Here is a 72089-nt window from a genome sequence, read left to right on the forward strand (position 1 = left end):
ATAATAATTTAGTTACTGATTTAATCTGTTTTTCTTTTTGTCTTATCTATTGTTATTGTTTGTAAACTGAAATATTAAAATAATAGGCCTATTTTTAACCTTAACCCAACGTCTTCGATTTCGAAGATTAAGGATGAGTGCATCACTACGTGTTTCACATGACTACGCCCAGTTGCGACCAGCATATTTTCCTGCATTTTCTTTCCGTCTAAAATGTTTGACTCGCAGCTCTCCAACAGTCTCTCAGAGGTCATATGCTGGCAGCTACTTTCCTCTATGCCAGTGAGGGTGAAATGACGCTTCAGTTGATCTTAACAGCGCTTATACAGGATACGGGGGGGGGGGGCGACCTCTGTTTTGCCCTCCTCCTTTTTTTTTAACTGTCTGGTTAACCTCTTGTTACTAATTAATGAGATTAATATGTGTATAAATGTTTAAAAGAAGTGCAGAATTCATTTTCACAGGGTTACCCCACCATTCTGAGATTAGGTTTTCAGATCTCCAACAGTTTTCCAGGAGAAAATATTCAATTTCAGGATAGGAAAAAACGCGAACTATATATTTAGTAATAAATATAAGAGTTACCATATAATATACATTTATAAAATTACAAGATCTCTCCTGAGCCTTTCGTCTCCATGCCCAAAAACCAAGCTGTTGTAGATCTGTCTCCATACATCATCAATCCATCGCATTCGGGATCTGCCTTTGGGTCAATCAGCTTGTGTGTGTGGGGGGGATCGAGTTGATGGCGCTTAAGTGCACTGAACATAATTTCTTAAAAAAAAAATAGTTGAGTAACGAGAGTTTATGAAATGGAGAGTAGTACGACGTGGAGTAGCCTATAGGAAGGTGGCGTAATAGAATTTTGTAGTTTCTTTATTTCTTTTAAGAAAAAAAATTGATCGCAAGTTTCGTAGGCTATATAGACATCAGTTCCAAGCAGAGAAAGGAGATGTGGAGCACGAGAAAGTGAAAACAAATTTAGGATATTATGCCACAAGGAGGACAATAGTTATAATGCTTCATGGAAGAAGTTAGATGATAGAACTAATTGAAGCATAATTTCCTATATTTTAACATGCTATTTCGCTATTTTTTACCACCTTTCGCTCATTATGACTCCCGCGAAAATTGCGTTAGCTGATTATGTCCGACCCATACCGCAAGTTGACTTGAATTATAAATTTAATAGTTGATATGGAAAAAAGAGTCAAATTTAGTTTTATAGCCCAATAGCTGAGGAGTCCGCAGATGTTTTCATTATAAAATTCTAAACTAAAAACTGGCACAAAAGCGTTCGCTATTGGTCCTCTCCTATAGATATGTATAGATCTAGATCTAATTTTCTTCTACAAGATGACTAGTCTAGATTCTAGGTCTAGATCTAATTACCACTTTGATATTCACTTTGTAAATAAGACATCAACTACTCAGGTCAAACATTTGTTATTGTTGAAATAGATCTATATAGATCTATAAATAAATGTTAGCACTATTGTAGAAAAAAACAAACAGATCTATTTTTATCTATTTTTTTTTAAGAAATTATGTTCAGTGCACAGTAGCACCATCAACTCGTTCCCCCCCACACAGGCTGGGCCTGTTCTAATTCTATATACAATAGATACTTAATCTCTGGATATATAATATAAATAAAAAATAAATCACATTTTATTTTTTGTATCGGCAGTCTAGAATATAGAGTTAGATCTAATTTTTGATTTCTAATAAAAATGATGGTGAAAGAAATTATTTCGATACGACTTGAGTCTATTGACATTGTATTTATAAAGCTAGAATTTTTCAGAATCTATAAATAGTAAAACTTTCATTTTCTAAGACTTAAACTCTGTCCAACACAACATTCATCACATTTTATATTTTTCAGATGAAGATGCATAGCGGGCTTCATTATATTGCTTTTGGAACAGAGCCACATACAGATTAATAAAACCAGCTCTTTTGAGTAACAGGAAGGACTTGAAAACTACATATTAAAACAACAAGCAGCAAAGAAGAAAATTTAAGGCAAGTTGTTTTTCTAAATATTTTGATTTATTATTTAAAATGAACTTCATTGTTTCTTTTGTTGTATGCATAATACAGAACAGGCAAATTATGAAAATAATCTTGACTAGAATCTTTCAATCTAGATTAGATTTAGATTTAACTTTTTAGAACCGATTTCCACAGGGGATGGGAATGGGCAGGGTTTAAACCCGGAACCATCGGTAAGTCTGAACAGTCCATCACACAAAATGCATGACCAGGCAGATATCTTGATTTGAATTACTAACTAAGATACTTTATAAAAAACAACTAGTTCTTGGCGTCCATTGTTATTCAAACAGTTACATAGTTACAAAAATTGATCTTGAAATAAAATGTTGTTTTTTTTAAATAAACAAGTTAACTTTAAAGACCTTATGATCTATAAGGCAGATGATGTAAAGGTCACCTGTTTCTGTGGACCACGGTTAACGAGGATGTCTTGGCCAGCAAAATGAACAACCACCTTACTTTTCCCCAACTAATGTCAAATACCAATTAAACCTGGTTGGACTCAGAGGTATCCCAAAATTCAAAATACCAGTCTTTAACGAGATTCGAACCTGGTACTGCAGGTTTCACTAAGGGCCTCTTTTGAATGAATAGATCTACAATTTTCATACTAATAGATAAGATAATAATAATTAATTTACAAACAATACTTCAATTCATTTCTTTTATTTCCACAAATAAATGAATGCATATTATGATTTGAATAAATATATCTATATATTAAATTATATAAATATTTCTCATTGGATAGCTTGGATATAATACAGGTACAAAAAAAAAATACACTGTCTCACATTTACACATATTTATATATAATTTAACTACTATAATTATGAATGTACACAAATTATTTTTTTTAACACACATTATTTCAAATATTCTAGGTAAACCAGCCTATGTATTAGCTGATATGTTTAAAATTCATCCCACAACTGCATCTAAGACAGGGGTGGGCAAATTACGGCCCGGGGGCCGGATGTGGCCCAGCGGAATGTTTTATGGGGCCTGCTGACACCTACAGCAGACATGCCTATAGTCCCGCATTATGCGGAAATGGCCCGCAAAATCATCAAAAAAGCTCACATGTTCCGCCGTTCCGCATTCACGATTTTTTGTTCCACCAAGTCTGATTTCCGACACTAAAAAAAATTGCCATTTTATTATTATTTATGAATAGTGCGAATTGAAAATACTGAGTGCAAAATAAAATATATATAGGTCTGTGTTTATTGTTTACATTTCATCTACTTCCGGACCCGGTGTGTCCTAAATTTACGAAGAAATGGTTGAAGACTAGATCTACATCTAGTTCTAGACATAGATCTCTAGATCTACTGATCTAGTAGTCTAGGTCTAGATATTAGAATTAGATCTATTCTTAGAATCTAGTAAGTGCTAATTAGCCAAATATTCCATTCAAATCCCTTTCTTTTCACGACAATGGCTCTACTACAGTACTCTACTAGAATTTACTAGATCTAGATCTATCTATCATCATCTACTGATCTAGACTCTAGATCTAGACCTAGACAATCTAGGAATCTAGTCTGTCTAGACTAGGCTACTAGATAGGTCTAGGTCACTAGACTTCTAGATCTAGAATCTAGACTAGATTTAGATTAGAATGAATAGATTTCAATAGATCTAGATCTAATCTAGTCTAGATTGTTTTTTTTAGATTTTAGATGATTTGATAGATTATCATACTTTCATAGATCATGCTAAATAAGGCTATTAGATGTACTTTTCTTATTACAGTCTAAATTAGTTTCTAGATCTAGAAGTAGTGCTAGCACTAGATAACTAGGTCTAGAAGTAGGCTCTAGATCTATCTAGAAATAGACTTAGAAGGTGATAGATCTCTAGATTCTAGATTTCTATGTATCATTATGTAAATTTAGTTCTTAATAAGTCTATTATAGACTATAGATTTAGACATAAATATTTAGATCTCTAATATAATTATTATAATCTGTGTTCTTAGACATAAGAGGACTTATTAGATATAGATCTAGACTAGTACTAGTAGACTCTTAAATTATTTTAGATCTAGAACTATATACAAGATCTAGTGTGACTAGAGTAGAGCCCTAGAATTAGAAAAGGATAGATAATCAAGTAGATCTAGAATAATCTAGACTAGATTTCACTAGATCTAGTCAATAGATTTAGACCTAGTAGTAACAAATAAAAATTATTTGTTTTTTTAGTTTTTGTTCTTTAGGAGGGTTTTTGGGCCAAAGTCTTGTTCGGGTCTCTTGATTTAGAATCAGCATTCTCTGGTGATGGGCAAGTTTCTCTAGTCCCGACATTTAACTTCCAGAACATATATTGTCTCATTCAGTGAACAAGCCTTTTCCTTTGTGGAGACTAAACAAGCATTACTACTGGTCGATTTTGACTGACTGTAATTTGACAGCAGTCACAAGGATAGAAACTAGTAAGCTAGTTCCACAGTTCCGGAACATCATGCACGAGTGTAAAAAGTAAAATACTGCACATTAAGTACAACTGTATATTTGTCAGGATATTTTAATGTAAAATGACAACAACAATTTGAAAAAAGAAAATCGTAAAATTGGTTTAAATAATTGCTAACTCTTGTTGTAATTCCTTAACGTGAAGTGTGGGGAAAAAAAAGATACATGAATATAATACAGTGTAAATATGAATTAAAAGACATTCTACACAGTTAGCTTAGAGTGTCTCTATAAGTTGTATATAAATATGCGGCCCGCCATTCCCAATTTTTAAAATAATGCGGCCCTCGATACAAAAAGGTTGCCCACCCCTGATCTAAGATATTCATGTACTGTTTTGGATGTTATGTATGTCGACATATCCGATTTGATTTTCTGGCCCAATAAGGAGAGTCTCAGGCCCAAAAAATTGATTTGTACTTATGACAGGAAGATGGCAGTAATAAATAACTGTTTTGAAATTTTCATTGAGAGACCTAGCAGCGTTAAAGCACAGGCACAAACCTATTCTTCCTATTAGCACAACACAGTAAAATATCTGATTGGAACTCATTACTTTCAATAAATGAATTAAAAGTATTTATACTAAGCTTTATAGTTTCTTTGGATTTAATAGCCATTAAATTTTTATTTTTAGAAGTGATGTTGTTCACAAGAGAATCAAATTTAACTTTTTGTTTTTTAATGAGGTGATATCAATCTCAGAAACCTTAGTTGGCAACACTTTTTTAAGCTCTGATGGATTTATCCAGTAAGATAACAAGCCTGTAACTGTCTTACTCTCTTTTAGCCTGGTGTTGGCTTCCAGCATAAATAAAGTGTCTGACACATTTCTTCTTCTTCTTCATCGTTCTCATTGTTATGTTGGAGTGTTCATATGACTAGACCAGTACATGAGATGAACTGCGCAGTGGTTTCCAAATCAGGGAGCTCTCCATATAGTTTTCTTTCTATTGGGGTGATTTGGGGCCAATGTCTTATGCAGGCCTCTTGGTAGAGAGAGCAGTTTTGGAGGACGTGGTCGCCATTTTCTGGTGATACTCCACATGGGCAGATTTCACTGGTTCCAATTTTGAGCTTCCGGAACATGTGTTGTCGCATTCTGTTGTGTCCGGTCCTGAGTCGAAAGATTAGACGTTGGTCTTGTCGGGATAGCTTATAGTAAGCGTCATCTTTCTTGTGATTTGGATGGAAGTTCGTCCATTTCTCATTTATTTTATCTACAATTAATTTCTTCATTTCTTCTGGATAGAGTGCAGAGTTTACTTGTGAGTTTGTTCTTCCACTCTTGGCGAGTGTGTCAGCCTTCTCATTTCCTACTAGTTGTATGTGAGCTGGTATCCATTGGATAACAGTTTTTTTGCTGTTGTTGTTGAGCTTTGTAAGTGCTGTTCTGAGGTTTTTAATATGAAGGGAATCAGAGTTTTGCAAGCTTTGGAGGGTTGTTTTCACGTCTGTTAGAAAGACAATCTGACTGTGAGGGGAACTTGGATGATTTGCTAACATGGTAGCACCAATGCTAGTGCTTCCCTTTCTGCTCTGTGACTGTCAGAGAACTCTCCAGTTGCAATGGATTTTTCTAGTTTTCCTCCATCTGGCCATTCGATAAGTATTCCAGCTCCTCCATTTGTGGTGGCTTTATGGGATGAGCCATCCGTGTAAACTCTGATCCACTGATTGCTAGGGTAATTGGTATGTAGAAAACAGTTCACTATTTCCTTGAGCTCTGTTGGTCTGTAATCAGATTTTCTTTTTATGTTTTCAATATGGTCCCTTGTAGTAGGAAGAGGGCTTTCGACCCAGGGTAGAGATTCATTATAGTGTATTGAGGATTCCAGAGTAATTTTTTCAAGTTGGTGTTTCTTTTTTAGGTTTAGAGATTCCTGTATGAAATTGGTCCTTTTGAGACGTTTTTTTGTGCCAGTTTTGTGGATTTTTGTTCTGAGTGGGTGCCTCTCCAAGGTTTCCAATTTAGTGAATTGGGAAAGGATTTTTATTTCTCTTCTTTCATCCAGAGAGATCAGGGCAGCGGTTTCCTCCATAGCTCTAATGGGTGTTGTTTTTATTGCTCCTGTCATTATCCTTTGACCAATATTTTGAACCTTGTCTATTTTTCTTAGGTTGGTTTGGGCTGCTGAGCCCCATGCTTTGGCACCATATTCTAGTACAGGTCTTACATAACTGGTATAGGTCTTTTTCAGGATGTTGTGATTAGCTCCCCAATCTGTGCCAGCTAATTTTTTCAAGAGGGATAGTCTCTGGATGCCTTTTCTCTGTGTTTTATCTATTTGGTTTTTCCAGGTTAGTCTCGGGTCATAGGTGACTCCAAGATAAGTAGGGCTGTCATTTTTATCTAAAGCTTCCAAATCTAATGTTAATTTTATTGTTTGTTGTTTTGTTGACAGTGAGAATATGGTATATGTGGTCTTTTTTGTGTTGATGGACATGCCCCAGTCTTTGGACCAATTATTGAGTTTATCAAGAGCATCTTGTAATCGAAATTTCGATGTTCCTACATATTCTTCTGTGCTAATTATGGCAAGGTCATCTGCATACATGCTGCTTTTAACTTTTCTAGGTAGGGTTTGATTTAGATCGTTTATGAATATTAGGAAAAGTGTTGGAGATAGGACTCCTCCTTGGGGGACGCCATTTTTTATACCCACTGTGTGGCTTCTTTGTCCTTGCATGCAAACTAAGGCTTTTCTATTATTTAGGTATTCCTTTATCCAGTTGTACATTCTTTGGGATATGTGATGCTGGATTAGCTTGAGCAAGAGACCTTGTTCTCAGACTTTGTCAAATGCTTTTTCTAAGTCAACCCACACATTTGTTGTTGGTTTCTATTCTCGAAAGCCGTCTTCTATTTCTTGTGTGATGAAGGCAATTTGATCTTCTGTTGATCTGCCTTTTCTAAAGCCAGCCTGGGCTTCAGTGAGTAGGTTATTTGACTCAAGGATCCATGTCTGCCACATGAGTGCAGGACTCACCAAGTCCAACTATACAAGAACAGTGGGCTGATAGAATAATACCATCTTCTTCTTATATAATACAGACGTTACTTCAAAAAAGAAGATGATTACGTCCTACGCGTCATGCATATTAACCAATGACTTAAATTCTGCCAAGTCCCTGGTTTTCCTGGCTAGCTCAGGTAACCCATTCCATGCTCTAATAGTACTAGGGAAGAAGGAGTATTTGTACAAATTTGTCCTAACATATGGGACGAGGAATGTGCCTTTATCCTTGTGTCTTTCGGAGTATTTTATTAAATTTTGTTTTTGTATTTGAAGATTATGGTTCAGTGTTTTATGTATGATTGCTACTTTACTTTTGAGCCTTCTGTCCTGAAGGCTTTCTAAATTTAGTGATTTTACTAAAGGTGTTACTCTAGTCAAATGTGAATATTCGTTTGTTATGAATCTCACTGCTCTATTTTGTGTCTGTTCCAGTTTCTTAATGTTTTCTTGAGTTGAGGGGTCCCAAACGGAGGATGCATATTCTATTATTGGCCTAACCAAGGTTAAATAACATTTTAGTTTTATGTTCTTATTTGATTTATAGAAATTTATTTTAATAAATCCTAATGCTTTGTTTGATTTTTTTGTAGTTTCATCAATATGTGGATTCCATGATAGTTTTTCATTTATTATAACACCTAGGTATTTTGCGTATTTAGCCTGTGTTACTGGTTTGCCATGAATAAGATAAGGGGAATTAATTTGTTTTAGTTTTTTTGTTACTCTTAACAACTGACATTTTTCTGGGTGGAAAGACATGCTCCAATTTGATACCCATTTCTGTAATTCATCTAATTCTCTTTGTAAAATATCTGTGTCTTGTGTTGTTTTTATTGTTCTATATATTATGCAATCGTCTGCAAATAATCTGACTTTTGTTCCTGAAGTAATGCAATTTGGTAAATCATTTATGTAAATTAAAAATAGTAGTGGACCCAAGACTGTTCCTTGAGGTACACCTGAGTTTACTGTTATCGGTGTTGATTTAGAGCCATTTATTATTACAGTTTGTTCTCTCCCTATCAGAAAATCTTTAATCCACTGATGCAGTGGACCATTAATGCCGAAATATTTTAATTTTTTAAGCAAACTATGGTGGTGAACTTTGTCAAAAGCCTTAGAAAAATCTAGTAAGATAGCATCTATGTTCACCATTATCTTGACTTATTACTATCCAGGGCTGCAGTACATGCTAACCACTGAGAGTGAAGACCTATTAAAAAGAAAAAAAAATTATTTAAAATACCTGTACATATCAAGACATTGGTCTCATATACATGTAAATACCTTTGAATATCAAGATATTAACTATAATATAACAATATTTATTACTTACCTTTGCTAGTGGTTTAAAAGCCATAACATCTTGAACCCAACCATCTAGGAACTGGTTGTAAGCTGCTAAACTCTTGTAAGCCTGTAGACATTTTCAAAAGTAAAAATAGCAATAACATTTTAATAATAGATGTAGAACTCTTGTAATATAAAGAATTGGTTGGACTTCGAAGCATCCTAAAAATATAGAAATTCAAAACCCTAGTTTACACCAAAAATTCAATTGAGACTAGTGAAGTGCTTCAGCCGCAACAGCCAAAAGGTTTGGGCTAAGGTGTAATTAGCTTCAAATCTTAAAGAGCATTTGAAAGTTGTAAAAGAAACACAGATCTAGGACCATTAGATTTATCAACAAGTTACTAGTCTTGATGAGCCTAGTCCTAAAAAAAACTTTAAAAAGTCTTCAGCCCTAGACTTAGATCTAAACTGGATAGTAAAGTTTTCTTTGGTTTAGATGCTAGATCTGATCTATATAATACTAGTATCTAATAATAAGTAACTATTATCTGTAACTATAGTCCAAATATATCTTGTGCAGAGATGTGTTTAATGAGCGCCTAAAGGCAGCACTGAAAACCTCCCAGATACCCCATCCCCTCCGGTCCACCAATGAGATTGGACCATAGCGCTCTGAGCATGCTATAACTATAAGCATGAAAGTAGTGCTACATAAAAGCTAAATTTATTTATCTTATCAAGTGACCTAGAAGTGAAGACTAGATCTAGCTATATCTATTAGATAAAAATTAAGTTTCATATGCTTAAAATATGCAGCAACAGAGAGATGTAGATTTTAGATGTTATCTAGATTTTCTAGATCTATTCTATAGAGTCTAGATGAGATCTAGAATGATCTACTAAGCCTAAGCATTGTGTAGGCTAGACTCTAGATCTAGTCACACTCTAATCTGAGACATCATCCAGATTTTGTATATAATATATCTATGATCTATGTAGCCATAGATCTACATCTAGAATACTAGACCTTGAAGGCTTGAGTAGAGAGTAGATCTCTATCACAATCTATGTAGGCCTACATTATATGTTACAACAATGTTGATCTAGCTCTAGACCAGTGTTTCTCAAACTTTTTTGTCTGCTGGCACAGTAAACAAACTACAAAAATTTCGCGGCACACCACAAAGAGCAACAGATGTTTTATAATAAAAAGGAAAAAAGATTTTGCCTGTTTTTCAGTATTATGTTTAATGTGAATGTTGTGCCTGTTTTTGAGAGCAAATGCGATCTAATCGAGGCTCCAAAGTCGACAAACAAACTCGCATTTCATCGTCTATTGTAAGAAGTCTCTCTCTTTTCTTAAATTTGATTTCAGTCAGTGCTGAAAATCCAAACTCACAAAACCATAAAGATGTAAATGGAAGAATTATTTTGATTGCTTTTAAATTGATTACAGGATATAACTTGTTGATTGAAATCCAAAACACATCCAGGCTTTCTCTGAAAACTTGACTTAAGAATTGCATCGTTTTTTAAATCATTGAGCTGCTCTTCTTCTTTAGTTGTAAAATTTGTAGCTTCATTGTTTCCAAATGGAGAGCTGACCCATTTATATTCATTACTTCAAACTGTTGAGAAGTAATGCTGCAATGCTGACTGCAGGTGTTTCAAAGTGTCCAGAATTTCGGGGGTGATTTCTTTTTTTGAAGCACATTCATTGTAAGTACGAAAGCAGTCCTTTCGTGATTTTACTTTGCCACAAAGACAATCAATTTTAACCAAATGATTTTAGTTTTGAGGATGCAATGATGATGGTTTCCGATGGTCCTTGAAGACTTCAATTCAATGAATTTAATTTGTCAAATAAATCAGAGAGAAATGTCACCTTAACCCACCAAATCTCGTCATGAATAGAAAATCCAAAGTTTTTTTTTTTTTTTTTTTTTTAAGCCTCCAAGAATGAAATCAGCTCAGCCTTGAGTTGGACGACATGCTTTAACACTTTTCCCCTGGAGAGCCAACAAACGTTGGTGTGATACAGGAGACATTAGTAGTCTGAATCCATTGCTTCACAAAGCTCTGAGGAAAGTCAGAATGCAAGCGGTCGAGATTTGAGGAAGTTTACAGCTTCAATCACTTGATCCAGAACAGACATCAAATATTTGAAGGCAAGAGCTTCTCTGTGGATCATGCAGTGAACAACTAATACATTTGGATTTTCTTGACGCACAAGAGTGAAGAATCCCTTTCTATTTCCCTGCATGGTAGGACAGCCATCGGTGCAAATGCTGACACAGTTTGTCTTCACTGTACTTTGAATAGCAAAATGTTTTCGTTCACCACTTAAAAATCTTCTCCTTTGGTCGTAGTTGGTAAGTCTTTTCAAAATAAGAATTTGTTGACACATTTTTCATCCTTTATGAACTGAATAAAAGCTAACAACTGGGCTTTGCACTAATGTCAGTGGATTCATCCACTTGAAGGGACCTGATGTTTTCGAAGTAGTCCTTCGGTTGCGCTTTTACAGCTGGATGTTTTGTTTCCAAGTGTCTCTTCAATTTGCTTGGAACAAGCGCCTCATTCAACAGAGCTGAATTGCAGATCAGACAGAATGACAATGGAGAATCTTCAGGTCCTGAAGATATGAAACCATATCCGATGTAATCTTCTTTGTACCTTTGTTTGGTTCCATGCTTTTCATTGAACGCTTTCGCAGTTTCATTCTTACCAACGTATTTCTCCATGGATAACAATGACTAAGGCTTAGTAATAATTTGTTATTATTAGCATACACCTACAAAATTTACATGAAACACATCGCTTATTATAATCGTTACCAATTCAAGAACTGCTGAGCGTCTGCTAAGGCGGCCTACATTTGAGTCATTATAATAATATATGTATAGTGGACAACTCCATAACCTGAAGAGCTAACACCCCTTTCCGTCATAATGTAGCGATCCACTACTATTACTGGTCGTTGCAAGTTGGGATGTCGTCACAAGGTAAAATAAAAAATTAATAGTACGCAAACCTGTGTAACGCTGCACGTGTGGCATTCTGAAAACTCCTCGGCACACCTGCAAATCTTCGGCGGCACACAGTTTGAGAAACACTGCCCTCGACAATAATAAATATTGACTATTCAATCTGATTCTACATTTATGTCAAACAATATTATGAATATAGTAGTCTAGATATGCTAACTTAAATAGTTAGAATATAGATCTAGAATCTAGTCTAGATTAGTTATTAGTAGATCTAGATCTAATCTAGGTCTAACAATAAAATTGATTCGGAATACCTTGAACTCATCCTTTGTGATTGTGTAAGCACTTTCAGTAGAACAAGATTATAAGTGAAGAGATCTGGATAAGCACGCTGGACTGTCGTTCGGACTTATCGATGGTCAGGGGTTCAAACCCTGCCCGCTCCCATCCCCCGCCGTCCTGCGGGAGGTTTGGACTAGGAAGTAATTATCTTCAACTCTGAAGGAACATCCGAAATAAGTAAAACATTTTACAAAACATGTATTTTTTTTTTTTTTTTTAATCATGAGGCCCATACAAAATACTGGCCCCCCAACAGTCCTTTAGAATAAAGATTGTATGGAAAGCTGCCTGATCTGAAAAGAATGGAGTTCATCTTCGATAAATATATATATATCTGAACCCTACAATTTATAATGAGAACACAGAGAAAAAAAAAACGCAAACAGTATGTAATATTTAAGTTAAACTTTTGTCACACGTCTCATATTTGTTTATATTGACTTTAATATTCACATTTATTCAAGTAAAATAGCTGTATATTTTATACATTTATCCTTAAAATGTGGTGAACTATTGGCCACTAGTTCAAATGTTTGATGTGTTTAAGGCTATATAAGGTTATAACTATTCCTTTGGCTCACATTGAATTAAAATCATACATTGTAATAATTTGTGTGTCTACATCCTCTTATTGTTTATTTGTGTTTTCAGGTGGTGATTTTATTGTTTACCATGGAGTTGTCTACTTTTCAAATTTTACTGACCAAGTTTGTACAGTGACTGATCCATCTGCAGTTTCCGAACCAGTAACTGATATCTCAAAAAAATATTGCTATACTGATGGTGTCTGTCACCTCAGGTAATCTTTCTCTTTTTCTTTTAAATATGTAAAGAAAATTATATGTATGTATTTTTTTATTTAGAAATGGATACTTTTTGTCTAAGGTGGATACTGTTTGTCTAGGGTGGATACTGTTTGTCTAAGGTTGATGTGTTTGACCATGGTGGATAAAACAGAGCATGATCTTTGCAGAAGCTGTAGAACATTTTTCCACCATAGAATCCATACATTGAAATGAAAATGTTCAGATTTTATCCATGATCACCTGTCTGAAGATTAGGAACTAGATATAGGTCTTGAAGTATTACACTTAATGATCTATTTAAACAAATAAAAAGAACTCTACTGTTTAACCACAAATATTAATACAATTCGGAAAGACCTTCACATAATCCTTGTTAATTTTTTATTACCTTTTCAATATGTTTAATTTGTTGATTTTTTCTTGAAAAATGTGTAGTTTTGGATACTGGATAGACAACACTTATACCCACACTCTCATTATAAAGTAATTAGTTTCTACTTTTGGACATTATGACAAATAATATAATCCATTGGCTTTGTGGAGGTATCAAAATGCTCTATAAAAAGGAACTTGATTCAAGAAACACAAGGAAGGGAAAAGAGAAATCTATTATACATAAGTAAGAAGTAATGGGATGGAGTATGCACAGTGGATATTAATTTTAAAAAAAGTATTACAAAAAGTAAAGTTTACCTTTCAGACCTTGCGATCTATGGAGCAAATGATGTCAAGGGAATGTTTCTATGGCCAGTGGTTAATGAGCAGGTCCTCATGTGTCCAGCACAATAACTAACCACCTTAATTTTCCCCACCTAAAGTCAGTTACCCATTAGAGTTGGGGGACTGAGGGGCACCCTAAAAATTCAAAATCCCAATCTTCATTGAGGTTCAAACCCTGGACCCCATTGTTTTCCTATGAGGTACACAAATCATTTAGCCGACAAAAAATCAAAATATTGATATAGAAGCGAAATGAAAAATGACTGAGCTTTTGGCCCATGACTTGAAATGCTAATATCTATGTATACTTCTTTATGTTGGCAGAGGATCAACATGATTTGTTCATTGAAAGACACTTGAAGGTGTAAGTTGTAAAAGGTTTTGAAAGACTTGCCAAAGCAAGGCATTCTTGACAGGGATAAACATTGGGAGCAGCTCTAGCTGACTCAGCTCAGAGGATGACATCACAGATAATTGACATCTTTCTGTTAACAATGCATGGATTATCTTATCTTCTTCATTCTAGGGGAATTATGCATTGAGTGAAGACATCTTGCTGTAGAAGAGAAGAACAATTCAGATAGTTCACATGATTTACAATATGGCTTTGATTGTCTTATGTTAATGGCTGGTAAAGAACTGAAACATGTAGGCTGGAGATCACTTGATAGAAATCAAGGTAGGACTGCACTTTTGCACAGAGTAAAGTTGAAGCATGTAGTTGCCAAGTGTAAAATAATATTCAAATTGCTATTAGCTAAACTAGTGAAACCTGTAATTTAACATACATTAACATTCTTTTCTTATTTGAAGTCTACTGTTAAATTTCAATTATAACATTAACCCTATCAAGTAATTTACAGGTCATGTTTCTGTCTATCAAGCTATTTACTTCTCATATTTCTATGTATTCTTCCATAAATTTCTATGAATGAATTCACCCTTGAGTGGTATATTTTTGTCTGTATTTGCAAATACATATTTGTGTTGCTTTTTGTATTTCTGACTTGCAACTTCTGAATTGAATCTCCTTTCTTTACACAGAAATCTCTGATCTACATTGTATGAGAAAATCATGAAGTGGTTGTTGTCATTGATCCAGAAACTAAGTTGCAATCTGTCTTGATAAATATATCATACAGATTTGATGGTGGCCTATTCAACCCGAGGCGGCTTAAAGCAAAAACAAAAACAAATGCAGCAGTAATCAGAGACTTGCTATTTGCTGACGACTGTGCCCTAAATGCCTGCTCTGAAAACAATCTGCAGATCATCGTCAGTGACTTCTCAAGAGCATGCTCAGACTTTGGCCTTACCATCAATACGAACAAGACTGAAGTCTTATATCTACCTGCTCCTGGGAAAGCCTACTCGGATCCAAGTATTACTATAAATGGACAGGATATAAATGCAGTGGACAAATTCACATATCTTGGCAGCACACTCTCCAGAAATGGAAAAATCGATAGTGAAATCGACCTGCGTATCGCCAAGGCCAGTGCATCCTACGGCAGACTGTCTACAAATGTCTGGAACAGACGTGGTATCACCACAAACACCAAGCTAGGGGTCTATAGAGCCGTCATCCTCCCTACATTGCTATATGCCTCAGAAACATGGACAGTGTACAGTAAACATGCAAAGAAACTAAACCACTTCCACATGACATGTCTGAGAAAAATACTAAATGTCAAATAGCAAGACAAAATACCAGATACAGAAGTCCTTCGAAGAGCATGTCTGCAAAGCATCCACACAATCCTGATGCAGTCCCAGCTGCGATGGGCAGGTCACATCTACAGAATGGAAGACCACCGCATCCCTAAACGACTCCTGTATGGCCAACTAAGCGAAGGAAAGCGCTCGCAAGGTGGTCAAAGAAAGCGCTTCAGGGACACCCTCAAAGCTTCTCTGAAGGCGTTCAGCATAGACCCAGGCACCTGGGAGACAGAGGCACATGACAGAGCATCATGGCGTCGCGCTGTGAAAACTGGCGCACAGGTTGCTGGGGAAAAAAGAACAACGCTGGCAGAAGAAAAACGCCAGAAAAGAAAAGCAAGGCCCACGACACTAGCTCCAGCTGGAATAACCTGCCCAGTGTGCGGCCGAACATTCCGGGCTCACATAGGTCTCACCAGCCACATGAGGAGGCATAAAACCCCAGTGCAAAGCCCTCAGCCCCCTGGATGACAAAGTGGTCATCATCGAACCACGATGGACGAACTATAAGTTGCAATCTGTCTTGGTAAGCAGTATTGAAGTTATTGTGATAGCTTTCTTGGTCACAATAATTTAATTTGAAAATTAAAGTAATTTTTTTTGCTTTAGTAGACAGATTTATAATCGTTAAACATTGTTTTAAATGTCTAAAAGATTAATTAAAACTTGTAAAACTGTTGTGAAATTATTTTCACTGTTATCAGTATTTTTTATTCCTAGATTTATCACTGCTTTTAGTTCCTATATAATCGTTGTGTTACTATTCAAATGTTGTGTAAACATAATTCTTATTACTATTATGCTTTACAAAAAAAGTGAATTATGTTCTTAAAGGCTCACTAAATAGTTTTATTCAACACCTCATACAGTTGGAGAATTTAGGGGAACACTTAGCTTATTTTTTTAGGATGGATTATTTCCTTTTATTTAAATTAAACTATAAAACTAATAAACCATATTCATATTTAATACTTATTTTCAAATATATATCTTGACCTTCATAAAATGCATACAAAAACATGTGAAAAAATTAGGTTGATTAACTTTGATGAAATTGTATACTTGATGATCATATTTTTGTCAATATCAGGAATGATATTGGTCAAATGAATTGTAAAATGTGTTGTGGACTCAAGCCTGTTTTTAGACTTTGACTTTGTTACAACATAATCAGAAAATCCTGCTGCACTTAAATAGACTGTAGGAAACTGAAGTAATGATAGCTTGTATAACTTGTTTGAAATGTTATGGATTCAGAAAAAACTTGACCAGAGATCATTTAATGGATGATCTGTCAGAAACTAGATCAGTTCAAAGTCCATTGTGATGTTGTAAGGAAAGAATTTCCCTTATGGAAAAGGACTAATAAAATCAAATTGTTTTGTTTTCTGTTTTACTTGATAATTAATTCATGTACTAGTTAATTATTCCAGTAGTTTGTGGAACACCTAGTCAGGCTTTCTGTGGGAAAACAGTTTGGGAAACATTGACATACTATATGAAGCAGATAGTGACTCAAATTATCATATTGACAGCATTTTAACTTTATTTCTGTACAGTTGTAATAGAGTTTTAGAAAAGAACTTTGATACATGGCTCTAGCTTTAGCCATGCATTAATGAGTTTAAGTAGTTTTTTATTTTAGTTGTAGGCAGGGAGTTGATTGGTTGATGTCTCAATATACATGATCATTTATTATGGTCCGGCACTTACGCTGGGTAGGGCATGTATCCTGTATGGAAGATGAACGTATGCCAAAGGCAGTCTTTTTTGGTGAGCTAAAAGGTGGTTGACGTAACAGAAGCGCCCCATAGATACATTTCAAAGACCAACTTAGGCATCAGCTTTCCTTGGCTGACATAGATAGAAGAGAGCACCTGGTTGCATGTGGCCTCAGAAGGATACAGCTGGAGGTCAATCACGAAGGCAGCAGGATACTTATTTGAGACCAAAAAAAAAATCTGCTGCCGAGGACAAATGCAGACGGCGAAAAGAAAATCTGAATTAACCACCTGCGAACAATGGTTATGCTTGCCCTGGATGTGGCAAAATATGTAGGTCACTGCTGGGGCTGCGCAGCCATGGGAAATACTGCACTCCTCACTAATCTTTAGACTCCAAGACAAGCCTTATACAGGATCATTGTTAAGCTCACTATCAGTTCATTATTTAGAATTTTCTTTAAAAAAAAAGCATAAAAAAAAGTTCCCCTTTCAGACCTTATTGTCTATAATAATATAATATTAATAATACATGCTTTGTCCAATACAAGAAAAAATAAATATTAATTGTTTTTTATATTTTCTTTATTTACTGTCAGATGTTTAGTCACTTTGGGAGCAGTGATCTTGAGATTTCGATGCTAGATACTCTCAGATTTGAAAGCCGGTATCTTGGATATTTTCTTAGCTCCTCTAGATCAAGATGGCAAAGAACTTTATAAGGATAGGTCTCCCATCCATCACACAACATTCAAGCACCAATGGGTTTCTTTCAAGGAGTTGAAGATAAGGTTTGAATCAGATTTATCTTTTTACTACCTCTGGCATTTTTTTTATTCGTCTCATGCTAAAAAGTGATATTTTTTTTTGCAAATTAGAGGACAGAAGGTAATATCAACACTGGCACTGGTGTAGATGAGAGTAGCTGGCAACTGATGCTTTCTGAAAGAGACAATTAAGCTCTCAAGAAGGCAGTGGAACACACATTTAAGGCCAAAATAAAACCTGTTTTGAAAGACAGGTGAAAATTCAAAAGAAAACAATTGGATCCTTGAAGGACAACAGCTTTGTCTGCATCAGATGATGAAAAATATGCATGGAAAAAGAGGGTTTGCATAATATTGATGTGTAAAAACAAATGTCACAGATGACAATCTCAGCTCTGCATGGCCTATACAAATGTCTTCCACATATTAGGCTGATTGTTGACAAAGGGCAAAAGATTAGCAGCAAAATCTCAAGTGTGATAATTGAAAAATAGAGTTAGACTTGACTCAAAACATTTTGAAAGGACTTGTAATGACAATATCAATGCAATTTCTGATTAAAACAGAAGGAAAGGCTGGATGAAGACTTGGAGAAAAGTTCATTTTCTAAATAACTTTTTTATGTAAATTTCATTGACTTTCTAGAATTTGAGTTCAATCTATTTAACTGTGTTTATTTTGTGCATAGGTAGTTCCCCTTAACGAAGCTGAGATGAGGCAGTTAAAGCAAAAGGACTGCAATGTTTGTTTCTAGGTAATGTTTTATAGACATAACATTTACCATCCTTTTTATTTATGAAAGTAAAAAAGTTTTTTTCTTTTCTGGAGAGGGGGGGGGGGGGGTTTGTGGTAAAAAAAAATAAATAAAGTTGCCCTTTCCAATCTTGTTGTCTATAGGTCAGATGATGTAAAGGTTATCTGATTCTGTGGCCTACGGCTAACGAGGGTGTCATGTGGCCAACAGAATGACAAACCACTTTACTTTTTCCCTAACTAATGTCAGGTACCCAATAGAGCTGGGTCTTTACCAGGATTTGAGCCATGGACCCTGGTTCAGAAGCTAAGTGCCTTACTACTCAGCCACCGCACCTCCCTGTTTGTGGTAATCAGGGTTTGAGTGTAGGCACATCGGCACAATTTAGGCCATGTCGTTCCCAGGCTATTTTATCTTGATAGGCTCTAAATATAAGTGTCAAATATTTTTACATGTGTATAAGATGCATGTCCAGATAAAGGTGCTACAACTGACCAAATTTTTAAAAATTCATATGTAAAGATAAACTAAATCATGAATAGTGATGTGCCTTTAGAACTGTTTCATGGGAGAAAAACATCTAAAATCATTTTTTTTTCTGCTGGACCAGACACAAGAGAATTCGACAACATATGTATCAGAAGATCAAAATCAGAAACTGAAATCTGCCCATTTGGAGTGTCACCAGAGAATGCTGACCATCTCCTCCAAAACTGCTCTCTTTACCAAGAGGCTGTACATGACACTGGCTTCAAAACACCCCAATAGAAAGAAAACTATATGGAGAGTTCCCTGATTTGGAAACTACTGCGAAAATAATCTCATATACTGGTCCAGTCATCTGAATGCTCCAATAAAAAAATGAGAAGGAAGAAGAAAGAAGATTGTATGTACCATTTTTGTTTGTTTGAGGATGGGGAGAAAAGTGTTCTTAGAATTCAAACACCAAAAGTATGTGTCTTTATGAATTCAATGTAATTGATACTAGGCTTTTTGGGCTGAAAATAAAATGCAGGAAATTTTATTGGAAGTGCAGAAAAAAAAAAGAGTTTTTAGCCAAAATAAACAATGTATAGCCTGAGAACAAATCAGGCTGAAGAACCAAGGGTAATGCTAGTATACTATAGAAGTAGAATCTTTTTTTATGCTTGCAACTTCATTGATGCATAAGTGTCACAAACTGCTTGTTAATGTGATATGAAACATAATTTTTTTTTTTTTGGTACACATATAATCACTCTAAAAAAATTATTTCTAAGATAGATAACTGTCTCTAGTAACCTGCTAGTGGACCATGACCAACCTTTTTCTATCTTGCTTTGTATGATATAATTTTTCCTAGTTTTGACTTTAAATTGTCATTCTAGTCGTGTCAGTTATGCTTATAGGCTGTTAGACAAAAATAGTGAAAACAAGAGTACATAACATTTTCTAAAGAAATTTTAATTTTGCATTTTTAGGGAAGCAACATGGCTATCAAAAAGCAGAGACGATACAAACCTCATTAGATGAAGAGTTGGTAAAGTCCTTGGTTTTGAGCCAGCAGAGAAACATAAAAAGGTAATTTGTCAACATTTCAGATTTATCACTAAGAGAAAAGCAGAAAAGCTTTGATGGGCAGCATCTCTGTTGACCCAATGATCCATCCAACTTATGGAACAAGTGATGGTGAAGATGTTCATTACAGTGCTAATGTCTGGCAACACTGAATGACTTACATTTTTAGTTCATGCTTTTCAAAATGTGGTGATGAAAGCTGAATTGAAGCCTTCATCTCTGGCCAATAGTCATGCTGTTTATTATTGCTGGTATTATTATTGCTTTTGATTAGCATAACTTCCATGCTCCTATAGCAATCACAGTGCATTCTGGGTCAATATCTTTTGTTGACATATGGGGGGGGGGGGGATATCGGTGAGTCCTTCCTTTAGGCTCTCAGCAAGCTCAATGTGGAATCAAATCAAAAATACCTAGTCTACAATGTGATTTCAATGAAGCTCTCCTCACATACATAAGGATTTTAATTTTTATTCTTTTTGAAATATGTAAGGAATGTTAGTATATTGTTGGCAACATTGTTGGTGTAAAAATGTATTTTCACTTGGTAGCCAAGAATGCTTATAACTGATATATAATTAATAATAACAATTAATAATAATAATTAACAATAATTTAATACACAAAATGTCCAAAGACACACAATTGTATTAAAAATGTCTGATATTTATGTTGCCAACAATTGCTTTATTGTTTCAATGTTATAGACATTGGAACCTCAGCATTAGGGTCAAATGGTCAGTGCCCCACCAAAATTTTTTTTAGATTTATCAATTTGCTATGAACTAAACTGCATTGATTGGAAGCATTAGCTTTCTAAAAAGTAAAATAAAGTCTATTGGCAGATGATGAAAAGGTCTGTTTCTGTGGTCCATGGTTAACAAGGTTGTCATGTTGCCAGCACAATGACCAACTGGCTTTTCTTTTTCTCTAACTTATATTAGCTACCCATTAGAGCTGGGTGGACTCCGAGGTATGCTAAAGATCCCGAAATTAAAATATTTGTCTTCAGAACATTAAATGTTTAGTTTTTAGTTACTACAACTTTTTATTTGTTATAACTTTTTTTTATTGAATATTAACATTTCATGAATTATTACATGACACATCATTTTGCAGGGCCGTACACATATATGTAAAATACATGCTAGATCTATGAGTGTAGAGAAAGATATTCATTATGAGCTGCTGGCTAGATTATGCCCAAACAGTACAGGTATGTATTCACATTATTATGTTTATATTTATGGGGTAATTAACAATGTTAAAAGAAGTGGGATGTGTAGCTGTTTTGGATAAAATCTCTTGGCTCCCTATCAATGGGGCTTGAGCTCAAAATCTTACTTGAGCTGAGTTGTGTTTGCTGAGCCTCTAAATGCAGTACAGAAACCTTTTTACTCGTTTCCACTAAAAGAGATTAGACCATGAGCATGTTATAAGCATGAAAGATGCGCTCTATAAAAAAATAATTAGAAAAATAAAGGAATACCTTGTAGTGAATGGAAAGAGCAAGGGTATTTATTTGGTAAAAAATTAAATGACTCCAGATTAATACATTAAAATCCTAAATAAGAACCCTTAAAATGCAAAGTAGCGAAACTTTATTGAAAGCTTATAATCAGCCACTACATAAAACATTCACTAACCCTAACCATATGACAATCAATGACTACAAAACATTTATGGCTGCCTTTTAGCCTTTTAAGCCAACAATCAGTTGCCTGATTGCAACTTGCTTAGAACATAAGACTCCATAAAGTTATTAGAGCTATTGAAACTATTTTACCAAGCTGGGTTCAAAGAAGTACTCAAATTTAATGTTGAGATATTACAGTGAGACTTTCCTAATCCTATTTGATGTTGAGATGAGACTTTGCTAGTCATATTTGGTGTTGAGACATTACATTGAGATTTTCCTAGTTATACTTTGATGTTTAGACTTGACTACTTTCTCTTTCTTCCATTCAAGTTTATACTTTCACTCTGCAATCTAATACTTGATACTATTTCTATTATTGACAAATTCATGTATGATAGCAATTACTTCATTTTAATGTACATTAGCTTTAGAAACTGTGTATTCATCATAATGTAGTTACCACAATGATCGTTATTGTTTACAAATTTAATTCTCTCACAAACTATGTTCTTTCCTCTCAACAAACACTCTTAATGTTAATGTCTTCTCATCTACTCTTGATAATGGTATACAGAAGTAAACCTAGATTTCCATTTGAATCAACTTACTTTAAAAGAGAAATTCTTCTTCTTCTTCGTTCTCATTGTTATGTTGGAGTGTTCATATGACTAGTTCCAATTTTGAGCTTGCGTTATATGTGTTGTCGCATTCTGTTGTGTCCAGTCCTGAGTCAAAAGACGTTGGTCTTGTCGGGATAGCTTATAGTAAGCGTCATCTTTCTTGTGATTTGGATGAGAGCTCGTCCATTTCTCATTTATTTTATTTACAATTAATTTCTTCATTTCGTCTGGATAGAGTGCAGAGTTTATTTGTGAGTTGGTTCCCCCACTCTTGGCGAGTGTGTCAGCCTTCTCATTTTCTTCTAGTTGTATATGAGCTGGTATCCATTGATAACAGTTTTTTTGCTGTTGTTGTTGAGCTTTGTAAGTGCTGTTCTGAGGTGTTTAATATAAGAGGAATCAGAGTTTTGCAACCTTTGGAGGGTTGTTTTCGCATCGGTTAGAAAGACAATCTGACTTTGTGGGGAACTTGGATGATTTGCTAGCATGGTAGCAGCTAGTGCTAGTGCTTCCCTTTCTGCTCGGTGACTGTCCGAGAGCTCTCCAGTTGCAATGGATTTTTCTAGTTTTCCTCCATCTGGCCATTTGATAAGTATTCCAGCTCCTCCATTTGTGGTGGCTTTATGGGATGAGCCATCCGTGTAAAATCTGATCCACTGATTGGTAGGGTAATTGGTATGTAGAAAACAGTTCACTATTTCCTTGAGCTCTGTTGGTCTGTTAACAGATTTTCTTTTTATGTTTTCAATATGGTCCCTTATAGTAGGAAGAGGGCTTTCGTCCCAGGGTGGAGATTCATTATAGCTTATTGAGGATTCCAGAGTAATTTTTTCAAGTTGGTGTTTCTTTTTTAGGCTTAGAGATTCCTGTATGAAATTGGTCCTTTTGAGATGGTTTTTGTGCCAGTTTTGTGCAGCGGTTTTCTCCATAGCTCTTATGGGTGTTGTTTTCATTGCTCCTGTCATTATCCTTAGACCAATATTTTGAACCTTGTCTATTTTTCTTAGGTTGGTTTGGGCTGCTGAGCCCCCCCCATGCCGTGGTTATAAGAGAAATAAATCTGAATAGTATTTATTTAGAATCTTGTCATACTGATTATTTTGATAGTGACTCCATATTGTCTGTGTTTTTATGCTTTTTTTCTAAGTTTTGAATTAATCATTTGTTTGTTAATGCATTGGTTAAAAAACAAAAGAGGTCTATTGTTGTTTTTTTTATTTTTACTTTTTTATTTGCTTTTATCAATAGGAGCGGAAATTCGTAGTGTTGGCACAGAAGCTGGAATGTTTGCTATCAGGGTTCATAGGAAGATGGCTACAGAGAAAGATTTTCTGGAAGCAGTAAATAAAGTCATCAAAGCCTACGCCAAATCTAGTGCAACTCCTTGCTACATGACTTACAATGAAATCAATTGTAGCTTGATAGAAATGTCTACTAGAGAATCAGTACAGAACTTGTGTTTACTCACTGATCTGATTTTAAACTTAAGTGAATCATTGTTTGTATTAATGATGTTTTATTTCAACTTATTAAATCATGGTATCTTTCTTATTAAATATGTTGTCAGTGTGGTTTTTACTTTTGTCAGTAATTTGTTACATCTGGATGTTCCTTTGCAATTTAAGATTATTGCATCCCAAACCTCCTGCAGGATAGCTGGGAATGAGTATGGGCATTTCATCTAGTAGGGTAGCTAATAGAATCTGAACATGAATGAACTAGATCAGTGTGCTTGATACTCAGGGCATTAAAAAGCAATGCATGAACAGTACCCAGATGTGGCTTAATATCAATTGATAAAGACACTAGAAAGCATTATGAAAATAATTCTTCAAAAATCAAGTGTACAGAAATAATTTTTTGGGTAAATAGGTTGGCATGTCTTGAGCTTATTTAAAACATAAAAATATATTTTTAAAAATTTAGACAATTAGGTTCCAAACCAAATTGCTGTCATTCAAGTTTGTAAAATTAGGCTTCTAATTACTATTACAATGGCTGCATTGTATATATAAGTACTTGCTTAAATCAATAAGATTTGAGCATTTCTTGTGTAACTGTTAACAGTTAGTTGAAAATAAGATTTGAGCATTTCTTGTGTAACAGTTAACAGTTAGTTGAAAATGTAATAATGCTGAAAAACGTGCTGCAAATAGTAACAGAGGATCTAGACATTTAAATATTTATGCTAAATAAATTTTAACTTTGGGATGCTGTGGGTGAGAGGTTAAGTGCTTGTCTTCCAAACTGAGGGGATCTAAGGGTTCAAATGTTGCTGAAGAATGGGATCTTTGATTCTTACGATGCCTGAGCCCCTCCTGCCCGAAGCTTACTGGTTAAGGCGCCAGTTACTCGCCTTTGCCCCTTCTCCTGTTAGTGAGAACAGTTCCGCCGGACTCAATATCTGAGCCACACATGAAGGCCATGAGTTGGACTGGTTGTCAGAGGCTATTCGAGATGCATGCCATTTGGAAGAATTTTATAGGTAGTGGAGTGCTTCCGGCTATGACAACCTTGCTGGCTACCCACCTAGGAGAAGGAAAACTCTGAATTCAAACCTCTGTTGCTTTGCAGCTATACCCAATCATGGAAAAGGCTTCGGGAGTCAACCCTGAGGAAAAATCAGGAGCTGGCAACCCTAAGGCAGTTTGCAGCACCCAGTGCTACACTCTGGCAGAACCTGCGACGCCGCTAACCCCAAACTGTATCGGCACTGCCGTTCCTTTGGATACATCAGCTGCATGGAGAGGGAGGAACTGATGTGTGGGCAACATCGTTCCAACCACAGCTAATGCCCAGACATTCATCTCACCGAGATGATCCATAGGAGGCCATAGAATGATGCCTGAGAGTCCAACCAAATCTATTGGGCACCAGACAGTGGTTGGGGAAAGTAACGCTTTTTGGTCATTGTGGTACTATACTTCTTACAGGGTCAATATCTGTAGATAAAAGTTGCATTGTACAATACGATTTTTACAATAGAGTTGGGTGGCTAATATGATTAAACACAATTAAACTTCAACTATAATTCACAAAAGTGGACTAAACAAGAAGATGGAACATATTAAAACTCTTTTATTGTCTCCCCTACTTACTATTATTTTCTCTAACATTGAACTGGTACTCTTATGTTCAACATTCTAGGCCATTTAGAGTAGGGTCATAAATACAACTGACTGATGTTTCACAAAACCAATGTTTATGTAAGCATCCAATGTATACATCTCATGACAGTGACACATACATTATATAACAAATAGCAGTATTAACCTGGATTTTAATAGCCAAGATGTAGGTTTTGTTTCATTTAATTTTTTTATTTGAAAAATATTTTATTACAATATAATTATTCTACAATGATGTCAGAAAGCAAACATCCCAGTCTACAACATAGTGCCCCCCCCACCCCTGGGTCAAAACAATTAGGCTTCAAGGAAGTAAGAAAACAAGACTTCATTAGGAATGGAAAAGCATTGCTCAAGTCTTGGTTGGGAAGAGAGTCTTTATGACCATGTCAACAATCCCAACATTCTGTTTCACAAATGGAATGGGGATTGTTGAGTGTGGTAAAGAGCAGGAAGATGGCAGGAGTTCTTGGTGTGCTTAGCAGTCTGCCAATCTCTAGCCCCCGTGTCTGGAGCTTCTGAAGCATTGGAAATAGTAGTGTGATACAGACACCAAGTAGGATCTCTTCCAGACAGAACAATCATTTCAGTCAGGCTGGTGAGAGGAAGCTTTTGTTATTTTTTGCTGGCCTATTGTTTCACAAGCCTTCAGTTCAACTCTTCAGACAGTTTTGAAAAAAAGCTTCAATGAACTCAAAAACCTTAGACCATGTACAATTTTATAAAAAGAAGAATTCCATCAAATCAAATCATAGCTATGTATACAAATTCAGCTTGTAAGTAAAATTAAAACTTAACAAAAATGTAAAATAAAAAATTAATAAAGTACAAATTTAATGAAACCTCTGTGGTTTTACACAAATACTTTTAAAAAAATCATGATAGAAACTAATGACTTGTACATGTGACCAACACAAATCATCTCACAAAAAATTACATTATTAATTCAATAGATTGTGCACACACAAAATGAAGAAGCAATAAAGTATAGCTCGGGAAGAATCAATTCAAATGCATTTTAGCATCCAATACTTTACAGTTTATATTTTTAATAATAACAAAAAGCTTTACGCAGTTTATAGTTTGTATGATTGTGAAATAGATTAATGTATGAACTTGGTTGTATATAAACTTTGTACATTGTCAATATCTATATGTTACAACATCTAATCACAGAAAAAATATACCAAGACCACATCATAGCATCATTATCAGAAAGACAACTGCAGTGGTATTTAACATTGAAATCATGTAAAAATTAAAAAAAGGAAAATTCCAACCTTAACAGCTAATAATCAATCTTTGCATAATATACACACTATCCATATGGATATTTACAACAACAAAAACAATCAAAGCTAGCTTTCCCAGTTCAGTGATAGGATTCCAAGGTTCAGTAAATTACTATTTTAATATATATAGAGGAGATTTTTTTTTTAAATTTTGCTACAAAATTTCAAACATCTTTTTTACTAACATAAAATATAAATTTTTAATGGTACAAAATAATAGACTGGTACAAAATAAAATAAAGTGAAAACAGAAACATTTTCCTAAAAGAGAAATATGATAATTAATGAAATGGTGGATATTTGAACATTCATCTGTCTAGTGGATACTTGCACATTCAACTGTCTGGTGGATACTTGAACATTCATCTGTCTAGTGGATACTTGAATATTCAACTGTCTGGTGGATACTTGAACATTCATCTATCTGGTGGATACTTGAACATTCATCTGTCTGGTGGATACTTGAACATTCATCTTTGTTATTGCTTTAAAAGTTAATAAATGAAACTTTTGCGCTGAAAAATAATGATACAAATATGTAATTAGTTACTAGCTATTTGAATTGTATATAATTATTAAATACATCTTGACACTATCATAATGATAACCATTCAATATGCCCATTTCTTCCCAGATTCAACAAATTAGAATCTTTCAAAGATAACAGAAAAAAAAGAAAAGTTTTTACAGAAAACTGATTAGATACTTAAGATTAAAAAAAGGACTCCTTATGACAAGGCAATTATTAATTGTTGAATATAAACTTAGCAAGTTGCAAAATACCATAAAATCAGTTTTTCTAGTTTTTGAGATCTAAACATGACAGTCAGATGGTCATACTACCACACAAAACTAATAGCAGCTCTTCCATTTTTGTAAGCCAGTAATAATAAGGCTTGTCTTAAGAGTCCGAAGATTAGCGAGGAATGCAGTATTTCCCGTGGCTACACAGCCCCAGCTGTGTCCTACATATTTTGCCACATCCAGGGCAAGATAGTAAAATATGTCTATAAACAACTTATATAAATGTTTATTCACAAACCTTCTATTTACTCAACTCTCCTTGGCAACTTTGACTTTGTTAGGTCAACATATGAAGGGGCCTTAAAAAAAAACAATTTACAACTCATGTTAAAATGTCATTGCATAATTTTATACAAACACTTATATTAGAGCTATTGTTAACTTTACAAATATATTATAGTTACTGTTGATGTGTGTTTTATATAGGTTGCACTAATCGGTGTTTGGGAGTAACATCCTTTGTAAATGTTGTTGTATTCCAATATGGCGTTAGATTAAACAGCTGATTTCATGTCTTATAAGTTATATCCAGAGTCTTGTTATTATTCGTTCATAATAATCAACATGGTGGCAGCGGTAACAAGAACTATATTTAGATTTATATCAGTGATATAAATCTAGTTAAATTAAAAAAAAAAAAATAGATCTAAAGTGTAGATCTAGAATCTAGTAGATTCCAGAGTCTCAGTCTAGAATATTATTAAATATATATAGAGAGGCTCGGGGTTATTCAGTTACGGTAGATATACTATAGTGAAGTTTTTGTGGAAGATGGCAGAAGGTCTACTTAAACCACCAACAGAGTTAAAAGTGACTGAAGGTAATGTCAGTGAAAACTTTTGCCAATGGAGAAGACAAGTGGAACTGTTACTGTTAGCAATAGAAGCTGAAGAAAAACCTAAAATCAGACAAAAAGCAATAATATTACATTGTGCTGGACCTCAGGCCCAAGAGATTTGTGAGCGGTTGCAGCATGATGAGAATGAAGACGTAAATGACCCGCAAATATTACTAAAGAAATTACACGACTATTACAACCCCAGAAAAAATGAAGTTCTGGAAAGTTTCAGATTTTGGAACATAGAAAAGGTGTCATCTTGTGATGTGTTCATTACGCAGCTTAGAGCTCAGGCTGAAAAATGTAATTTTAAAGAAAAGGATAGAATGATTAGAGACAAGATTATATTCGCTGTGGAGAAAAGATTGCAGGAGAGATTACTGAATCACGATGATCTTACCTTGAAGTGCATAGAGATATGCCAAACATACAAGCAAACTGCAAAAGGATTGGCAGAGATAAATAAGGAAACTGTTGTGAAGAGAGATAAGATAGAACAGAAGAAAAATGACAACAGAAACAACCTGCTGGTTTTGTGGAGGCAGACATGCAGTGAACAGAACAGCATGCCCAGCTTGGGGAAAAAATTGCAATAAATGCAAAGGCAAAAATCATTTTGCAGTTAAGTTTAAGACTAAGAATAAAATACATATGCATAATGCAATGGATGAATTTGACCAAGAGGAACAATTAAACTCAATTAATGTGTTAAACATAAATAGGGTCAGAATGACAGCACTATTCATAATAAATAGTCAACAAATAAGATTTCAACTGGACACAGGAGCAGATGTTAACATTATATGTAAGAAATACGTTAAAAAGACACAAATTAAGAAGAGTGTTCAAACATTAACAATATGAAATAATTCCAAATTAAAAACCGAGGGCACTGCTAACTTAATAATAACAAATCCTAAAAACAAAAAGAATTATTTGTTAACATTCACAGTTGTAGAGAACCACTATCAATCCTTATTAGGCCGTAAAACATGCCAAAGTTTAAGTCTGATCACATTAAATGAAGATAGATTCATATCACAAGTAAACACAATGGATTGTCATCTGGGAGATTTAGGTGAAACATCATTAACTATCAATGAGAACATAGCTCTGGTGATATCACCTTGTCGTAATATACCATTTGCATTTCAAAAGAAAGTGGAAGCAGAAATAGAGACATTATTAAAAAGGAAAATATTAATTCCTGTAAATGAACCAACAGATTGGGTCAGCCAGATGGCTGTGGTTCAAAAGCCAAATGGGGATTTAAGGATCTGCATTGAACCAAGACATCTAAACACTGCTTTAAAAAGAGAACATTTTAAGTTACCAACTTTGGAAGCTGTAATGCCACAGTTCCTAAATGCTAAAATATTTTCTAAATTGGACGTAAAGGAGGCTTACTGGCATGTACGTCTAGATGAAAAGTCTAGTCTACTAACAACCATGATCACACCATATGGGCGGTACAGATGGTCAAGACTTCCTTTTGGACTAAGTGTAAGTGGAGAAATATTCCAGAAGAAGTTAACAGAAGCATTGTTAGGATTAGAAGGATGCATTAATGTGGCTGATGATATCGTGATTGTGGGATGTGGTCAGTTCAAAGAAGAAGCAGAAAAAGATCCCTCTGACAAACTGAAGAGATTAAGAGAGAAACACATTAAATCAAATGAAACGAAAACAGTATAGAAACAAGACCAGATAAGTTTCATGGGACACTGCATTAGTGCACAAGGCATAAAGCCTGACACAAAGAAGATCAAAGCTATTCTGGAAATGAAGAAACCAGAAAATAGCCAGGAAGCAAGAAAATTATGTGGAATGGTGCAGTATTTGTCAAAATTTTTGAACAATCTAGCCGAAGTGTCTCAACCATTAAGAGAACTAACAAAGAAAGATTGCAATTTTAGATGGACTGAAAAATGTGAAGAGGCATTCAACAAGATAAAAACAATGATTACCAATACTCCAGTTTTTATATTCTACAACCCTGAGAAGAAACTGGAAATACAAGTGGACAGTAGTCAACATGGACTTGGAGCTGTACTAATGCAAGAAGGACAACCAATAGAATTTGCCTCTAGAGCATTGACACCAACTGAAAAACGGTGGGCTCATTGAAAAAGAACTACTTGCCGTGGTTTTTGGGCTAGAAAGATTTAATCAATATACATTTGGAAGACATGTCATAATAATAAATGATCATAAGCCACTTGCAAACATCTTAAGGAAGCCTCTAAACCAGGCTCCAAGAAGATTACAAAACTTGATGTTAAGGAGCAATCGTTATGATTTCTCATTTCAGTGGGTAGAAGGAAACAGTTTACACATTGCTGACACATTATCACGACTGTGCATTCAAGAGGAGAAGCAAGATGAAGTTTTTAACATATGCCAGACACAAGTTGTGGACATACCGGATCCATTATTAGAAAGAATAAAACAAGAAACAGACTTAGATGACACATTAAATAAATTATCAAAGCAAATTATGAATGGATGGCCTCAAAGAAAACAAGATTTAGACAACATGATAAGAACATATTTTGATTTTGCTGATACTTTGGGACTTAGTAATGGAGTAATTTTGAAAGGAGAAAGAATAGTCATACCTTCCAGTATGCGTCAAGAAATGAAGAAAAACCTGCACACAGCACACATTGCATATGATGGAATGATGAGGAGGCCCCGACAGACGATATTCTGGCCAGGCATGGCTGATGAAATAAAGCAGATGGCAGACATGCACTTCTTGTCAAGAAAGAAAACCTATGAACCAGAGAGAAACACTTATACAACATGATGAAGGAAATGTTCCATGGGAAAAAGTTGGAGCTGACCTGATGGAAGTGGATGGAAGACAGTATCTAATTACTGTTGATTATTACTCTAATTTTACTGAGTATGATTATCTTTCAACAACAACATCACAAGATGTGATTAGAAAATTAAAAGGACAATTTGCTCGTTTTGGTGCTCCAAAAATGTTAATAACAGATGGAGGTCCACAATTTAGTTCAAATGAGTTTTTGACATTCACAAGGCGATGGAACATCAATCACATCAGATCAGATCCTGGTTATCCGAGAACAAATGGGAAGGCGGAAGCTGCTGTAAAGATAATGAAGAATTTAATACTGAAAACTAAACATAATGGTGATAATCCATATGAAGCTTTACTGGAACTCAGAAATACACCTCGGCAATGTACTGGATTTAGCCCAGCTGAAATGTGCCTCAAAAGAAGTCCTCAGACATTGATTCACAGCACGTCAAAGTGTTTAAGTGAACATGTTGTAGCTGAGAAGAAAGAGAATTACAAACGACAAGTAAAAAGACAATATGATAAGCAAGCTCGGGATTTACCAAAACTCCATCTAGGGCAAACTATTTATTACCAAAACCCAGGTCAAACTGGATGGTATCCTGGAATGATCAGGGAACATCCATCTCCAAGATCTTATAAGATCAAGGGAGATAATGGAGGACTCTACATATGCAACAGATTTCATATTAGGCCAAGTAAAACTATTTTGAAAGACACTGACACTGATGTCTATGATGGGAATGTCTTGGATGATGATGATGATAATGAAAGGCCAGATTTCTCTGATAACTGTTCTCAACATGCATCACAGTCTGAAGTAGTTTCTCATGTACCAGACAATAATTGTGATAGAAATATGCCAGCAAGAACTAGCACTCGAGAAACAAATAGACCTGTGTGGCATAGGGATTATGACATGTACTAAGAATTTTTATGACAATATTAATATGCATGTTGAAATATTTATTCTATATGTGTCACACTCTCAATTGAAATTTATTTTTTTAGTTGTTATAATATTTATAAAATATGATGAGTTATTAATGTTTGTTATTTTAATTGCAAATATTTCTAATATGTATTTTGTTAGCTATAGAAAGGGAAGGATGTTGATGTGTGTTTTATATAGGTTGCACCAATCGGTGTTTGGTAGTAACATCCCTTGTAACTGTTGTTGTCAACCAATATGGCGTTAGATTAAACAGCTGATTTCAAGTCTTATAAGTTGTCGCCGCCTGGTTTTAGTTGTAGGCGTGACGACGTGCCTGTGTCCGCACTATATTTGCAGGTGCGTGAGTATACTAGCGTACTGAACTCTTCAAGCACAAACATTCCGAAACATTAATAAACGCTCTTGTAGCAGACGATAATTTTATTATACATATAAAATATGAATCACAAAAGTTACTGGCGACTTCAGCCGTCACAAAATATAAACCAATAAATACTGGCTGCTCATGCCATATAGAATAAGTAATCACATCAATGAAATGTTCACAATATAAGTCCGAAGAAATCTCTCAAGTTAACATAAGATCAAATTCATTAAGGTACATATTACAGACAGAGAAAATCGTACATCCACTCTCTGCTGGAGTTCTCCACTAACTGCCTAACATTGACCCTTATTTCAGAGTCCTTTAACTTATACACATAACCTCCTGCTTGCCCGCACGGAATATTACAATAGGTGACTGAGTGTCACTTCATGTCACAGAGGTTCTAAAACTGGACTGTGACATACGCCCCACACTCCAAAAAAGATTTTTGACCAAAAATCTTTGACAAGTATATTTTACATCAATATCACTGTACAAATATATATGTGAGCTTAGTACCTTATTCCATGAAGTGCTGTAAGTTCACTTCGATTGCTCATATCATCTTATATAATCTTAGTAATTATGTATAACATCATATAAATTACTGAGTCCAAAATGTATAATCATTTATATACTTAATTCACTGAGAGCAAAATCACTGAAATATCACACTAATTGTAATGAAAAGTACCTCCATCAAGTGTTAACAGCTTTATGCATACATTTGTACTGAAAAAATTTGTACATATGCAATCACATGCTAATCAATATAAAAAAGGAAAAAAATATATAAGTTATACCACATCCAATGTTTTACTATAATTGTAGATGCACAACATTATCAATGTGTATCATTTGACACACTGAGTAAATTTACTCAAAATGATTACAGAAAAAAATTAATGTTTATTTACAATTGTGATGTGCTGTGTCAAAATATTATTCTAAGTTTTGCCATCATCAAGAAAAATAAAAAAAAATTAGAGACATGTCAATCCAGTTCAAGGTTGACCTTGCATAAGACTACTATAAATAGTCTGAGTGTAGTATTGAAGTACAATAGTAAACAAATTTCCATGTTTATAAACATTCATTGTAGTATTCAGGTATGTAAAAAATTTTAGACAATATTTACATCTGTGAGTTGTTATGAAAAAAAATTTAGGTCAACAGTTCAAGTAGTTCACTGTTGTTTACATCTCATTGTTTACATTGCTGTGCATAATCAGTAATAAAGTACAATATATACACACAAAATAAACACATCTGGTATTTGTCATATTACAAGTTGACAATAAAATACAATGAGTAAATAGATGATCTGTTATTGATCATAAGCATAAATGTCATCATGACCCAAAAGAAAAGTGTAACAATAAAGTGTCATGACCTATTTGAAAAATGTGTAGAATGTTAATTTGACTTAGTTGACTACTACTACTTGTTTCTAAGTGATTTGTACTGCTTATTTACTCTATCAGAATGTCCTGGCTGATGTGTTTAATGTCATTATTATCACTTGCTTCATTTTCATGTATTATGTATCTGGATAAAAAGTAAGCTATTACATTTTCATGTCCTGGAATGCTTTGTAAGTCAAATTTGTAATCTGAGAGAATGAGTGTCCATCTGTTTATCCTGTCATTTTTTAGCTCTTTTCTTTTTAGTGCCAGTAATGGTTTATGATCACACTTAATGCTGAAAAATCTTCCTAACAAGTAATTCTTGAGTTTTACAACTGACCATACAATGGCTAATAATTCTTTTTCAATCACTGAGTATTTTCTTTCTGTTTCAGATAGTGTTCTACTGATGTGTACTATTGGCTTAAAAAATGACTCTCTTTGCTGTAGTAAGCATGCCCCAATACCAGTGTTGGAGGCATCAGTGTATAGTGATATTGTTGATGTTGGGTCATTACTGGCTAATTCTAGTTTCTCATTAAATTTATCTTTTAAGTTGCTTAATGCTAGTCTACTTTTTTCATCCATACAAATTGTGTTTCCATGCTTCTTTTTTAGTAAATTCAACAAGGGGTTCAATTATCTGTGCATAATTTGGAATGAACTTTCTATAAAAGTTGCAAAGTCCTAATAATGATCTCATGTCTTTCTTAGTCCTAGGTTCTTTTATGTTTTTAATCTTTGTTAGGTTTGTTTCAGTGGGTGTGATTTTGTCATTGGTAATGCAATATCCTAAGAATTGGATTTCAGGCTTGGCTAGGTTTAATTTCTTGGGGGCTAATGTCATGTTGTGTGTTCTTAGTCTTGAAAATATTTGCTCTAGTACATGAATGTGTTCTTGTTGTGAGTTGGTGAAAACACAAATGTCATCTACATAAGACAATACATTATTTATGCCTTCTAATAATTTTGACATGCATTTCTGAAATGTGGCTGTACTATTTATTAAGCCGAATGGCATGACATTCCAGACATAGATACCTTCTAGGCCTGGCATAGTGCATTTGAATGCAGTATATTCCTTAGAGTCAGGGTCCATTTTAATCTGCCAGAGGCCTCTGTTTAAGTCCATTGTTGTGAATAGGGATGATTTACTTAAAGTTGTAATTATACTGTCAGTGTCTGGTAGGGGTTCTGGGTCTATGATTGTGCATTTGTTTATTTCTCTAAAGTCACAGCAGATTCTTACTCCACTGTCTTTCTTTTTTACAATGACCATGGGTGATGCATATTTACATGTTTCTGATCTCTCTATCTTCCCATCTTTGATTAAGTTGGTCATTTCTGTTCTAACTAGGTCCTCGTATGCTTTGGGGATACTATAGGCTTTTGTCTTAGTTGGTAGTGTTTTATTGTGTGTTCTATCAGATTGGTACATCCTAGCTTTTGTGTAATTACATCACTATATTTAACTGTCAAATTCTGTAACATATCATTTTCAATATTTGGACTACTGTTGTGTGTGGTGTTTATGGTGCTTGCTATACGTTCTTGTATGTTGTGTTTGGTTTCTACATCAAGTTCAATTATATCTGTGTCAGTTATTTGTCTCTTATCCAATTTAACAAGTTTATCAATATTGAGTTTGCATTCTCTACCATCTTTATCAATGATGTACACTTTGTTATTAATTCTCTCTATAACTTTAAATGGTCCCTCATTCTTATCTTTACAGTGTTTGTTTTCTATCTTAACAAAAACTTGGTCACCTACATTTAGTGTTCTTAGTTTTCTATTTCTGTTTTTTATTTTCCTATGCCTTTCTAGATTTTTGTCCATGTTTATCTCTGCTAGTTTTATTCCTTGTCTAAGCTGTTGTTTGGTCTGAATTATCCAAGGATGGTACTGTTCTATGTTCTCTAAGTTTAACATGTTGTCGGCCCATAACTCTAACGGTCCTTTAGGTTTTCTGTTAAATACAAGCTCATAGGGGCTGAATTTGGTGGTTTCATGGATGCTAGTGTTGTAGGCAAATATAGCATAGCTAAGAGTCTGGTCCCAGGTACTCATTGAGTCTCTTTCTAGCTTATATATCATCTGTTTTACAGTTCTGTTCCATTTCTCTATGACTCCATTTCCCTGTGGTGAGTAGATAGTGCTATGGACTAGGCGGATGTTAGTCATTTCTGCAAATGCCTGGTTAAGGTGGGACTTAAAGTTTGATGCATTGTCTGACAGTAACTTATTAGGGAATCCAAATTTAAGAAAAAGTGTTTTTAAACAATTACATATGTCAATAGCCTTTATATCTTTTAGAGGAAATGCCTCTGCCCATCTAGTGGACATGTCAATGATACCCAAAATATATTTATTCCCTTTACTGCTGGTAGTTAGGGGTCCCATTATGTCCATGGCAATTTTGTCCCAAAAATAGTGAGATTTATATGATTTTTCTAATGGGGCTCTAGTCACTGTTTTTTGTTTGGCACATTCTGTGCAACTGTTTACATAGTTCTTAATGTCCTTTCCCATCTTTGGCCAGAAGAATTTGTTGGCTATCTTAGCATATACTTTTTTTTTTCCTAAGTGTCCTGCTGTGGGGTCATCATGTGCCATATTTAATATTTTAGCTCTTAAAGTTTTAGGGATCAGGATTTGAAGTCTAGTACAGTTTTCTTTCCTGTTGTATCTAATGGCTAAGTTGTTAATTTCTATATGGTGGTTATTTAAATTTATCTTGTTATAATCTTTGCTTAAGAGGTCTTGTATTGTGGTGTCATTTTTCTGCATAGCTATTAGTTCCTCCCTAGTTATGCCTATTTCATTAAGTAATACAGTGGGGCATTCTATTTCTGGTGTTATTTTTGTGTGTGATCTGGTTTCAACTAATAATGCCTCATGTTTGAATAGGGAATACTTTTGTCTATCTTCCGCCCATTGCATAACTTCTTCTAGTGTTGGATCTTTTACACCTTCTACATTGCCTATTATTAGATCTTGTGCTGGGGTGTCCATGACTATGGCTTCTAGTTCTCCTGTAATCCAGGGTGATTCTATTAGGACTTTAGCGGTCTTGCAAATATCAAATTTTTGTATGTTTGCATAGGTCACTTTTACTGTAACTTCCAGATACTGTCCTGGTTCAACTAAAGAGGCTTTAACTATTATTGCCGTGGCTCCACTGTCACGAATTGATCCTACTTCTTTAGAATTGACATAGGATGGAAAGACTTTTATTTTGGACTTATTTGATTGCATATAGGCTACATTTTCCTCTCTATGGGTGTTGGTGTTATTGCCATTGTTGTTTCTATTGTTTCTATTTCCGCTATTGTAGTTGTTTGGGTGGTTGTTTGTGTGGTAGTTAAATTGGTCCCTTCTAGATTGTCTGTTGTTTCTATTATAGTTATTGTGTTGGTAACTGTTTGTAAAATTTCTTCTTTCATTGGGACTTGCACTCTGGTGTGGTCTATATGGTCTATTATTGTAATTATTATTGTGCTTATAGCTGTTTGGGTTGTAGAAATTAGTGTAGCTTCTGTACCTATAATTGTTATTGTAGTTTATGGGAGCTTTGCATTGGTTTTTCACGTGACCTCTTCTCCCACAATTGAAACAAGTCTTGGTGTTAGACCATTTGTATTTATCATTGTAGTTGTTGTTGGATGTTGTTGCTGTGGCTGCAAGTTGGTATAGGTCTCTTTTGTCAATGGTGTGTCCAGGGTGACTGTCTTTAAATAAATTTAGATTCGTTATCAGTTCAGTCTCTGTCTTGATCTTTTTTTCTTTAAGGAAAGTAAATACCAAGTCTGTCACGTTGTTGAGGACATTGTCAATAAGTAGCATGTCTAGGATTTGTGTCGGGTCCTTGATGTCACATTTTGCTAGCTCTAACCATTTTATCATATTAGTCCTCATGTCGAATATTATTCTATTAAAGTCCCCATCTTTTTTCAATTTAGTGTCCCTGAACAGCTTACGATAGAAGTCTGAATTTTTCCCGAAGTGCTCTAGTAATCTAGTCTTTACTGCCGCATAGTCTTTCTTTTGGTCTACAGTTAAAGTGGAAATGATGTTGAGGGGTTCTCCCGACAAGTTTGCTAGTAGGTGTTTGGCCATGTCCTCATTGTTAAAATTATAAGTTGAGGCAATATGCTCAAATTGGACTAAATAGTTTTCAAGTGTTTCATCTTTTGAATTGTATTTATGGAATTTAGAGATGAATGGCTTTGTTGTAGACTGTTGGGTTATAATGTTGGGATTTGTTTTGGCAGCTTCTAGTTTGGCTAACTCTACTTTGTCCTGGCTTTCTCTTTGTTTAGTTTCTAGTTCTTTTAATTCTTTTTGATGAGCTCTTTCAGCAGCTCTTTCTTCCCTATCTTTATCCTTTTCTATTCTATCTTTTTCTTTATCAGCCCTATCTCTTTCCTCCCTTTCTCTCTTTTCAGCCTTTTCTAATTCTTTTTTGATAAATTCCTTTTTCTCATCCCCTTCTAGTTCCATGACTTTCACTAGTTCTAAAATTTTGTCATAGGAAGACATGTTTAATGCTTTGTGTGCTCAAAATAATTAGTTAATTAAGTGAGGAAGAATGTACTGTGTTATGCTTATTAATACAGTGTGTGTCAATTATTTTACATGTGTGTATTATACAATAATAAAAAATTTCAATCAATGGTTATAATGTAATGACAGAATGTAATGAGAATTGTCAAACAAATGTATCGATCTAGATCAAAATTTACTCATTAGTTACTCAATTATAAACTATTCAAATTCAATAGTCATAAATATCAACATATGTTATACATGTGTGCTGTTGTGCCAAAGTAAAATAGTAAAAAATGTAAATTAGTAAAAGAAAGAAATATATGTACAGTATAAGTAAAAGGACAAACACAGAAACAATATAGAGAACAACACAGTCTGCTTTTAAAGAAATTAATAAAAAGTAGAAATGTGACAGGAGAAATACAGATATATGGATACAGGACTTTTAAACAAACAACAATATAGATACAGATTAAGTACACTGACAGAAATACAAACAAGACTCAACAGCTAAATAAATATTTTCCCACTATATTCTATGACCTCCGTACCAACAAGGAGAGCCTCAAACGCATTGGGCCTTATAGAGGTTAAAGAACAAATAGGATAGACCCTAATAGATCCTATTGTTATGATAGTTCATAAAATAGTCCCTCTCCAGCCACCCTCAAAAAAACATGTAGAGAAATGAAATCAAAATATGGCTACAAGAATGCCAAGAGTTATCAATTACTAACTCTACTAACAATCAAGTTTAATTACTGCTATATCAAAGCAAAATCCATGTACTTTATAATCATATGCATGTATTTAATTTGTTAATAATGACTTACAGACTCTTTTCTTGTTGACTAGTGTAGTTTAATCGTCTTCTCTCTTGTAGCTTGTCAAATGCAATTACAGCTTGAGTGGTTCAATAATCCATGTATAAGTAATCCAATTTAAGAATACACGTCACTATGAGCATTAAAGTGGTAGTAGAAAAATAATCCAGTTCAATGCCATAAGATGGCTCAAATGCTCAAATTTACAATTAATACAAGTTCTGTCAAGTACTCCAAAATAATAATCCACAGTGGTTAGGAAGTTCACAACTAGGTAATCCAAGATAATTACTTACTAGGGGCTTCTGTTAGTTCAAATTAATATAATCCAGTTCTTGGAAAGATAGAACTTGTACAGTTACTTGTATAATAGGCTATGTATTACTCCTAAGTAGCCCAAATAAATAACATCAAATCAGGATAACATCAGTATGCTGAAAAAAAAATATTGACCATAAGTAAGAGAATGTCTCAGCTGAGAGCTATTTCTCTACAAGACCTGAATGGTACGACTATGTCAAGGTGCGAGTGTGCCAATGATGAATAGTGGCTAGCACTAGTGATGAAGCGGTGTATCTGTCATCAAACGATGTCTTGAATGGTATAGCTCTTTCTTTCAGACGACACCTGTAGCTCTAGTTAGGAATAGAGTCGTCTTCTGCTTTCGGTTTCACACAGGTGTCACAGGTAGATCTAGGAACAGGGTTGATTAAGTTGAATGGATCTCAGCATGCAGATGTAGAATAGCTTTGGCAAAGCTATTTAGGTTACTTGAATGATTCGGTCTGCATGTAATGGCGTGACTGGTGTTGATGTCTAACTAGTTTATGATGACCTAGATCTAGTTAGAGATGACCTGAATTTCAACATGTGTTGGAATCTTGTCTAGCCAGTGGCGATCAGGCATGTGCGTTCTGTGGCGTTTTGACACCGAGTTCAAATCTAGATCTAGTGATGTTTTATAGCTTGCTTTATTACAGGTTGGACAGCAATGCCTTGTAAATACCTTGATTTCCTTGTAGATCTTGTGGGCAGGCTGGATTTGGTCCTTGTTTAGTTAGACGCCATCTTGAGAAAAAAGTACCGGTCTAAGGTGTAGTCTTGCGCTGTTTACTATAGAGGCGATTGAGATCCGTTGAGAACGTGCAGGTTCACTTGTCTTTTAAGACACCTTTACTGGCCACCAAATGTCGCTGCCTAGTTTTAGTTGTAGGCGTGACGACGTGAATGTGTCCGTGTGTTGTAGGTATTGTCCTTAAGTAGATACTCTCTCATACGCACTATATTTGCAGGTGCGTGTGTATACTAGCGTACTCAACTCTTCAAGCACAAACGTTCCGAAACATTAATAAATGCTCTTGTAGCAGACGATAATTTTATTATACATAAAATATAATTCACAAAATATACTGGCGACTTCAGCCGTCACAAAATATAAACCAATAAATACTGGCTGCTCATGCCATGTAGAATAGGTAATCACATCAATGAAATGTTCACAATATAAGTCCGAAGAAATCTCTCAAGTTAACATAAGATCAAATTCATTAAGGTACATATTACAGACAGAGAAAATCATACATCCACTCTCTGCTGGAGTTCTTCACTAACTAGTTAACATTGACCCTTATTTTAGAGTCCTTTAACTTATTCACGTGTTCTCAGCACGGAATATTACAATGGGTGACTGAGTGTCACATCATGTCACAGTGGTTCTAAAACTGGACTGTGACAACAATTTGCTCGTTTTGGTGCTCCAAAAATGTTAATAACAGATGGAGGTCCACAATTTAGTTCAAATGAGTTTTTGAGATTCACAAGGCGATGGAACATCAATCACATCAGATCAGATCCTGGTTATCCGAGAACAAATGGGAAGGTGGAAGCTGCTGTAAAGATAATGAAGAATTTAATACTGAAAACTAATCATAATGGTGATGATCCATATGAAGCTTTACTGGAACTCAGAAATAAGAAATACACCTCGGAAATGTACTGGATTTAGCCCAGCTGAAATGTGCCTCAAAAGAAGTCCTCAGACATTGATTCCCAGCACGTCAAAGTGTTTAAGTGAACATGTTGTAGCTGAGAAGAAAGAGAATTACAAACGACAAGTAAAAAGACAATATGATAAGCAAGCTCGGGATTTACCAAAACTCCATCTAGGGCAAACTATTTATTACCAAAACCCAGGTCAAACTGGATGGTATCCTGGAATGATCAGGGAACATCCATCTCCAAGATCTTATAAGATCAAGGGAGATAATGGAGGACTCTACATACGCAACAGATTTCATATTAGGCCAAGGAAAACTATTTTGAAAGACACTGATGTCTATGATGGGAATGTCTTGGATGATGATGATGATAATGAAAGGCCAGATTTCTCTGATAACTGTTCTCAACATGCATCACAGTCTGAAGTAGTTTCTCATGTACCAGACAATAATTGTGATAGAAATATGCCAACAAGAACTAGCACTCGAGAAACAAATAGACATGTGTGGCATAGGGATTATGATATGTACTAAGAATTTTTATGACAATATTAATATGCATGTTGAAATATTTATTCTATATGTGTCAAACTCTCAATTGAAATTTATTTTTATTTTTTTAGTTGTTATAATATTTATAAAATATGATGAGTTATTAATGTTTGTTATTTTAATTGCAAATATTTCTGATATGTATTTTGTTAGCTATAGAAAGGGAAGGATGTTGATGTGTGTTTTATATAGGTTGCACCAATCAGTGTTTGGGAGTAACATCCCTTGTAACTGTTGTTGTCAACCAATATGGCGTTAGATTAAACAGCTGATTTCATGTCTTATAAGTTATATCCAGAGTCTTATTATTATTCGTTCATAATAATCAACAGTTACTAGATCCTATCACAAACTTTTACCTGGTAATTTGGAGTACTCTTGGGAGTTCAGAGCAGACTGTGTGGCAGTTTCTGTCTTCTTCAAAACAAAAAAAAAATATTTGAACTGTCTTATCCTCACTAAATATTTGTTTATATATTGAAAAAAAAAACAACAACAACCATTTTTAGCATACATTACATGATATAGTAGAGAAGAAAGGTTTGCTGATCAATTAACTTAGGAACTTAAAATGTCAAGCTTAAACTTGGTTCTGACACATAATGATACCTAGACATAGACTCCCAAATAGCTAAGACAGAATGACCAAAAGTGTCTGGCACAGAGAAGCCATCACCATACAAACTTAACTAGAGGTCAGTCTGACTTTTCCTCTCAACAATTCTCTATACTTTGAATCATGGACAGTGTATAGAAGGCATGCCATGAAGCTTAGCTCTAAATGATAGAGCATATGGACACCACACTATGAGAATAGAAGCACAAACTGCAAAGGATAAAGAAAAAAAAAAGCCTTGAAAGAAGAAAAATAGAAATCCACACAGCCTTACATTTACCCAGTATGCAGCCAAACATTCCAAGCTCATCAGAAAGGCACAAAAAAATGGAATGTGCCACCTAGAGGACAGATGTGTCCTATGAATTATAATGAACGAACTATACATTAAATATGATGTGAGCTGTTAATAGATGTTTTATTTTAGATGATTCAGACAAGAAAGATGATGCCTATTATAAGCTATCCTGACAAGATCAATGCCTAATCTTTCGACTCAGGACTGGACACAACAGAATGAGACAACATATGTACCGGAAGCTCAAAATTGGAACCAGTGAAATCTGCCTATGTGGAGTGTCACCAGAGAATGTCCTTCAAAACTGTTCTCTTTACCATGAGGCCTGTACAAGACACTGACCTCAAAACACCCCAAAAGAAAGAAAACTATATGGAGAGATCCCTGATTAAAACCACTGCTCAGTTGATATAAAAATATTGGTTAAGTCATCTGAATGCTCCAGCACAAAAATAAGAACGAGGAAGAAGAAGATGATTCAGATGATCCTTCAAAAAAGCCAAGGAAGGTTTTGAAAGATTTTTTAGCCTTTAAAAAAAACAACTACTGATCAAATACTTTTACATTAAGGTAGTAAAGTAAAACAAACAAGAAAAATGAGCCTTACCTGAGCTATGTAAAATGATGCCAAAAGATCAGAAAGTCTTACTGTGCTTATAAACTGAAAATCAAACAAATATTTTAAGATAATCTTAAATTAGCAATTGACTTTGTATAAGTATGGGTTGAAATGACACTAGAGACGTGGGACAGGTTTTATTCAGTAGGCTAGGCTCTATCATTTTCAATTATTCTAAGAATATTTTTTTTTTCCTTTTTCAAAACCCATCATGAATTGGACAGGTGAACATCAGGGCTCCGTTGAAGCACATTATAAAAGAAACTTATTTATCTGAAATAGGGAGCTAGCCTTTCCTGAGCTAGCCAGGAAAACCAGTGACTTGGCAGAATTTAAGTCATTGGTTAATTTGCATGACTAAATACATGACGTGTAGGACGTAATCATGTTCTTTTTTGAAGTAACGTCTGTATTTTATAAGATAAGATAGGGAGGCTTTGTGCTTAGTTGAAATGCACCTGTACCAGAACAAATAACAATTTTTAAAACCAATTAAAACAAAAATGTTTTTTTTAGTACTTTTCATAAATATAATCTTTTTTTTTTTTAAACATAGTTGGGTTCTTTGGATAGATTAATTTAAATTGTGGGAGAGGTACTATTACTTCATGGTGTAGTAAATGACATATTGATTAATTATTTTGTCATGAGTGTGCTAACAATTAAGGAAAATGAGAAGCAACCTTTTTTTTTAAAACTTAATTAAAAGAAAAAAAAAACTTACTGTAAATCAATTAAAATGACATCTTAGGTCCCTCAAATTCAATCCCATCAAAACTGTAGAAGAGAGATGTTTCACAATTATTAAGTTATTGGAGCAGCTAATAGAACAATATAATCTCATTGACCCATACAAATGTTATTTAATCAAACACTTTTTGATAATTTGATAAAACACTCATTTTTTTTATTAGAAAAAAAAAATTTTGTCCCATAATAAAAACTGTTGATAGAAAAAAATTAACAATTTGGTTTTAACCCAATATCTGTAGACACTTATAGTAGTACTAAAAGAATTACTTGTCTAAATGTTCAATATTCTAAGACAACTTTGTAATTCCAACATATAAGACACAAAGTATTTTGAAACCCCACTGTTTTGAAGATACATTTGATCTGAGTGAGATAAAGGGAAGTGAGACTACACAGACAAATCAATCATCTTTTCTTTTTAAATAATTTACTTTCCATTTTAATTCTTGGAATTATATTTTTAAAAAATGGGAGAATAATAATTGTAACAGTAGTTTTGAACATTTGTGTTTTATTTGAAGAGTTAAAAAAACAGTACTGAGAAACTTGAAACAAAAATATACAAAGCGTGTAAATGTAAAGTAAGAACTATTTTTTTTTTAAACTCATACCTTAATTTTAGCAGGGCGGTGATACTTTCTAATTTTGTCCTCTATAGCTGTTTTGTACCTATCTCTAGGAAAATGTTTGATACCAAAGTTGCCTTTTAACTTGCGAAGGACCTTCTCAATTGTTTTCATTCTAACATCATCTTCATTTACGGCTAATGCAGGCCAACTTACGGAGAGGCATCAGTGTTCTGCGATACAAAAAAAAAAAAAAAAGTCATTTAGAAAAGTTCAAGGATATAAGAGTATGCAGATATCAAGATCCAGGATTCTTACACATTTAAAGTTCACAAGATTAGGTTTTGAGGAATATACATGGCAGCAGAGTAGTGAAGTGCTTGGTTTCCTGATGAAACTGACTAGATCTCACATTATGCCATTCTTCTTCTTCTGCCGTACAGGGTGTTGGTTATGTTGGGCTGTAGTGGAAGTAGGGTCTGCCTAAGGTGGATTAGGGAGGGGCATTCAAAGAGGATATGGTTTACGGTTTCAAAGGGGTGGGCGCAATGTCTGCAAAGGGGTAGTTGTGTGGAGTTTATTTTGTTCAGGTAGTAATTTAATAGTGGTGTGTGTCCTGTTCTTAGTTGGAAGATTGTAGATTGTTCTTTGCAGGGGAAGAAGTTAATGCTGTCCAGTTTGTTAGGCATAGTCATTTCTTTGTACATGGCTCTGCCTGTGTTTCCTGATGCCCATTGGTTGAGCCACTCCTCTTTGTGATTGTTGACTAACATTGACCTTAGGGTGAGGTAGTTAACAGGTCTATCTGGTTGTTCCATAGATGAACCTGCCTTTGATAGCTTATCTGCCTTTTCATTTCTCATGATGCCAATGTGTCCAGGGATCCACTGTAGTGTAATATTGATATTTAATTTTGATATCATCTGGTGGATTATCACAATGAGTGTTGTCAACTCTCTTGGGCTGTTTGAGGTGCTGCTGTTAAGTGCTTGCAGAGTAGATTGGGAGTCTGTAAAGACAACAATATCTGATGGTGGTTGCACTCCTTCATATAATTTGTTTTCCACTGTCTGGAGTGCTATGGTAATTGCCTCAATTTCGGCTTGGAAGTTTGAGCAGTAATCACCATAGGGTGCGCTTATCTCAAAGTGTTTATTTTTAGGGAAGACCAGGAAGGCACCGAGACCAGCATTGATGGTAGCTTTGAAAGCCAATCCGTCTGTATAAATATGGATAGCTGTTTTTTGATAGCTTTCGATTGTTTCAAGCGTGCCTACTTTGAGCTCCAGTGGATTTGATTCTTTTGTTAAGGTGTTATTTAGTAAATGTGTTTTGATGGTTGGTTGTTTGTAGTTTAGTCCGGGTGTAATGTTTGAAAACCTGGTAATTTTTTCTCTGTTATTGGGTAGGTGGTGTTTTAGGGCTAGTTCGTCAGTAAGTTGAGTCCTTTGCTTTTTTTGGTTGTTTTTCCTATTTCTCTGTGTTAGTAATTTATTTGGATGATCGTCTTCCAACCTTCTGTATCTCTCAATAGCTTCTAATGATGCTCTGATGCACCTTAACTTAAGAGGTTCAATATTGGAGTCTATTTCACAGGCTGCTGTGGGAGTAGTTCTCATACCTCCACTAATTAACTGCAAGGCTTGGTTTTGGATTGTATCTAATGATGATTGATAGGTTTTGTTGGCAGCTACTTGTATGGAGAGACAGTTATCCATTACAGATCTGACATATCCAGTGTATAACTGTCTTAAGGTTTTCTTTTCAGCTCCCCAGGATGTTCCTGCTAGGTGTTTTATTATGTTTAATCTTTGTGATTTCCCCTTTCTTTTAAATCTGCCATAAAGTGTTTTAGAGACAGTCTTTGGTCTAGTTTTACACCAAGATATGTTGGATTTTCTTCTTTATTTATTGGCTGAGAGTCTATTTTTAGGATGTAGTTTCTTTTTGCTGTTTTGTTGCTGTGGCTAAAGATTGAATAAACTGACTTTTCTTTGTTTATTTCCATTTTCCATAATTTTGAATATGTGGAGATAGTTGTGAGGGCTCTATTAAGTTTGGATCTAGTCAGCACTGGATATTTCTCTGTAGTCCAAATTAAAAGGTCGTCTGCATAAAGTGCCTTATTGACCGAAATGAGGTCTGGGAGGTCATTCATGAAGATTAGAAAGAGAGTGCAGCTAAGGGCTGAACCTTGTGGTAGTCCTTCTTCCAAACTTTTTTTACTAGAGATGGCACCTTCGAATCGGGTTTGGATGGTTCTGTTTTTTAAGAATGCCCTGATCCAGCTGTACATTTTTCCATGGATGCCCATTTTTTTCATCTTCAAAAATAGACCTTTTCTCCACACTCTATCATAGGCTTGCTGCAAATCTATAAATACTGCTGTAGTGTTCCAAAGGACTGTCAATGCCGGTGGTGAAAGAGGGGTAAGCACCCACTTTCCAAGAAATGCTCCCATGGCTTGCGTCTCTAAATGCCTCTGACAGTCAAATCCAGCTCCTGGCCTTCACGTGTGATTTTCTCAAAAATCCGGCGGAACCTGTTCTTACAAACTGACAGGAGAAGGGATGAAAGGCGGAACACTGGCGCCTCAAAACCAGTTTAGCTTCGTGTTGATGGGGCACGTCAGCCTAAATAACGCAACCCATCTAGGAGAAGGAAAACTCTGACTCCAAACCTCCACTCTGTGGTGATACTCCCCCGTGTGGGTATCGGGGCTTGGAAATGACCAAGAGAAATAAATAACCCCACTGCCTTTCCACTTGCATTTCACTAAGTGAATAATAGTGGACCTTCCCCCCCTCTAGGTGCTTTTTGACAGAGGTCTGGATTGCACTACACCAGACGGAGGTCCTTGTCTCACTACATTCTAATACTAGACATAAACCCATCATGAAGTGTTTTTTTTCTAAATCTGGTGAATGTGATATCGTGAAGGGGCCTGGATCCAGGATGTGACGATTCCACAGAGCATACCCAGGGCACAGTCCACTTTAAGCTTTCTACTGCAGAAAAGTTCCATTTGGAGAGCTCTATGGATGGCGGAGAATGGACCATTGGCCAACCCCACCTTGTCCCATGGATATTCCGGTTACAGTCTTCAGACCTAGATGTTTCCTTTTATGTCAGTATTGGAGAAAATTGCCAAGACCGAAAACTCCCTTAAAATGCGGGGTCTATATATTTATATATTTTTTAAAAGCCTGAGGAAACACCCAGCCTACACTAAATGCCAAGGAATTTAACGAAATCCATACGAGCTCAGACGTCGCCTCGTAAAAGGTCTGCGCATGGCAGTTTCTTCCAGGACTGCCTGTGATAAGTCAGCTACTGGAAATAAAAAACAGACTAGCAGCAAACACCTAAACCTTTTGCAACTCAACATCTAAACAAGACAACAGAACTCCAACACATACTCAAGAAGCATGATATACACATAGCGCTATTACAAGAAACACTACTGCCCAAGAAAAAAATAAACATCACAGGCTACACACAGTACAGATGCCTTTGCACCAAATGCCAGGGAATTATGACCCTCATAAGAAACGACACACAAGCCACAGTAAAACAAATACAGAACAATACAGATATCGACATGCAGGAAATACTTCTATGGAGAGGAGGAACAAAGTACACCATCAAAAACTACTATTGCCCACCATCATCAACAGCAGAAATAGACATACAACTACCACACTACACAAGGACAATAATAGCTGGCGACTTCAATGCACACACACCTTCCCTAGGCTACCCACACTACAACAAGCGTGGCAAAGAAATAGAGGATGTAACAAATGCCTCTAACCTACACCTTCTGCAAAACAAAACTACACCTCCAACTTTCCTCCACAGAGCACACAAACCAACTAGCAGACCTGACCTAACTTTTATCTCTACAGACATTACCGACTCTTCTAAAATAACAGTACTTGAAGTAGGGGTGCACCGGATAGTACTTTTTGATATCCGGCCGGAGCCGGATATGACCGGATAGTAAAATTTGATATTCGGCCGGGGCCGGATACCTAAGTGTCTTGTAAATAGCTTGTATTGCTGAGCATTTTACGAAACTGTTAAATAACATACCTATATTTGTTAGTATTATTTTTTTTCCTTTTATATACCTTATTGTTTTAAACTCTGTTACTGATTGATTTATTCAAGCTTAACAGTATTTATAAACAAAAATTAATCTGTGTAGCATGTACGAGGCCACCAACCATAAAGGCTGTGTGTTGGAGGGTCAATGTAAAATATGTTAGTATATATTTAACTAGTTACTAATGTAAATCTCTCATCTGACTTGTATGGTGGTTGGATGTAGGCTATGTGTTCAAGAATTTCTGACCAACAACTGGTCATCAGACTTGTAATTTTAAGTCCAAAGACTGCTTCTGGTTCTGGCTTCAAGGGATTAATACTGATAGCTGTTAGTTAATAGTTGGAATCTGAAGCGTAGTAGTTCATATATTTATTAATCCATTTGCGGCAAACGATATTTTATTAACAGCAGGAACATCTATTATACCTACTCATAGCCTGAGCCTTAAATGTTGCGAAGCATAGATTTAATTGTAGTCTGTAGGCCTATTATTGGTATCTATGTTTAGATCTACTGTTATATAGATCTAAGAAAATCACGAAAATCAACTATAGAAGAAAAAAAACTCATTCACACCCTCCGTACCAAAAAAAAAACATAAATAGACTCTGTGTTCGACTGATAGTAACAATCTGGTCAGATAGACTTAGTGAGCCTACACATGTAGTCCTAGTGTAGTGTGTATAGATGATGGTGTTGACCATCATGCGTTTTTGTTCTTGGGCATATGCAACAGTGTTTAGTGTGCAGGCGAAAAAAGATAACACATTGGTATGGTCAGTCAAGCATATAGATAAATTATATCTGTACCTTAGTTACAGAGGTCAAGTGTTTCTTAACATTCCAGCATATTTTTTCTTTGTTTGCTAGATCTAATTGTGGTGCTTTAGATCAATTTATTTTCTGTGATGTTAAATGTTACTGTAAGGTTTTCCTTGATTGACAACCTATCTCATAATAAACAAACTCATACCAGATTAACCTTATAGAGATTTGGCTTGTATTCCCGCCCCTAATAAAAGTTCTACTCCAAGTAAACAAACTCAGTTCCCTCATAAGATGTGACCTCTGGAAAGTGTCAACACGTTGACATCTGGCTTAATGTGGTCAGCTGCCTATCTGTGAACTCAATGTTATGGACTAAACAAACAAAATGAGGTGGGGGTTGCTCATCTCTACCTCTGGAGATATACTCGCACATCTAGACAATCAGCTTGACATAGTTAAGAAATATTACATGGTTACTAGACCACTCAAAGGTCAAGACAAGCTTTTAAAGTGTGCCAGACTGCTACGTATGTAATACGAATTTATAATGTAAAGTCTAGTCCACCACCCAATATCAAACCTAGTTCCCTCGTGTGACCTCTAGAGAGTGCTTACGTCCATCGTATCTGACTTGGGTTCACCTGTCAATCAATGAACTCAATGTGATGGGCTAAACAAATAAAAGGGGGAGGGAGATGTTCATCTAGAAATATACCTGGTTACCTTAGAGGTGTGGCTCTTGTAGTCCAGCCCCCCCCCCCCCCATAAAGATTAACTACTAAGTAAACAAACTCAGTTCTCTCGAAAGGTGTGACCACTAGAGAGTGTCAATACGCTGACATTAAACCTACATCCATCGTATTTAACTTGTGGTCACCTGCCTATAAAAAAAAACTCAATGTGATGGACTAAAGGGGTGGGAGTTGTTCATCTCTACCTCTGGAGATATACCCGCACAGCTAGACAGACGTCTGGTCAGCATGACATAGTCAAGGAATGTAGCATTTTAACATGTTAACTAACTTACTCAAAGGTCAAGACAAATTGAAAAAAGTGCCAGCCATTGCTGCTCTGTATGTAAAGCGCATTTATGATGTAAAGTTTCATCTCTATTTATATTAAGTTATTAACATGCCTTGTCTTTATAACAAACGATATTTGGTGCATATGCATAATGGCTCTATTTCTAAGCACATTATTTTGTTTTCATATAAGCATTAATACATTCTATAACAGACAGTAATGGAACGAGGTCCACTTTATGCATATTAAATAGGTGTATTTTTTACTATCCGGTTTACTATCCGGTAGTGATATCCGAATATCCGAATAGTGAGCCGAATAGCACCAGATAGTAAAAAATGCCGGATATTCGGCAGAAGCCGGAGGGACTATCCAGTGCACCCCTAACTTGAAGACATAGGTAGTGACCACAGGCCTATACTCCTCAATATTGGAATGCCAGGTAGATACCAATCCAACAAAACAACTAGATGGAACTATAAAAAAGCTAACTGGGCAGCTTTTTCACAAGAAACAGACACAAGACTATCAAGCATAATTGAGACAGACGTCAATTCAACCTACACAACTATAGTCTCCAAAATCTTACAAGCAGCAAAAAAATACATCCCTCGAGGCCAAGTTAAGAAATACAAACCTTTTTGGACACCTGAATTAGATAAATTAGTAAAAGAAAGAAACATGGCCAGGAAGACTATAGAAAAAAAACCTACTAGAGAGAACAAGACAACGTACAACAAATTGACAGGGCTTATAAGATACAAAATTAAAACAGAAAAAAAGAAAAAGTGGACCACAACATGCGAACAACTAGATCTAAACAAGGATGGTCGAAAGGCCTGGACCCTTCTGCACCGGCTAGCAGGAAAGAAACAAATAATAAACCCCCAACCTATAAAAGGCAATGACGACATAATAACAGAAAACCTTAAAAAGGCTGAAACATTCAATAAATATTTTGGCAACATTAACAAGTCAAAGCCAAGAAAACAACTGGACCAGGCCTTCAGTAATATCTTAAAGAAAGAATAAAAAGCTCCAACAGTCAACTGTCAGATCTTTGACACTCCCTTCACTCTACATGAGCTCAATACTGCCCTAAAAAGCCTCAAGTCATTCAAGAAAATCCCCTGGACCCGATAAAATAACAAATGAAATGATTCAGGGACTAGGACCTCAGGCCCAAAACTGTATACTTAACTTTATCAACCATACATGGAAAACTGGAAACATACCACAGGAATGGAGAACCGCAAACATAATACCCATTTTAAAGAAAAATAAACCACCTGGAGACCCAAAAAGTTATAGACCAATATCTCACATTATGCCATAAAAGTGCTTTATTTTCAACTAGTCCTGCTACATCTGTAGATTCATTTATTTGCAATGCATATGTACTGCATATTTCTTATTTTCAAAGCAAGTAACAATTTTTTTTGATGGCTCAGCAAATGGTATGATTTAATAATTGGTATAAGTAATTACCCCCCCCCCTCCCCAAATAAATGAAAACAACCTAACATAAACATAAAATTAAAATACATGATGCAAAATAGAGCTATGAGATTTATAACAAACAATTATTCACGTTTGAGTAACACCATTGGTCACTAAATTTAGAGATGCTTCTGAACTAAAGACTAAAAAGTAAAGTAGTAAAACATTAAACACTGAACAATAATTTGCAAATACAAAACACACCTAATATACTAAGAAAGACACAAAGATAAAGGCACATTTCTTTTTCCATATGCTAGGACAAATTTGTCCAAGTATTCCTTCCCCGGTGTCATTAGAGCATTGAACAGTTTGTCTGAATTAGCCAGGTTAATCATGCAAAATGAAAACCATATAGTGGACTGTGCAGAGACCTAATAATGGGATATTCAAAATTAATCTCAGTTCCTATTACTCAAACATGAATACAAACTGAAAATAGAAAGAGTTGCTGTGGTTGAGAATAGGAGATGTAAGACTAATAGCAGTTGTAGACTGAGTGATCTACAAAAATGAAGTTTCTCTGCTAGGCTGCCTAGTACCTAGTACATACATTCTTTTTTCTTTGGCCTCATATTACAATGGTAAAATGGTTATAAAGAGGTGAATAAAATATGGTTAAATATAGATAAGCTCTGAAGAGGATACAAACAGATCTCCAAACTGGCCACAGCACCAGAGCCCATGTACTATGCTAATAGCTTTGACCATCAAGTCCCCAAAAAGAACCTTTCAAGTTAGTTAGGTTATTAGGACTCATTGTTTTGCACTTTGCCAAGAGTCTGCCCACATACTTTTTTTTTTACTTTTGTTATCTTTCCATGGGAATTTTTTTTACAAAGAGGCTTTGTTCTTTGCTTACCTCAGAGTTTGATTCCCATGGTCAGATAGTTTCAAATATTGTTCTGTTCCTGTGGTGGGCATCAATATTAACAAAAATCCCAGACCAGGTGGCTCCATGCTCACCAAATAAGTTACATTCATTGACTGCCTTAATGCTGCTCTAGCAATGCCAACTGAAATGATGACAAATACAATAATATATTTCTTAAAACATCTTGCATTTCTTGCTTATAAGATAAGATAAGATTATGTGTTCTATTTCATTAAATTAGATGTCAATGAATAAAAAATAGATATCCAGTATTATATTTATTTTTTGGGGGATATCTGTTTCCATTGTTTTTTTTTTTTTACCATTGTTATATCTAGTAAGCATGCATCTCTATTCTTCCATTGTTTAAGTTACCAGCATGCATCTCCATTTGTTTAATTATCAGGTTCTCTGTCCCCATTATTATATTTACCTGGCATGAATCTCTGTGCTTTTATTGTTATATTTGCCTGGCATGAATCTCTATGCTTCCATTGTTATATTTACCTGGCATGAATCTCTATGCTTCCATTGTTATATTTACCTGGCATGAATCTCTATGCTTCTAGTGTTATATTTACCTGGCATGAATCTCTATGCTTCCATTGTTATATTTCCTCTTTCCCACATCCCAGAGTCAGGTGTTCTATAAGCTCATAGTCAGGTGTTCTATAAGCTCTCTCCACATAAAAAACTAGATTCTGTATGAAGTTGACTTCATCTGTTGAATGAATCCCCTGAAATAAAAGTAGAAAGAATTCATTCATGCTTTTAAGCATCATTTCTGCAATCATCAAATACAAATTCAACTTATAAATATGATAAGAGTGGCACAACACATCTTTTTTAAATCAATGTTGCCTTTCATGATACTGTACCATTGTTAATTGGGAGAACTAAAAAAAAATCCTTTTCAATAAATACCAAGAATAACAATAAAAAGAAAGATTTTGTTATTGGTTATTTAAATAACAATATGAGTACAAGCAACAAGTACAGGTAATAATGAAAGTGCCATGATGTAGGAGATATTGTGTCTGGCAGAGAAGGGGCAAAGTTGAACAACTGGCAACTAAGCCAGGTAATCTTCAGGTAGGAAAGGCTCATTAGCTTTAGCTTGCCATCCACCTAGAAGGAAAAAACTGAATCCAAACTCTGCTGCCTTGCGGCTATGCCCAACATGGGAATAGCTTTGGTAGTCAAACCTGAGGAAAAAATCAGGAACTTGTGACCTTTGGGCAGCTTGCATCACACATGCTACATCCTGGCAGAACCTGTGAAGTCATTAATACCAAGCAGTATCAGCACCTGTGTTCCCAAGGAAAAAACAACAACTTTTTTTGGAGCAACATTGTTCTGACCATAGCTAATGTCCAGGTCATCCTCCAATTTTCATGAGATGATCCCTAGTTGCAGGTGACTGAAAAGGCCATTGTTATTGTGGGAGAAAAAAAAAGGTTATAGTTCTTTTTCCCCTCATTCTTTGACATGCTTATGGTTTTATAATTAGAAATGGAGGTGCAATGGATGAGCAGTAAGCCCCTGGCTTCTGAGCTGGGTGTCCCGGGTTCGAATCCTGGTAAAGGCTGCAATTTTTATTTCAGGATCTTTGGGGGCCTTTGAGTCCATCCAGCTCTAATAGGTACCTGACATTAGTTAGGGAAAAGTAAAGGCGGTTGGTCATTGTGCTGGCCTCATGACACCCTTGTTAACTGTGGGCCACAGAAAAAGATTTCATCATCTGCCCTATAGACTGCAAGGTCTGATAGGTGAACTTTACTTTTTTTTTTTACTATAATTAGAAATGAAAATATTACTTGTTGAAACAGTATTTCTATTTACTGGTAATCCAGGAGATATAGTGCAACTCTGTAATACAATAGAAATATTATTTTTTTATTCTTGTAAGACACACAAAGGTTCAGCAAGTTCAAGTTCCTATAAAATGTTGTATATCTTGAGCTATGCTAGGTAAGTATATTTGTTACATCTAAAGTGTGCTAAATGAAATAACATCTAAAAATATTAAGAAACAGTTTCAGGTAAACAAGAAATAAAATTTTCAAGCGAAATCCTTTAAAACTTTTTCTCATGTCTCTCGATGCTTTAAATAAATTATAACTTTTTCACAACTTCAAGACATTTGAACTGGTGACTGATCATTTCATTCCTGGTCACATCATCCCCAATCAATTCATCCTTGGTCACTTCGTCCCCATTAAATATTTTTTTTCTAGTTGTGTAACTGTGCTGTTAAGGCTTCGCCTTTAAGCCCTTGTTTATCTAATATATAAATATGTTTATTTAGAACACTTTTTGATATTTGACAGTTATTATAGTGTTCCCCTCCACTCTTCATAATTTTTGAGAAGTGAAATAATATATGTAAATAAGTAGATATATTGAAATGCAGGCTTTGTATTTAGTTCTATTGTTTCTGTTTGCTATAGGGATGCCAATATTATCCTGCACATTTTGTGTTAATGTAATGAACAAATGCCAAGGTGTGGTGGAAGTAGGGGAAATCTCTTGAGAGATACAAGTACAATTAGAATAATTATGATCATGCCGCTCTAGGCTGATTACTTATCAAAAGAGGTAAATGTGAAAGTGATGGAAATCTTTTGAGAGATAAAAACGATTAAAATACTTATGATCATGCTGCTGATAACTTTTCTCCTGACGGCCATCTTTTTTTATTTTATCTTTAAATGTCAATCATTCTTTCTTGAATATGAGCATGCAACTTCAAACCCAGATATAACATTTCATTTTTTCTAATTTCTAATAAATGCTGACTGCAAAAATACATAGCACTGGCTAAGAAATTAAGAATGATGTTGTAATGACACAAGATGCGTAGAAGTTGATGTGAATCGGGTTTTTCCTAAGTAATGTGACGAGTAAGAACAGAGTAGGATGACGAACAAGAAGAATAACGGACAAGACGCCTAGGAGGACGACGCTAGGCTAGCGACGACAGAGGACTGTGCCCTTTTTATTGTTTATTAAATTGTTGAAGTTATCAGCCTGCGTTATTAAGTATATTCTTGATTCATTCTGTTGTTGTGTCATATGGACTCGCATGCACCATTAACATATATATACTCATCAACAAAATAGACCATCAACAGATGTGGCGACCCCGACGGCCAGGGCGTCATTTTGATCTACAATCTAGTTAACTTCGTGTTCTGGATATATCTACAGTTCTACACTTGGCGAAGTACACTGGAGAAGTACTGGATTAACATTTGTTTATTTCTACTAGATCTACCCTACGTCTGTGCTAATTATCTGGACTGCAGCTGGATTTTGGCATCTTTGTTCCAGTGGATCTAGACTTTCTATTAGAGAAAATTCGAAACCAATACCAGCGTCTAGCTTTGTATGCCAGGTTGGATATTTTTAGATTGAACCTGGATCTATATATAGATCTATATTGACTATATCTATTGTGTCTGAATCCAGAACTATTTCGTCCGTTGAAGTGATCTAGGGCAGTCCGTCGTCAGTATACCTCTACCTATATACCTCAAGAGTGAAGATACCTCATTTAGTCAGGTTTATCTGTTTATTGTGAGTACGGAAAGTCACCTGAGTCTACATATCTAGTATCTACAAGCTGACCGTTGGAGTCACCTTGTCAGGTTTGTTTTTCAAGCTATTGACTGTTGCAGTGTTGCTGAGCTTGCAATCTAATCTACACACGAGTGATGGTATACCCTACTACCACACTGTGTGACCATCTATTCAACTTGTAAAGTTGACTAATTTATATTCATCAAAAGAGAGAGTTGGACTTAGTCATTTTTTTTTACCTCTCTTGAGACAGCACCACCAGCTTGTCTCAGTATTGACTTATGTTCCTGACCTGAAGACAGAAGCCAGCACCATACCAACAGATCATCAAGTGGAACCGGAACCTTGGAACCTGACCAGAGGACTTTATCTGAGAACCGTACCATACTGTGGCAGCACCAGGAGAGATTGGCCTAACTCAGTACTGCCTGTCGAATAACCTTTGTGGGAGCACACCTTGCCTTGCCTAAGACTAAGATAGTGGGGAACTTGTGTGGAACTGACCGTTGTAGCTCCGTGGACTGAACAAAGGGGATCTAACTAAAGATAAGTTTATTTTTTCTCTCCATTATTATTAAATTAAGTCTATTAGGGACAGTAGATCTTTGTTAAGAGCAGGTTGCCTGATAAGGGCATCATTATAGGACACATTAGAAAGTGGACCTGCTCCATTTAATAAAGTCTCGATGATTGTTTAGATTGTCTTGTATTGTTCATATCCACGTACATTTTATTTTTTTTTAGAAGTCAGTTGAAGTTATCTTTATTTGTCTCTTTCAGTGTATACTTCCTCTAAAAAGTCTCATCTCAATAGAATAGATTTATTTTTTTGTGTCTTATGTTTATTTTACATTATTCTTATTATATATTAGTAATTTTATCTTAAGTAGATAAGGTAAGCCACGTTTAATCTAGATTATAAATTCTAGATTGTTTCCAGGTATTAACTAAATTGTTATACCTATGAGAGCCTTAGATCTATTTTATCCTGAAGACAACTGAGTCTAAGGAGTAAGTATTTATATATATAGATCTTTTGTCCTGATTAATCGGTTGACATTATTTTATAGATGTGTTTAAACACAGTCTAATTGGTCAGAATAAAAAAAAATTTTGTCTGTATCACTGGATTGTGATTTACTGTTGGAGGTATAATATTGATTTATCTATTTGAAGTTGTATTGAAGTTGTATTGAATCTAGACTAGTGACTAGAATAGTCCTAGGGGTATTTATTGGCAAGAAGTAAGTCCATTGAATTAAGTATTGAGGTATTGATAAAAGTATATGATATTTGTTTATGTTGCCTAAAGTAAGTCCACTGAATTAAGGTGATATAAAATTTGGAGTTGTATTCAAGTATTGTGGCTGTGAGTAAGTCCACTGAGGTAATATTTGTTGATATAACATTGAGCAAAGGTATTTAAATATATAAATATTTATATATTACAAGAAGTATTTGAAAGTGAGTTTTTGTGAAAACTAAATTGTGATATTTAGGCCAATAGGGAGGCCATATCAAAACTATATTGAGACATTGTTTAAAATAAAATAAGCATAATGGCAACAGCTCCAAACTTTGATTATATGGAGACTTTTCGCCAGCAAATTATTGCTGAGGCTAAACAATTAGAACTTAAAGGGAAGGACCTAACTAGCTATGTACAGCAAATGGTGACAATAGAGAGAGATAGAATAGATCAGATAAGGGAGAAAGAAAAAGATAGGGAAGCACAATTAATAAAAGAAGAAGCAGATAGGAAATTACAATATGATAGGGAAGCACAATTAATAAAAGAAGAAGCAGATAGGAAATTACAATATGATCTTGAGAAATTGAGAATTGAAGCTGAACAAAATAAACAAAAAGTTAATAGCAATAATACTAATGATAGATCTAATACTAATACTACCAGTGCCCCAGACAATCACATTGAAACAAATAATAGTAATAATCATACAAACAACACTAATATTTCAAGTGATAACCATAGGTTGAGGAAAAAACTACAACCCTTTCAGGAGGCTAGAGATTGCATTTCAGATTACCTAAAGAGATATGAAATTAAAATGGTTAATTGTAATATAAGGGAGGAAGAGTGGTCTCAAATTTTGTTAGACTTTGTACAAGGGCAAGCTCTTACAATTTGTCAAAACCATAATCATACTGTACAAAATAGCTACCAAATTTTAAAAAAGGAATTGCTGAATGCATATGGACACAATGCTAGCACATTCAGAAAAAAATATTTTGAAAACACACCTTCCAATCAGATAGAACCACAAACCACTATAAATTTGGAAAAAGACTATTTTAATAAATGGCTGGAATTTGAGAAGATTGACAGTACCTTTGAGGGATTAAAAAATTTTATATTGCTTGATAATTTTGTAGCTAAGTATGACCTGCAATTACAATCATTTATCAAAGAAAGGAATCCCAAATTTTTGGATGATGTTACTGAGATAATAAGAACATATAAAAATGCCTATCCCAACAACCTTTTTTCATGTAAAGATAAAAAGAATATTGATCTAGTGGGATATACACAGGAAAACAATGAAAGAAGTAGAAATAGAAGTAGGGATAGCCAACATTTTAGATATAGCAATAGTAGAGATAGGTCAAACAACAGGGAGGTTACATGTTATAGATGTGGGAAAAAAAGGACATATGGCTATGAGATGCAGGGGAACACAAAACAGGTCAAACAGTAGGAATAATTATAATAGATCAAGTAGTACACATAATTACAATAGGACAGATAGTAGAAATAATTACAGAGCAGACAGTAGGAATAGGTACAGCAATTACAACAACAATTACAATAATAACACATACAATAGGAGTAAAAGCAGGGAATATAAAAATAGAGATTCTGACAGAGTGTTTTTTGTTAGGGAAAATAAAAACAATTTTGCTTTCTACCCAGCTTTTATTAACAATGTTCCAATAAAGGCAATCCGAGATAGTGGCTGTAACACACTGGTGGTTCGGGCTGATCTCATTGAGGCGCAATATTATAGGGGATATACAAGGAAAGTGGAGTTGGCAGATGGCAGTATAAAGGAATTAAAGTGTTTATTGAGACACCTTTTTACACTGGCCATTGTGAGGGAGTAGCCATGCCTAACATGAGACATGATATGTTAATTGGAAACTTAACAGGTTTGAAGGAATGTTCAAGACAGGAAATTGAAGCATGGGAAAAGAAATATGAAAGGTTACAGCAGAATAGGAATACTAAAACAGAAAATGACATTAGTAATATGGTAATAACCAGATCTAAGGATAAGCCAAAACAAGAAACTCAGTGATATGAATGATGAAATAGTTAATGGTGAAGAAGACAAAGAGAAAGAAGTTGAAATACAAGGTCAAAAACAAGACGAAACGCAAGCAGAAAAACAGAAAGATGGAACTGAAGAAATGAAAACAGAAGAATTGAAAGGAATAAACAAATTGGCTCAAGAACAAAAACAAGATAATATCATTGGGAAAACATATGACAGAATTAGTGACAGGAGAAATAATAACCCAATGGAGAAATATGTCATAGAAGAAGGAATACTATTTAGGAAAACAAAAATAAATGATAGAGAAATAAAACAATTAGTCTTACCACAAAAGTATTGGAAGGATGTCATGATTTTGTCACATGACAGTAATTTAAGTGGACATAGGGGTATAAAGAAATGTTTTAGAAATTTAGAAACTCAAGTATTTTGGCCTAAAATGAAAGGAACTATATCAAAATACATAAGATCATGTGATATGTGTCAAAGAAGGGGACTTAAGGGTAAATTAGGTAAAGCTCCATTACAGTCAATGGATGAACCAAATAAACCATTTCAAAAGATAGCAATAGACATCATAGGACCTTTAACTAAAACAGAACATAATAATAAGTACATATTGACAATAGTAGACATGTTCAGTAGATATCCTGAAGCAGTGGTATTATCCAATATAGACACAGAAAATATTATTAATGCTTTAGATCAAAAGTTCATAGTCAGACATGGGATACCAAAAACATTACTACCAGACAATGCTTCTATGTTTACATCTGAGTTATTTAAAAGATGGATATTAAAATATGGTATTGAACACATTAAATCATCGCCATTCCACCCGGAAGCCAACGAGCTTTGTGAACGCCTAAACAGTGTTATAAAAAGATCCTTAGCTAAAATTGTAGAAAATAATCAGAAAAACTGGGATCAATATATTAATTTTGTTCTATTTTCTCTTAGAAATAATATTCATAAGGCAACTCAATTTTCACCATATGAGTTAGTACATGGAAGGAAACCTAGGGATGAAATACAAATTTTTAAAGAAAGTTTGATCTTAAATAAAATAGAAAAGGAAAATGACAATGAAACAGCATTAGATTTAAAACAAATATGGGCGGAAGCTTTTGAGAATAACATGAAATATAAAGAAACAGTACATGAGAACTTAAATGAAAAAAGAAAATTAAGAACATTGGAGGTAGGAGACAAGGTATTACTTTTGGTAATTGACTTAAAAAACAAATTAGGAACACAGTGGAAGGGTCCATTTGTTGTTACAAATAAAACAAGTGAAGTAAACTATAAGATTAATATGAATGGAAAAATAAAAACATATCATATAAATAATTTGAAGTTATATATGGCTCCTTTTGTCTCGAAAGGCAATGGATGCGCCCAAGTGAGTCACTGGTTTTGGCTTAATCTTGAGACGGGGCAGAATCTGGTGTGGCTAATCAAGCCAATTCTAGAACGGCAGACTTTGCCACAATTCGTACATTTGTATGCCTCTGATTTAGGGCTAGCAGACAGGGCAGCTTTCTTTTTTTCCCTCTTGATTAAAGCCGCTTCAATTCTTTTGTTCTCAGCAAGGGTTGTCCCAGCACGCACAGTCTGTCTCCATGCACTCCGGTCTTTGGCTATGTTTTCCCACATACTTTCACTGATGCCTGAGGCTCTCATGTCTCGCTTGCAGACATCTCTATATGTTAGTCTTGGGCGGCCCTTGGGTCTGACTCCTTCCACAAGCTCAGCATATAAGATATCTTTCGGGATTCTACCATCTGGCATGCGGGTGACATGTCCGAGCCAGCGTAATCTCCTTTGTGTCAGGAGAGCATACATGCTGTTCATATTGGCCAGTCTCAAAACTTCCTGATTGGAGACATGGTCCCTCCAAGAGATGCCCATTATGCGTCTCAGGCAGCGCAAGTGGAAACTATTCAATCTGTGCTCTTGGTACATGTATGTTGACCAGCTTTCACTGCCATAAAGGAGAGTGCTCACAACACAGGCGTTGTAGACTAGGATTTTGGTCGCTGTGGTCAATTTACCATTTTCCCAGACGCGCTTGGAGAGTTTTGCCAATGCTGTGGTAGCTTTTCCTATCCTTTTTGTCAGCTCGATGTCTAAGTCTAGGTTACTGACAATTGTTGAACCCAAGTAGGTAAATTCCTGCACCACTGAAAGGGTGTGGTTCCCAATTTGTATTATAGGTATTTCTGCAACGTCTTGTGCCAGGATTTCGGTCTTGGAGAGACTTATAGTAAGGCTAAACTCTTGACAAGCAGCTGCTAAGGCGTTCACTAGCTTCTGTAGACCTCCTTGTGAGTGAGATACGAGTGCCGCGTCATCGGCAAACAGCAGCTCCCTTATCAAGATACGACGCCTTTTCGTTTTGGCTTTAAGACGTGCCAGGTTAAAGAGCCTTCCATCGGATCTGCTATGGATGTATATTCCGTCTTCCAGGGATTTAAAAGCACTGGATAGTACGACTGAGAAGAAGATGCCAAAAAGTGTAGGGGCCAGTACACATCCTTGTTTTACACCGCTCTTAATGGAGAATGGCCTGGAGGAAGAACTTTCAAACTGAACGGTGCCCTGCATATTTTCGTGAAAAGCTGACACTAGTTTTCTTAACTTATTTGGACAGCCGATTCTCTCTAGTACAGCAAACAGACCGCTTCTGCTAACAAGGTCAAAGGCCTTGGTCAAATCAATAAAAGCTATGAAGAGGGGCTGCTTTTGTTCTCTGCTCTTCTCCTGTAGCTGCCGCAGAGAGAAAATCATATCTGTTGTAGATCTTCCTGCCCTAAAGCCACACTGCGACTCTGGATAAACACGATCTGCCAGGATCTGTAATCGCTTTAGTAACACTCTAGCAAAAGCCTTTCCGACTATGCTAAGCAGTGAGATGCCTCTATAATTGTTACAATCAGAGCGGTCGCCTTTATTTTTATAAATTGTAACAATGTTGGAGTCTTTCAATTCCTGGGGGACCATTCCTTGTTCCCAGCACAAGCTTAGCAGTTCATGGAGTGGTTTGATTAGGGCATGTTTTCCAGCCTGAATTACTTCAGCAGGAATGCCATCTCCTCCGGGTGTTTTCCCATGTGCAAGCATGTCAATGGCAATGCTCAGCTCCTTTACTGAGGGCGTTTCGTCTAATTCCGTCAAAACTGGAAGTGATGGGAAGTTGGAAACAGCATTTGGTGAGATGGCGTTTTCAATCTGGTAGAGTTCTGCATAGTGTTCTACCCATCGTTCCATTTGCAGCGCACGATCGCTGATGATTGAGCCATCTTTTGACTTGAGTGGAGCACACTTGCTGGTGTGAGGTCCAAAGGCTTTTCTCATGCCCTCATATAGTCCTCTTATGTTACCACAGTCGGCACAAGATTGAATATCTTCGCATAGCTCCTGCCAGTATTTGTTAGCACATTGTCTCGCTACTCTTTGGGCATTGTTACGTGCAGCTCTGAGCCTTATTAAGTTGCTTGGGGTGGGATCCTTCTTGTAGATTAGCATGGCTGCTCTCTTGTTCGTAGTGGCAGTTTCCATTTCTGGTAGACTAGCTTCAAACCAGTCTTCGCTTTTCTTGGTTTTGTTTCCAAAGACCAGTGATGATGTTTGGTAGATTGTATCACGCATAAACGTCCAGCTTTTTTCTACCTCAGTCACAGAGAAGTTTTTAAAAGCTTCCTCTAATTTGTTCTCAAATTCGGTGCAAAGATCAGGATTTTTTGTGCTAGTAGTATTCAGGCGTGATTTTCTTTTTCCCTGTGAAGTGTGGATCTTAGTTGGCAGCAGTCTTGTCCGGCATGACACTAAAGTATGATCAGTATCACAATCCGCGCTTTGGTAGCTACGTGTCAGCAGTATATTTCCGATGTCCTTTTTTCGTGTCAGTATCATATCCAGCTGGTGCCAGTGCCCAGACCTAGGGTGCCTCCTTGAGACACAGTGCTGTGGTTTTGTTCTGAAGTATGTGTTGGTAATGCAGAGCTTATGGTATGTGCAGAATTCAAGCAGTCTTTGTCCGTTCTCATTCATCTTTCCGATTCCAAAAAGCCCAAGACAGTCTGGCCAGGTAGTGTGATCTGATCCTACTCTGGCATTGAAGTCACCTAGAAGGATCATATGTTCTTTTTGAGGAATGTTTGCAATGGCTTCTTTGAGGTCTTCATAGAACTTGTCTTTGTCCTCCTGAGGCGAGCATAGTGTGGGGGCATAGGCACTAATTAGAGTGACTTTTCCAGATGCTGTCATCATACTTATGCTTAGTAGCCGTTCCGAGCCACCAAGTGGGGGGACTATCATGGGAAGAAGACTGTTCTTGACAGCAAAGCCCACACCATGTATTCGAGTCTCATCCTGTGCTTTCCCTTTCCAAAAGAAAGTGTAGTCAGTCTCGCGGAGCATGCTGTTTTCGGCCAGTCGGGTTTCTTGCAGGGCTGCAATGTCAATATGTAGCCTTTTTAGCTCGTTGTTTATAACTGCCGTCTTCCTTGCATCGTCGATCTGCCTTAGATCATCAGTGAGACCAGGACACATTGTCCTGACATTCCAAGTGGCCAGTCGCATGACAGGGATTTTCTTTTTCAGTTTAATTTTTCTTCTTTTGTTGCTTGGTGCAAGTTTCCAGCCTACTTGTCGTTTTAAACTAAGCTCTAAGCACCCATTAGAGCAGGCAGGCTGTGGCGGATCAGCACCTAACTGACTGGGGGCTGCCCAGGTTGAGGCGGGCGGTAGCTGATCAGTGAGGCGCGAAGACCTCTCCCACCGTCAGAGACAACCCGTGGCGTCCATACATTACGCCAATCAAGTTGGACTTATAACCCGTAACTGTTGTCTCCCATGTTGTTTTAGCCGCTTTGCAGCAGCACCAGAGTTTCCTCTCCGGGGCGCATTCCTGGGCCTTGGATAAAGGGGTCATGGGTGGCCCATGATCATGATCCCTCTCTCGACCTTGCTGATGTGATCCAAAGGAACGCATCGCATTACATTTGGCACCAACTCAGTTGCAGAAGCTGCCGGAGGGAATTTCATAGCTGATACTCCCAACGCCTAAGGGGCTTCACTCCTGATTTCTCCTCGAGGTTGTCTCCTGAAGCCTCAGTACCGCAAGGCAACGGGGGTTTGAAGTCAGAGTACCCCTCTCCTAGATGAACTGCCTTACTAGGCTGACGAGCTCCATCTGCCCGAAGCTCCCGGTTTTGTGGCGCCAGGTATCCGCCTTCACCCCTTCACCAGTTAGTAAGAGCAGTTTCGCCGGGCTTAATATCTAAGCCACACGAGCAGGCCAGGTGCTGGACTTAGTTGTCAGAGGCTATTTGAGACGCATGCCATTAGGAGTACTTTATAGACAATGGGAGCTTAACCCCATTGACACCCCTGGCCATGACAACCTTTGAAGTTATACAATGAGAGAAATGAAAATCAATTCCAAAATTTGGATACAGAAGTAAACAATGAAAATCAAACTCAAAAGTTAGATACAGAAACTGTGGAAAATGAAAATCAAGTAGATGAATGTTTAATTGTTTTAATCAATGAGGAAACTAATGAAAATGATATTAAAAATATTCCTATACTAGAAACTAAAGATAATCAAACATGGGAAAAACTGAATTTAGAAAATTTATCTCCAGCAAAAACAAAAGACGTAATAAATGTAATCAGTGATTTTAAAGAATTTTTTTCCAGTTTGCCAGGAAAAACAAATATCATAAAGCATGACATAAAATTAACTAGTGACAAACCTATTTTCATGAAGCCTTATAGGATTCCATTACACTTACAGGGAAAAGTTAAAGATGAAATAGACAACTTATTAAAACTAGGAATAATAGAACCATCCAATTCAGCTTATGCTTCACCAATAGTTATAGCAAAGAAAAAGAATGGGGATATAAGGTTATGCATAGATTATAGACAGTTAAATAAGATAACTGAATTTGATCCTTACCCTATGCCTAACATTGATGACATATTACACAAATTGTCCAATGCTAAAGTATTTACAAAATTGGATCTGACAAAAGGATATTGGCAAATTCCTTTAACCAATAGAGCTAAACCTTATACTGCATTTATCACTCCTTATGGAATATTCCAATGGAACTTTATGAGCTTTGGGCTTATAAATGCTCCAGCTACCTTTAATAGGATGATGATGTCGGTTATAGGTCATAGAAAAAATGTAATCTGTTACTTAGATGATATATGCATTTTTCATGAGGATTGGAAAGAACATTTAAAAGGAATTAGGGAGATTTTTGAGTTAATTAAACAAAATGGTCTAACAGTTCAAGCAGAAAAGGTAGAGATAGGCTTAGAAGAAATCACATTTTTAGGACATAGAGTTAAAAATAATACTATCAGTCCCATTGAAGATAATGTAAAGAAGATATTAGAAATAGAAATACCAACAACACAAAAACAGATTAAATCAATACTAGGGATGATAAACTATTATAGAAAATACATACCAAATTTAGCAGAGATAGTTGATCCATTAAACCAGTTATTAAAGAAAGGACAGCCTAGAAAAGTGACTTGTAATAGAAAGTGTGTAGAAGCTATAGAGAAAGTTAAGCATATTTTTTCTACAAATTTGATATTGAGATTACCAGATGTTTCTAAAATATTCTATGTCACTACTGATGCTTCTGGTAGTGCTATAGGAGGTTGTTTGATGCAACAGTATGATAAATTACACCCAATAATTTATGTAAATAGGAAATTATCTGATACTGAGAAGAGATACAGTGTCATAGAGAAGGAGGCTTTAGCTGTTGTTTGGGTTGTAACTAAGTTGGAAAGCTATTTACTGGGAAACAAATTCATATTGTTATCTGATCAAAGGCCTCTAAAGTTTATGCAAGAAAAAAGTATTAAAAATGGTAGATTATACAGGTGGTTTCTAATTTTACAAGAATATAATTTTCAATTAGAGGCTATTAGGGGAGAAATCAATATTGTAGCTGACATGTTGTCAAGAGTTACAGTGAGATAAACTGGTGTAAATAATGATTATTCATTTTGATTTGTTTATGCATGTATATATATATATATGTTCTAGTCAATGGGTATGAATAAGTTGTTTATATATGGATACTATTTTTGTTTTCCCTTTAAAGGGAGATAACTCAGTAAAATATAAATTGGGAATTTTATTAAATCAAGGGAGATAATTATATATATAAAAAATTTTCAATAATTAAAGTCAAAGGTGTAAATTAAAGTAAGTATGATCATTTACAGTCATTATTTTTTTTTATATAATCATTATCATTCATTAGTAAAAGGCTAGGTCAGTTTGGAAATGGTAAGTGGAGAGAAAATATACTTATTGGTACCCAACAAAAAAGTTAGGTAGAATAATTTGGAAAGCTGTTTTGACACAAATATTACATTTTGTCTGACAGGAAAGGTTTGGTGTGATGTGAGGCGATCAACAATGTACGTATAGCCAATGACAGTATTTACTCTGAAAAACTCTGTTTTATGCCTATGGAGTCAGCAAAGGCATCTTCGTATGTGGACTATATACATGTGTATTTACTCTGAAAAACTCTGTTTTATGTCTGTGGAATCTACAAAGGCATCTTCGTATGGGGACTGTATACATGTCTTGATGGACTTAGTACTATTGGTTGGTGAAACTATTACACTGGACTATACTATTTTATCGTCAATGACATGAGTGATGATTAGAACACCGTATACCAGATGCTTTCTTACTAATAACTGTATTGGAACTGTACATATTGTTTTCTTAGTGTCAACATTCAACTACAGTGTGAACTTTGTGACATAGGAACATGGACACCAGGAACTGATGAAGATGGGAAACATGATGATGTCCATCAAGATCAAGATATATGTTTGTTTTGTCTTTCCCTAAAATTTTGGCCATGTATATTGTACAGACATGACAGTAGGGATAGTGTTTTAGACTGAAAAAAAAAATTGACAAAATTTTTTTTTTGATAAAGGGGGGAGGAAATATGTAATGACACAAGATGCGTAGAAGTTGATGTGAATCGGGTTTTTCCTAAGTAATGTGACGAGTAAGAACAGAGTAGGATGACGAACAAGAAGAAAACGGACAAGACGCCTAGGAGGACGACGCTAGGCTAGCGACGACAGAGGACTGTGCCCTTTTTATTGTTCATTAAATTGTTGAACTTATCAGCCTGCGTTATTAAGTATATTCTTGATTCATTCTGTTGTTGTGTCATATGGACTCGCATGCACCATTAACATATATATACTCATCAACAAAATAGACCATCAACAAAATCAACACCGATAACAGTAAACTCAGGTGTACCTCAAGGAACAGTCTTGGGTCCACTACTATTTTTAATTTACATAAATGATTTACCAAATTGCATTACTTCAGGAACAAAAGTCAGATAGACCATCAACAATGTACAGCAATACGAATCAATGGATTGTTTTCTGTACCAACTTTCAATAGCCTATCTTATCTTTCAATTAACATGCAAAAACAATTTAGCTCTATAAACGTTAGCTCTTTATCTATAAATGATTTCAATTAACATGCAAAATAATCTTTACATTAGCTCTATATCTATAAATGTTAAATTTTTATATTTTTAATGACATTATATTCTGTTCTTATTTAATGTGTCACACTTTTTGTCTTGTAAATGAAATAAAATGAAATACTGTTAATTTCAAACTTTTTACAATTATTATTTGGTGGATAAGAGAATGAAATGACTAGCGGATGAAATAACCAGGGGATGAAATGAACAGGAGATGAAATGACCAGGGGATGAAGTGACCGAAGATGAATTGACTGCGATGAAGTGACTGTGAATGAAATGACCGGGAGCCATTTGTATCAGTCTTCTGCTGTTTTTAGTGATCTTTAGTTCCTAAAGCTAATTATATTTATTTTCTAAATCTGTGTCATGCATAGTGTATGAAATATTTAGATATGTAAACAAAAAAATAATCTTGAGACTTACATCCATATTTGTGAATCAGCTTAAAGTGTCAAGGCTCTACATTCATAAAACAATGATTTGACTAATGACTGCATAAGTATAGAGTGGGGGTTAGCGTGATATTGTTATTGTTCAACCATTCCAGTAGATTCCCACCCCTTGTCAACCTGAAATAACTATGAAAAGGTTTTCCATCTGTCATGATCTTTCCCAGTGAAAAGAAAGGTCATGTTGTCTCTCACAACAGTTTTAATCTAGTCAACTAGACTCTCTGAAGTGTCTTTCAGAGTTGCACTAATATTATAGAAGAGCAATGTTAATTTCATTTCACAGTTCTTTAGTATGAGACAATCTTTCACAAATTAATCACAAGCTAAAGATTTGTTTTGTATTATTCTTACACTGTAAAACACTAAACTTATTATTTTTTTTGTTGTAGATTTAAGATTTCGGTTGATAATTTTAACATTTAAAGCTATAAGCTTTTCTTTTTTATATCTTATCTTCTTATCTTATACTATACAGACCTTACTTCAAAAACGTTATAAATAGAGATTGTTAGAGGGAAGCACTGATCATGTTAATGACACTTAAAGTATATAAATGTTTGCATCAGTCAAACACACCAGCAGACTTTTTAAAAATGATATTGAATGCTCATGTTAATTAGTCACTTAATGAAAATTGAAGACTATTTCCTCTCATCCCAAACCTCATGGAGGATGGGAGAGGATTGTGGCAGACAGATTTTAAACCCAGAGCCATCAGTCCAAAGCAGGTGTACAGTTAGCATAATTGTATTATGAAATTGGCTAACTTTGGCAGACTCATTTCATGATTGAAAAAGATTAATTGAGAATTTAAAGAACTAGAAATCATTTATTTGTCTCTCTGAGCATTCTATCAAGTTTTGTTTTTTAATTGTTAATCTACTGTTTAGTTTATGTACTTTTGTTGCAATGCTAAATATCTTTTGATCCTGAAGTCTCTAAACCTAGTGTTTCACTGACCTAGTTGTTGGCCTCACTGCTGTTTTTTTAAGACTGTTCTAGTATTGGTATGTTTCCTTGAGTTGAGGAATCCAAATCAAAGGTGTTCATTTATTATCTGAAATATAGGTTAAATAGCATTTCTATTTTTGTTCTTATTAAATTGGAAAAACATTGTGGTGGTGTTTTTTTAAAACTCCTGACAAATGGCATACAAAAAAAATCCATTTTGATCAAACAGGTCTTATGTCTGCTTGGTGGCACATGATCTATTATCTACTCAGGGATGTAAGACATCCTCCATCAGGCATTTATCCTATATGCTCTGTATATTGCTGAATTGTTCACTTGTAAGGTAATTTGTTATGTGTGCAGCATAGTGTGAATGTGGAAAGGTGCAAATTTGTGTTGAAATAGGAAGAGAAGAAACCGAAAAATGGAGTAATTTAATTGACATATTATTGTTTGTTAATCAAGATTAAGAGTCTCATCTGCTCGTAACATAACTAATTTACTGACTTGTTTTAGGATTATTCATTTTTAGATTAGAATCAATGTCCAAGCACTCATGCACTATCCATGTAACTTTTGCTTTTTACATTAGGTTACTAATAGTTTTATCTTTCTACATGGCTGTGTCTTTGGCTACAGATTCCTGATGACCAAGAAACAACTTACTTGCAAATGTTCTTATTCTTTGCCTCTGTATGCTGGGTAACCAGTGACAAGATCCAATGTAGAGTGCAGGGCATATGCTGGACTTAATTGGATTTGAACTTTTCTACCTTTGAAAAAGAAAAAACATTTGTACTCAAATCTAGTTTAAATTTGATATTTACTTAACACACTAAAATATTCAGACAAAATTATTCATTCAATTTATTATCTTCATTATTGTCAAATAGTTAAGGTTATGTTTGTACGATTTTCTATTTCATGTCAACTGGAAACATTTTAAATTTGAAGTCTACTAGAAAACATTATATGCTTTTTGTTACCATGGAGAAACTTTTTACTTGACATTTAATTGAGAACAATGATGAATGTGCTTTTTATTTAAAGACACATAAGTTAATAATGCTATTTGATTGAGAAATATCTAATGAAAGATAACTTAATAATGCAGCCAACTACTTCTTCTTCTTCGTTCTCATTGTTATGTTGGAGTGTTCATATGACTAGACCAATACATGAGATGAACTGCGCAGTGGTTTCCAAATCAGGGAGCTCTCCATATAGTTTTCTTTCTATTGGGCTGATTTGGGGCCAATGTCTTATACGGGCCTCTTGGTAAAGAGAGCAGTTTTGGAAGACGTGGTCGGCATTCTCTGGTGATACTCCACATGGGCAGATTTCACTGGTTCCAATTTTGAGCTTCTGGTGCATGTGATGTCGCATTCTGTTGTGTCCGGTCCTGAGTCCAAAGATTAGACGTTGGTCTTGTCGGGAAAGCTTATAGTAAGCGTCATCTTTCTTGTGATTTGGATGAGAGATCGCCCATTTCTCATTTATTTTGTTTACAATTAATTTCTTCATTTCTTCTGGATAGAGTGCAGAGTTTATTTGAGAGTTAGTTCTCCCACTCTTGGCGAGTGTGTCAGCCTTCTCATTTCCTTCTAGTTGTATATGGGCTGGTATCCATTGAATAACAGTTTTTTTGCTGTTGTTATTGAGCTTTGTAAGTGCTGTTCTGAGGTTTTTAATATAAGAGGAATAAGAAGAGTTTTGCAAGCTTTGGAGGGTTGTTTTTGCATCGGTTAGCAAGACAATATGACTGTGAGGGGAACTTGGATGATTTGCTAGCATGGTAGCAGCTAGTGCTAGTGCTTCCCTTTCTGCTCTGTGACTGTCAGAGAGCTCTCCAGTTGCAATGGATTTTTCTAGTTTTCTTCCATCTGGCCATTCGATAAGTATTCCAGCTCCTCCATTTGTGGTGGCTTTATGGGATGAGCCATCTGTGTAAACTCTGATCCACTGATTGCTAGGGTAATTGGTATGTAGAAAACAGTTCACTATTTCCTTGAGCTCTGTTGGTCTGTAATCAGATTTTCTTTTTATATTTTCAATATGGTCC

At 35.4% G+C, this 72089-nt stretch overlaps 2 protein-coding genes and 1 long non-coding RNA gene across 15 annotated transcripts in view; 1 reads left to right on the plus strand and 2 right to left on the minus strand.

Moving 5' to 3' along the window:
- Window positions 1-3277: 3277 nt before the first annotated feature.
- On the plus strand, window positions 3278-24048 carry LOC106057715 (uncharacterized). Of its 9 annotated transcripts, XR_008774271.1 has the most exons (12): window positions 3280-3452; window positions 6950-7122; window positions 10808-11229; window positions 12841-12988; window positions 14242-14394; window positions 14760-15960; window positions 17755-17946; window positions 18611-18676; window positions 19287-19562; window positions 20137-20236; window positions 21353-21449; window positions 23741-24048. It is a non-coding gene; the product is annotated as an uncharacterized LOC106057715 (long non-coding RNA). The 9 variants fall into 9 exon arrangements; XR_008774275.1 differs by lacking the exon at window positions 6950-7122 and having other exon boundaries at window positions 3278-3452; window positions 14040-14394; XR_008774269.1 differs by lacking the exon at window positions 6950-7122 and having other exon boundaries at window positions 3285-3452.
- Window positions 24049-25552: 1504 nt separating this feature from the next.
- Window positions 25553-54395, minus strand: LOC129922301 (uncharacterized). 5 transcript variants are annotated; one of them, XR_008774264.1, is made up of 8 exons: window positions 53746-54395; window positions 53153-53306; window positions 44934-45121; window positions 44294-44346; window positions 43558-43611; window positions 42396-42453; window positions 27955-28015; window positions 25553-27427 (listed from the first exon to the last, which is right to left on the minus strand). XR_008774264.1 is itself a non-coding variant. In XM_056007818.1 (3 exons), exon 1 carries the CDS (start codon window positions 38652-38654, stop codon window positions 35466-35468), a length of 3189 nt encoding a protein of 1062 aa, XP_055863793.1. In that variant the 5' UTR covers window positions 38655-39490; the 3' UTR covers window positions 25553-27427; window positions 27955-28015; window positions 33510-35465. The 5 variants fall into 5 exon arrangements, 1 of the variants encoding a protein (XP_055863793.1); XR_008774266.1 differs by lacking the exon at window positions 53746-54395 and adding an exon at window positions 53672-53717; XR_008774265.1 differs by lacking the exon at window positions 53746-54395 and adding an exon at window positions 53598-53648.
- Window positions 54396-68781: 14386 nt separating this feature from the next.
- Window positions 68782-72089, minus strand: part of LOC129922306 (probable phosphorylase b kinase regulatory subunit beta) — a 15431-nt gene continuing 12123 nt past the window's right edge. The window contains exons 6-8 of the mRNA XM_056007832.1: window positions 70694-70800; window positions 70037-70133; window positions 68782-69202 (exon numbers count right to left, since the gene is read on the minus strand). Of these exons, the coding sequence (XP_055863807.1) occupies window positions 70797-70800 (4 nt within the window). The 3' untranslated portion in view covers window positions 68782-69202; window positions 70037-70133; window positions 70694-70796. The remainder of the gene's footprint in view (window positions 69203-70036; window positions 70134-70693; window positions 70801-72089) is intronic.

The sequence above is a fragment of the Biomphalaria glabrata genome, chromosome 13 (genome assembly GCF_947242115.1).
Source record: "Biomphalaria glabrata chromosome 13, xgBioGlab47.1, whole genome shotgun sequence".
Lineage (NCBI taxonomy): Eukaryota > Metazoa > Mollusca > Gastropoda > Planorbidae > Biomphalaria > Biomphalaria glabrata.

What these genes read in the sequence shown, in the direction of transcription:
- LOC129922301 (XM_056007818.1), bottom strand. Translation starts at nt 38,654, where the DNA reads ATGTCTTCCTATGACAAAATTTTAGAACTAGTGAAAGTCATGGAACTA.